This window comes from Tasmannia lanceolata, unplaced genomic scaffold (genome assembly GCF_043159265.1).
Source record: "Tasmannia lanceolata isolate RefF3 unplaced genomic scaffold, GAP_Taslan_0.1 ptg000018l, whole genome shotgun sequence".
Lineage (NCBI taxonomy): Eukaryota > Viridiplantae > Streptophyta > Magnoliopsida > Canellales > Winteraceae > Tasmannia > Tasmannia lanceolata.
Genome location: NW_027518695.1, coordinates 27,256,367 through 27,328,455, shown reverse-complemented (window position 1 = coordinate 27,328,455; position 72,089 = coordinate 27,256,367). Strand labels below are relative to the sequence as shown.

General features: G+C 37.4%; 2 protein-coding genes and 3 long non-coding RNA genes across 5 annotated transcripts; 2 read left to right on the top strand and 3 right to left on the bottom strand.

The window, feature by feature from the left end:
• Positions 1-28,594: 28,594 nt before the first annotated feature.
• On the bottom strand, positions 28,595-29,875 carry LOC143851858 (uncharacterized). The gene is made up of 2 exons (XR_013236533.1): positions 29,637-29,875; positions 28,595-29,284 (listed from the first exon to the last, which is right to left on the bottom strand). It is a non-coding gene; the product is annotated as an uncharacterized LOC143851858 (long non-coding RNA).
• Positions 29,876-29,944: 69 nt separating this feature from the next.
• Positions 29,945-39,536, bottom strand: LOC143850241 (protein FAR1-RELATED SEQUENCE 5-like). The gene is made up of 4 exons (XM_077359507.1): positions 39,403-39,536; positions 32,926-33,161; positions 31,276-32,846; positions 29,945-30,178 (listed from the first exon to the last, which is right to left on the bottom strand). The coding sequence occupies exons 1-4, from the start codon at positions 39,534-39,536 to the stop codon at positions 29,945-29,947; spliced, it is 2,175 nt and encodes a 724-aa protein (XP_077215622.1).
• Positions 39,537-41,209: 1,673 nt separating this feature from the next.
• LOC143850240 (protein FAR1-RELATED SEQUENCE 5-like) lies at positions 41,210-42,460 on the top strand. The gene has a single exon (XM_077359506.1). It carries the CDS (start codon positions 41,210-41,212, stop codon positions 42,458-42,460), a length of 1,251 nt encoding a protein of 416 aa, XP_077215621.1.
• Positions 42,461-50,797: 8,337 nt separating this feature from the next.
• On the top strand, positions 50,798-52,569 carry LOC143851327 (uncharacterized). The gene is made up of 2 exons (XR_013236290.1): positions 50,798-51,046; positions 51,936-52,569. It is a non-coding gene; the product is annotated as an uncharacterized LOC143851327 (long non-coding RNA).
• Positions 52,570-53,800: 1,231 nt separating this feature from the next.
• LOC143850954 (uncharacterized) lies at positions 53,801-59,548 on the bottom strand. Its single transcript, XR_013236136.1, has 4 exons — positions 59,364-59,548; positions 58,571-58,653; positions 54,224-54,295; positions 53,801-54,055 (listed from the first exon to the last, which is right to left on the bottom strand). It is a non-coding gene; the product is annotated as an uncharacterized LOC143850954 (long non-coding RNA).
• Between the last annotated feature and the right edge of the window lie 12,541 nt (positions 59,549-72,089).

Below are 72,089 nucleotides of genomic sequence, written 5' to 3'. Positions count from 1 at the left end.
CCATCCCTTTAATTGTTTTTAGGAGCTTCTCCTTAGTGTTGTCTTTGCTTTTATTTGCTAGAGACTTGCTCAGTCTCATTAGAGCTTTGCCCTTTGGGTCTTAGATCTTTTCATTCATCCTTGATGGTTAGCTTACCTGGTTTAAGGGTTTAGCCCTAGGGTTTTGCTTTGTATTTTTCTTTAGGTCTTTGACCAAAAGGGTGAAATTTTTTATAAACTTCAAAAACATTTGAAATATCTTAAAATTCAAAAACATGTTAAAACATTTAAAAATCCCAAAACATTGAAATATCTTAAACTTCAAAAATATTTGAAAAGCTTTAAGCTTCAAAAGCATTGGAAAAAGTTTTAAAATCCAAAAACATTGAATATTTTAAAACTCAAAAATATTAGAAATTTAAAACATCAAAAACATTTGAAAAACCTTAAAAAAAGCCTAAAGTGTTGAGTGATTTAGATATAATAATTAGGAAAGTTCGTTTCGAACTACGTTGGCTTGATCCTCTTTCACGAGGTACGTAGTGCAGCTTGGGATCTTTATCCCAAGTCCAGCCAAACCTTTAAAAATAAATTTGTCAAACCTTCCAAAAATGCAAAAACCTCTTCAAAACCTTTTTCAAAGAGATCTTCCCCTAGAGTTTGGGGTCTGTCCTAGCCGTTTGGTTTGTTTTAGAGTTAGGAGTCTGTCCTGATTTGTTTGATATGGTGTGTCCTGTAGTGTGAGTGTCCCTAGAGTTAGGAGGCCTCGAGTCGATCGGTTAGACATTTAGTCGAACCGATGGCTAGACTATGAAGCATATAGTCAGCCCATGGTTTTCATTAGGTTGCACAGCCTAGATACACATAGGTTATAGGACCCACCTGCATTAGCTTAAGGCTAATCAACTTGCATTAGTTAGGACATATAGAGTCCTAAAAATTACAATTCACATGAACTTAAGCAGTTATACAAAAATATTTAAAAATCAGTCGAGTCTAGTGGATCAAGTCTAGGATAGCGGTTCTAGATGGTTAGGCATTGTAGTTTAGGATAGGTCATCGAACTACGTTGACTCCGATTCTTCCCGAGGCCGGGATACGTAGAGCAGCTGGGATGGACGGCCATCTTGGTCCGAGTCAGGTCGCATTAGAGTTAGGATTTGTTCTGTCCTGTCATATATATAGGGTTGATTTGTGTTTTATGTTTTGATGTGTTTTCTTACTTTCTTGTACTGATACTATACCTTTAGCTATAGCTTGCATGTGTTTGCACATCAGAACTTAGACACCCATTAGGCATGTCACTCATAACCTAGCTATGCTTAGGTGACACATCTTTCATTTTATTTTATGTGTGCTTATTATCTTTATCCTCAGGAAATGTATGCTTAGGTAGACGACTCCTGAGGATTGTTCCCATTTCACATGATTTTTACCCAAACTTCTTTGGAGTTAATAAAAATGGCACAAGAGACCAAGTGCTTGCACTCGGACGAATTGTGGGTGCTCTCAGACCTTCCCCATTCGTAACCAGGCACGAACCCATATATATTTCTGGTTATCCATTGCACAGAGGATTTGATTTTAGGGTTCCATGGCATATCCATGGATGGCGACTCTGAGTTTATTTCAGGTATGTCTTGGTTTCGAGCCTTGGCTCCGGATCGAGACATATCTCTTTCTTTTTATATCGCCACTCGTGCTACGCTATGAGGGTGGCATCCGTTTTGAGAGTTCCTTGGTAGAGCTCTCCTTCACACGTGGATGATCCAGGGGGTGTTAGGGACTCGTTCCCTCGCCGCCTATCTCGGATCGGGGTCCACAGTCTTCAAGCATGACCATGTAGTGTGTTAGTTTCTTCAATGATCAATCATATCTTAAACACAACACTTCAAGGCAAATTGATTAGTATTCAATAACACAATCAATTATGTTTAGAATCATCAAAACAAGATAGGAGAGTAGACCATTGGGCTTACAATCTCCCCCTTTTTGATGATGACAAACAAAATTGATTATGGGGTGTGTGTGGAGTGACATAGTAAGCAAGTGAATGCTGGAACTCCCCCTCAATATATGCATACAGATAAATGATAACAATTAAAAACATATGGTGCATATAGTCAATTGAATAGATAATCAATTTCAAACTTCTCCCCCTTTTGTCATCGACAGAAAGGGTGAACTAAAATATACAGCAATTTAGGAGTAAATAAAGATTGAGTTAGGTACTCCCCCTAAATTAATGCTTATGGTATAAAAATATTTAGCCAAGTAATGCACATATACCTGTTCATGATCGAGATGTTGACAAATGTCAAATTGTTAGGTATTTTTAATTAAAGTGAAGGTACCTCTCCATCTTAGAAAACTAAGAAGGCTAAGAGTACCAATTGAGTGATTTTTAAGATTAATATTTGATATCTCATTCATGCAGATACTACCAAACAAGGATGATATATATATATAAATATTATATAGCTAGGCTGGTGAAAGGCACAAAGTATTTATTTGCCAATTTCTTTAACTTGATCCGCACTCCAAATGTTTAAGGCACTTCTGATATAACATATTCTATCATCACTAAGGGGTTTTGTATAGATATCCGCCAATTGTTCTTCAGTGTTGATATATTTTAAGGAAATATCCCCTTTTTGTGAGTGATCTCTAATGAAGTGGTGCCTAATCTCAATATGTTTTGTTCTAGAGTGTTGTATGTGGTTCTTTGTTAAGCTTATAGCAGTAGTATTGTCACATTGGATGAGAATATTTTCCATTTTAATTCCATAGTCCATCAATGTGCTTTTCATCCATAGGACTTGTGCACAGCAAGCTCCAGCTGCCATATATTCTGCTTCCGTTGTGGACAGAGCTACTGAATTTTGTTTCTTGCTAAACCATGATACAAGTGATTTTCCCAAGAATTGACAAGTCCCACTAGTGCTTTTCCTATCCACTCTACATCCAGCAAAGTCTGCATCGGAATACCCAATGAGAGTGAAGGTAGATGATCTTTCATACCATAGTCCCAGACTTTGGGTTCCTCTTAAGTACTTGAAGATCTTCTTTACTGCCGATAGGTGAGACTCCTTTGGATTCGATTGAAATCGAGCACAGAGACAGACAGTAAACATAATGTCTGGTTTGCTGGCTGTCAAATAGAGTAAGCTACCTATCATACCCCTATACATCTTGTGGTCCACAGATTTGCCAAATTCATCATTTTCTAGCTTAGCAGTTGTACTCATGGGAATTCTTGATGTCTTACTGCTATCCATGCCATACTTCTTTAATAACTCCTTTGTATATTTTTCTTGATTTAAAAATATCCCATTTTGGTATTGTTTAATTTGGAGTCTTAAGAAGTAGGTTAACTCACCCATCATGCTCATTTCAAATTCATTTTTTATTAGAGTTGCAAATTCATCACATATTTTTTGATTAGTTGAGCCACAGATGGTGTCATCCACATAGATTTGGACAAGGAGGATATCTTTATTTTCTCTTTTGATAAATAAAGTTTTATCCACCTTTCCCATTTCAAAACTTTTTTCCACTAGGAAAGTGCAAAGCCTCTCATACGAAGCTCTAGGAGCTTGCTTCAATCCATATAAAGCTTTATCAAGCCTGAAGACATGATTTGGCTGTTTGAAGTCTTCAAAACCTGGAGGTTGCTCAACATACACTTCCTCTTGGATATAGCCATTTAGGAAGGCACTTTTGACATCCATTTGATATAGTTTAAATCCTTTATGAGATGCATATGCCAAGAGTATCCTAATAGCTTCCATACGGGCAACAGGAGCAAATGTCTCATCATAGTCTATTCACTCCTCCTGATTGTACCCTTGGGCTACAAGCCTAGCTTTATTTCTAGTGATAATTCCATTTTCATCCAATTTGTTTCTATACACCCATCTCGTGCCAATGACTGGATGATCACTAGGCCTAGGCACTAGCCTCCACACCTTATTCCTTTCGAATTGACTTAACTCTTCTTGCATGGCCATCAACTAATATTCATCCTTTTCGGCTTCCTTGATGGACTTAGGTTCTAATTCGGATAGGAATGCCAAGTTGTTACTCACACTACGATAGTATGATCTAGTTCTTACTGGCGATGTGGCACCACCTAAGATCTGAGATTCAGGATGATCTACCAATATTCTCCTATCCCTAGGTAATGAGTCATCAATGTCATTTTCTACTTCCTCACTAGGTAAAGTATTACTTGTAGATGCATGGGGAGGAGCATTTGACTTAGGTAAGAGGTATTCAATAGTTTCATCCTCATCATGTGGCATTTCTTGAGGTGTTGGCTCTCTCTCATCAAATGTCACATGCATGGATTCTTCTACAACTAGGGTTCTTCTATTAAATACTCTATATGCCTTGCTATGTGAAGAATACCCTAAGAATATGCCATCATCCGACTTCTTATCAAATTTGTGTAAATTATCTTTAATGTTTAAGATGAAGCATTTATAACCAAACACTCTAAAATATTATATTTGGTTTCAAGTTTTTCCAAAGCTCATAAGGTATCTGCTTAGAAATTGGCCTTATATATACCCTATTTATGATATAGCAAGCGGTGCTAACCGCTTCCGCCCAAAAGTATCTAGGGAGATCATTTTCATGCAACATAGTTCTAGCCATTTCTTGGAGGGTTCGATTCTTTCTTTCTACAACCCCATTTTGTTGAGGTGTCCTAGGTGCCGAAAAATTGTGTTTGATGCCATGTTCATTACAGTAAGTGTCAAAATGTACATTTTCAAATTCTGTTCCATGGTCACTCCATTCCGGCATGACCCAACCTCCTATGCCATAACCAAGAATCTTCACTAATGGCATTAAGACAAGTCACATTTTGGAATCTAAGATCATCTAGTCTAATAGTGTAAATGTTATTGTCTCTAGAACCTATGAATTTCACTTCTCCATCTATCTTATTTTTAGCAATGCATTTGTCGGGGTTGAAGACTACTTCAAAACAATTATCACATAATTGACTAATGCTAATAAGATAATGGGATAAGCCATCAACATAAACTACATCATGTATGGGGGAGGTAGAGTTACCTATGGTGCCTTCTCCTTTGACTTTTCCTTTCTTATCATCTCCAAAGGTAACGTCTCCACCATCCTTGAGTGACAGAGATGCGAATTTAGTGAGGTCTCCTGTCATGTGTCTAGAGCATCCACTATCAACGTACCACGTGTTCTTCTTGTTATGGCTTTTAAGGCATACCTACATATGAATAGGCAAGTGAGATCCCTTAGGTACCAAAATCTTCATAATCTTACTATGTTCATTTATTTTCACTTTAGAGTTCAATTTGATTTTATCTTGTTTAGCATGCATGCAAGCAACTTTATAATGACCTTCTAAACCACAATAAAAATAAGTTTTGGTACTACTAGAAGAAGCCTTTACAAGTTTGTTTTTATAGTTGGATATTATAGTATTCCATTTATGTCCAAGTCCACATTTATCATGTGACAATCTTTGAATATTAACAAGCCTATCCAATTTTAGTGAACTATGTTCAAATTTTTCAAAGAGTTTCTTTAGTTCATCAAATTCAAAAGATAGTTTACTATTTTCATGCTTTAGCTTGTTGTTTTCAATAGATAGCTCTTGTCGATTTTTATTTAAGATTTTGATGGTAGCATTTAAATCATGAATTTCAACTTTATATTTTTCATTTTCATCATTTAAAAATTCATGGTCTTTCTTTAACCAACCAAATTCTTTTGTCATGTTAGCAAGAGACTTTTCAAGTGATGCATTTTTATCAAATTCAATCTCAAGTTCATCATGTGCATTTTGCAAGGAATCTAGAACTTCTTTTAAAACAATGACATCATTTAAAGTATTTACCTCTTTATTATCGTTTGTTGAGGCCATGAAGCAAACATTTTTTGCTAACAAGCAATCTTCTCCATCATTTTGTTCGCATTCACTTTCAATTTTCTCATCCCATGTGGCGGTCATTCCTTTCTTGCCTTCTCTTCTCTTGAAGCGATTATTTGAGGTAGGCTCATTGTTGAGTGGACAATCCGGGCGAATGTGTCCAAGCTTCTTGCAACCATAGCATCGGGGTTGAGAAGATCCGTCACCGAGCTCTTCTTTCTTCTTGAATGGAGGATTGGTTCTTCTATTTTTCATGCCTCCCATGTTCCTTTGCAAGAATTTGATCATTCTTGTTAGGAGGGCAACTTCATCTTCCATGTCTTCTTTTGCATCTTCATTATCACCTACATTACAAGCAAAAGCAACTCCTTTTCCTTTTTCAATTTTAGTTTTAATTTCGGGTGCTTTTGTTTTGAAAATCATCTCATGGGTTATCAAGGACCCTATTAATTCATCTAGGTTTAATGTATTCATGTCCTTGGCTTCGATGATTGCGGAGGTTTTGGATTCCTATGACAAAGGTAGGGATCTAAGGATTTTGGTCACTAAATCTCTATTTGAAAATTGCTTTCCAAGTCCCCTTAGTCCATTTACAAGGTTAGTGAATCTAGTGTACATGTCGGCAATAGTTTCATCGGGTGTCATTTGAAAGAGTTCATATTGCCTAAAAAGATGATTCATTTTAGATTCTTTAACTTGGTTGGTTCCCCCATGGGTGACTTCTAAGGTGTCCCAAATTTCCTTAGCCGAATTTAAATTTCTCACTCTATTGAATTCTCCGGGTGATAAAGAACAAATTAGGGAATTCATGGCTTTGGCATTGTAGTTTGAGGCTTGTTGTTTGGCTTCGGTCCAATCGTTTAGATTTCTAGTGGGTAATATATATTCATTATTAATGGCTCTCCACATTTGGTAATCTTGGGTTAAAAAGATTTTCATTTTGGTTTTCCAAAATCCATAATTTGTTCCATCAAAGTAGGGTGGCCTAGTGTTTGAGTAACCTTCATGGTGTTGAGGGTAGTTTGCCATTTTTAGAATCTTTACTCTAGACCGGTTAGGGTTTAAAAAAAAAATAGAGACGAGGCTTTGATACCAATTGAAATAAACAAGAGGGGGGTGAATTGATTTTAAACACTAAATTATGCCTTTTGAAAATTTAAGTAGTGAACCTAGTTTGAATTTTCTTCTTTAGATTAGATTTTTGGTTAGTGCAAGTAAGATTAAAAACAAAAGGAATACCAAACCAAAAACAAGAATAAAGGTGCAAGAAAATGAAAGAACATACCGATATATAGTGGTTCGGGCAAAGCCCTACTCCACTCTTCTTAAGATCGTCCTTAAGATTTTCCACTATTGGAAACATCCACGATGCCCGGCTCCGAGGCGATTACACTTCAAAGGGATATTAAATAAGGATGCCCTTACACCTTTACACCGACTCTTCTTCTTCGCCGAGTTCTAAGCGATACTCCCTAGGGTATTACGGTAGGATGCCCTAGCCACCTTTACAAGAAATAGAAGTTGAATAGCTTGGCTTCTCTTGAAAGCTTGATGCACTTTGTACTCCCTTGATTGCTCTTCAATAGTAGTTACAAGTGAAAGTTCTAAATCCAAACTCAAAAGATTTGCAAGTTGCAAGGCAAGTTTGGGGAAAAACAAATTCTTAAGCTCAAATGGGTTGCAAGTGTGTTTGAAGGCTTAAGGAAGTTTTTCAAATGTTCAAGAGAGAGGAAATGATCCTCTAGTATATGTATATATAGCCTCTTCTCAAAATATGACCGTTTGGGGGTGTTGATATCAAAAATCACAAATTAATTCAAATCCCAACGGCTCTTTTCTAAGCTGTCGTGAGGTTCTCGGAGTTCCGAGAGAATGGCCAGAAGAAGAAAAATTCTACTGGACCATTTCTCGAAGTTCCGAGAAGATTTCTCGGCGTTCCGAGAAAATGACCAGAGTATGAAAAATACTACTGGACAATTTCTCGGTGTTCTAAGGGAGCTCTCGGAGTTCCGAGCTCGGAGCTCCGAGAAAAATCTCGGAGTTACGAGAGCCTAAAAATCAGCAGACTTTTTTTTTTATTGCTTGTTTGATTTTGGGCTTTTGGAACTCAATTTTTATGATAAATTTGGAATGTTTATGAGGGTCCCAACATGTTGGTCTACCACATAACCATTCACTAAACCATTTTAGTTTTTAAGTGTTTTTGAAAACTCTTTTAAAAACCTTGCCTTGAACAAATAAATCTAAAGAGAAATGATGTACAATGATACCTATGTAACCTTCAAGTTCTCTTCAGTCTTGGTCTTCAATTGATCTTCCATCTTGTGTATGCTTGCTTGAAAGATGATGTGAGCTCCACTTAGCTCCTTTGACTCTTGTGTTGGTACGTCTTCAAGCATGACCATGTAGTGTGTTGGTTTCTTCAATGATCAATCCTATCTTAAATACAACACTTCAAGGCAAATTGATTAGTATTCAATAACACAATTAATTATGTTTAGAATCATCAAAACAAGATAGGAGAGTAGACCCTTGGGCTTACAAATTTTTTATTCTCAATTGCCTCTCCGACGAACTATATGATTTTTATAGTGACTGTAAGGATTCCATTACCCTTTGGGAAGCCTTACAAAAGAAATATGATACGGAAGAGGCTGTGTCTAAGAAATATGCGGTTAGTAAGTATTTCAGATATTATATGGTGGATGAGAAGATGGTGATTTCTCAAACCCACGAGTTGCAAAAACTTGTTCACGACATTCTTGCAGAAGGAATGACTATAAGTGAACAATTTCAAGTTGCAGCCATGATTGACAAATTACCCCCTTCTTGGAAAGAATTTAGAAATTTCCTTCTTCATAAAACTAAAGAACTATCGATGGAGGGTCTTCTTGTTCGTCTTCGGATCGAAAAAGAAAACCAAAACCAAGATAAGAAAGAAGGGAATACTGAAAATGTAACCAATGTGGATGCCATTTCTGTTGTTAATAATCAAAACCAGAAACCGCAAGTGAATCTGAAGCCCAAAAAGAAGTTGAAGAAAAAGCAACATAACCAAAACTGGGGTGCCTTTAAACGTCAGAACCAAAACACAACTTCTGGAAAGAATGACTATTCCGAAGTTGTGTGTTATATTTGTGGTCTCTAATGTCATATTGAACGGATGTGTCGACGTAAGAAGAATGCGCCAGTCCCTCACGAGAACGTGACAGAAGAGCCACTTGTGGCGATGATCACTGAAGTTAATATAGTTGGTGGATCTGAAGGATGGTGGGTCGACACTGGTGCACCTGCAGACAATGAGAAGAAGGTGCTTCTAGGGGACTCGCATACTACAAAGGTACTCGGTGTTGGGGACGTTGAGCTTTGCTTCTCTTCAGGGCAGAAAGTGATGCTGAAGGATGTTCTTCACACACCAGACATGAGGAAGAACTTAGTTTCTAGTTTTCTTCTTAACAAGGCTAGTTTTAAACAAACCATAGAGTCTGACCAGTATGTTGTAACCAAGTTTGGATCCTTTGTTGGAAAAGGATATGCATATGATGGAATGTTCAAACTGAATGTTGAAATAATGAATGAAAGTGATTCTTCTGTTTACATGCTTTCTTTAGTTGATTCATGGCATGCTAGGTTATGTCATATAAATAGAAAATATGTACATAACATGAGTGTATTAGGTATGATTCCTAAAGTAGTCTTAGAAGACTTTAAAAAATGTGAAACATGTAGTAGGGCTAAAATTTTTAGAAAACCTTTCAAAAGTGTTGAAAGGAATTCAGAACTTTTAGACTTAATTCATAGTGACATTTGTGATTTAGATGGTATCTTGACCCGTAGTGGTAAAAGGTACTTTATAACATTTATAGATGATTTCTCTAAGTATACAATTATCTATTTAATTAGACATAAGAGTGAAGCCTTAAAAATGTTTAAGGAATACCTATTAGAGGTAGAGAACCAATTCAATAGGAAGATTAAGAGACTAAGAAGTGATAGAGGGGGTGAATATGAGTTATTAGAATTCACTGAATTTGTTAAGTCATTAGGAATTATACATGAAACAACCGCTCCTTACTCCCCTGCCTCAAATGAGGTTGCAGAAAGGAAAAATAGAACATTAGTGGAACTTATGAATGCTTTACTCCTAAGTTCAGGAGCCACATCTAAATTATGGGGAGAAGCAATTCTAACTTCTTGCTATGTTCTTAATATAATTCCTAATTACAAAACTAAAGTCTCACCTTTTGAATTATGAAAAAATAGGAAACCCAATATGAGTTATTTTAGAGTTTGGGGCTGTTTAGCCTATGTAAGGCTTCATGATATTAAAAGACTCAAACTAGGAAGTAGAGCCATAGAGTGTGCCTTTATAGGTTACTCTCTTACAAGCAAAACATATAGGTTTTTAGACCTTAATAACAGTGTAATAATAGAGTCGGTGGATGTTGAATTCTTTGAAGATAAGTTTCCTTTTAAATCTAGACATAGTGGGGGTACTGTGACTATTGGAGATAGTGGGGGTACCAAGCCTAGGATTGAGGTAAACCTTGAAGGAGAAATTGAACCTAGGAGAAGTAAAAGAGCTAAAATTGCTAAGGATTTTAGCTCTGATTTCATGTCTTTAGTTTGGAGGGAGATTCTTCTTCTTTAGAGGAAGCTTTGTCCTCGTCAGATGCCGACTTTTGGAGAGAAGCCATTAATGATGAGATGGAGTCATTGATGTTAAACCAGACTTAGAAACTAGTAGATTTACTATCAGGATTTAAGACCATAGGATGTAAATGGGTTCTTAGAAGAAAATTGAAACCAGATGGAACCATAGACAAATATAAAGCTAGGCTTGTTGCTAAAGGCTTTAAGCAAAAAGAAAATATAGATTTCTTTGATACATACTCTCCAGTTACTAGGATTACATCCATTAGAGTCTTGATTGCAGTGTTTGCAATCTATAATATGGTAATTCATCAAATGGATGTAAAGACAGCCTTTTTAAATGGTAGTCTAGAAGAGGAGATATATATGGACCAACCTAGTGGTTTCATATCTCCAGGTCAAGAAAATAGAGTATGTAAGTTGATGAAGTCACTGTATGGACTTAAACAAGCACCAAAACAGTGGCATAAGAAATTTGATAATGTCATTATATCAAATGGTTTTAAAATCAATGAAAGTGATAAATGTATATATATTATAAGTATATTGATACTTATTGTATTATTATTTGTTTATATGTGGATGATCTTTTAATTTTTGGTTCAAACTTAGAAGTGGTTAAATAAACCAAAAATTTGTTAATGCAAAACTTTGACATGAAAGATCTAGGAGAAGCTAATGTAATTTTAGAGATTAAAATTACAAGAATAGAAAGTGGTTTATCTTTAAACCAATCCCAGTATATAGAAAAGATACTTAAAAAGTATACGTACTTTGATCGTAATCCAGTATGTACTCCTTTTGATCCTAGTATTAGATTGTATTCTAATGAAGGTGATACTGTTAATAAAAAAGAGTATGCTAGTATTATTGGTAGTTTAAGGTATGCTACAGATTGTACCGACCTGATATAACATATGTAGTAGGTATATTATGTAGATATACTAGTAATCCTAATATAGAACACTGGAATGCTATATCAAGAGTCATGAGATATCTTAAACGAACCATTAATAATGGGATTCACTACGAGAGATTTTCTGTTGTCATAGAGGGTTTCAGTGATGCCGATTGGAATACTTTGTCAGAAGATTCCAAGGCTACCACTGGTTATGTTTTTACTATTGGTAGTGGTGTAGCTTCTTGGAGATCCAAGAAACAGACTATCATTGCTCAGCCCACTATAGAATCTGGGTTGATTGCTCTAACCTCTGCGTGTGAAGAGGCTAGTTCGTTAAAAAACTTTTTATCTGATATACCAATTTGGGAAAGACCTGTTCCTGTTGTTTTGATTCATTGTGATAGCACAACTGCTATTGGAAGAGTACATAATAAGTACTATAATGGAAAGTCGCGACAGATACGGCGAAAGCACAGTACTGTGAGAGAGTTGATCTCTAATGGATCGGTCACCATTGACTTTGTGAGATCTGGTGATAATTTGGCAGATCCCTTAACTAAGGCCTTGTCAAGGGAGAAAATCTGCAATACATTGAGGGGGATAGGACTAAAGGCCATTTGTAAATAGTTACCTATGATGGATACCCAACCTAAGGACTCGAGATCCCAAGAACTAGGTTTTCAATGGGAAAAACGAGTCATAGTGTAATTAGTAGACGATCATGCTGATTTCGAGTTCATCTCAATGTCCATCCCTATGGTGTAACCCAAGCATGATATCCTGAAGCATTTGTAAGGTTGAGTTATTACTCTTAATGAAAGCTATAGCTTGTATGAGTGGGATGTCTAGGCTACAGGAGTTAGGGCTGCACAAAAAACCATTCAAACTGATAAACCAAACCGAACCGGACCATTCGCTTCGGTTTGGTTCGGTTTTTTGGCCCCTCGGTTCGGTTACGTTTATAAATTCACAAAACCGATCCCATCGGTTCGGTTTACGGTTCAAAGAATTTTGATCCGAACCAAACCGAACCGAACCGGCAAGTGTTAGTTTGTTACAAACTTAAAAACTAAAAAACCATGCTGGAGGTATAAGAGTAAAGACTAAAGGACGTTTTTTATTTCTTATTGGAAAGTGGGCCCAATTGGTTGAGGGGAAGAAAACTAAGAAGATAAAGTTGAGAGTTGAAACCCTAGCTCTCTTTCAAAAATTTTCAACGCAAGTGGTCTCCCTTCTCTCTGTCTCCGCCGACGGCCAAACCTACTAACCTAGCTCAGGTAAATTTGAAAGTTGAAACCCTAGCTCTCTTTCAAAAATTTTCAACTTTTTTGCCCAAATCAACCACCATCACTCATTCACTCCATCAGCCACCATCATTTCTGCCCTTGATTCTTTAGTTCTTCACCAAACATCATATCCACCATTTTCGCCCATTTCCAGTGACCTAAACCATTTTTTTTTTGAACAATAAACCCCTCAGCCAATTGAACGAAGAAGATGGAGGCTTGACTCGCATCTCAAAGCGCCCAACGTCGATCATTTGGCTCCGGTGATTCCCAAGTATCAGAGAAAATAGCGAAAGAGGTAATAAAGCATTTAATGTGTTGTAGAATTTCTGTGGAAAAGTCGATGATTCTCTTATTTTTCAGCTCCTAAAAAAACCAGTGATTCTTCTTTTCCAGAGTAGAAGAAAACAATTTTCTTTTTCTGATTCAATAAGTTGTATTGACTAGGGTTTTTCCATTCAAAAAAAAAAGCTTAGGTTTTTCCATTAAAAAGAAGCTAGGGTTTTTCCATTAAAAAAACCCAGAGTTTTTCCATTTTAGGGTTTTTTCATTCAAAGAAAAAATCGATGGTTTTCCCATTCGAAGGAATTCGAATTTCGAAGCTTCAAAGGAAATGAAAAATTCAGATGTTGGACTTTCAAACCTAGACTCTGTTCTTTTCTTTCCATTTCTGCAGATTTTTCTTGATTGGTTGTTGTTCTTCGATGATGCTTAATTCAATGGCATGGGCTTTTTTATCTTTATGTAGAACATGATTTGGCTTGGTTAAAAACAGATTATTTTGTTCGATTCTAGGATCTGATCTTGCATTTTCTCAGGCACGGCCTTCTTTATGAAAATTTGATTTCAAAATCCCAATCAGCTATAGTGGTTATTTCCTTGCAAAGCCATCAAAGGGTGATTTCACTGTCTCTTGTGTTTTAATTCTAGATTATTTTCTCAGTTTTCTTTGGACCAAACAGACTTTGTATATTTTTATCCCACCAGGTACCTTTATTCTTCAACTCTCTTTTTCTTCTTTTTTTTCAACTAGGGTTCACTGCTTCTTTTCTTTTCAATTTTTTTTTATCTTGAGCTGATTTAATTGGATGTGATCAAAGCATAAATGGGATTTGCTTGCCAATTTCATGGCTGATTAATTGTTACATTCCTAATTGCCCATGTTTTTCTAGTCAATTTTCTTGAATTCATTTGTTACTCATCACCTTCATCAAAACCTCATTCCCTAACAACATCTTTGGGAATTCTTCATTTTCTTATTAGATGTCAAGCATGGAAGATACCTCTGGCTCTAATCCAACTGTCGAGCTGAGCCTCGATGCTGCACAAGAAACCTATGCATCAAAGTCAAAGGTGAAAAAAAAGCCTTACAAATCTGATGTGTGGGATCATTACACTAAAATTGCAAAAGTGGAAGGACACATGTCTTCTAAGGACAAGGTAAAGTGCAATTATTGTCGTGTTGAATATGTACATAGTAGTGCTAATGGGACTAGTACAATGCGCACACACTTACAAAAGTGTGAGAAGTATCTCTACAATAATGACAAGAGACAAAAGCTTTTATCCTGGCAATCAGTGACACAAAAAGAAGGAGATAATAGTCTTGTCTCTTGGAAATTTGACCAAGATGTATGTAGGGATGCACTTGCGAAGATGATAATAGTAGATGAGTTGCCCTTTAAATTTGTAGAGCATGAAGGTTTTAGGTATTTTTGTAGTGTTTTGCAACCCAGGTTCAAGTTGATCTCTCGTTTGACTGTAGCTAGAGATTGCTTAGCTTTGTATGCTGTGGAGAAGAAAAAATTAAAGGGTTTGTTGTCTAATGAAAGAATTTGCCTCACTACGGATACATGGACCTCTTTGCAAAACATGTCTTACATGTGTCTCACCGCTCACTTTATTGATAAAAATTGGAAGCTTCATAAGAGAATAATCAATTTTTGTCTAATTGCTAGTCACAAAGGTGATGCCATTGGAGGGGCAGTAGAGTCGTGCATGCTTGATTGGGGTATTGAAAAATTGTGCACAATAACTGTAGATAATGCTAGTTCCAACGATACGGCTATTGCATCTTTGAGAAGAAGAATTGTTAAGACAAATGCTAGTTCACAAAATTGTTTGATGCTGGATGGTGATTTTTTGCACGTGAGGTATTGTGCACACATATTGAATTTAATTGTGAAGGATGGTTTAAATGAGGTGAAGATGTCAATCAATAATATTCGTGGGGCAGTTAGGTATATTAGGAGTTCTCCTGCTAGAAGCCAAAGATTTAAGGAATGTGTGGAGAAGGAGAAAATCACATGTAAGAGTCTTCTTTGCCTAGACATTCAAACAAGATGGAACTCAACATACCTAATGTTAAATGCTGCATTGAAATTCCAAAAGGCGTTTGAACGGATGGAAGAGGAAGATTCATCATACTTGATTGATTTGAAGGATGCGGTTCCTACTGAATTTGATTGGGATAATGCTCGATTATTGCATAGATTTTTGAAGTCCTTTTACAATATGACTAATCGTTTATCTGGAACTCTGTATGTGACTTCTAATATATATTTTCATGAAGTATGTGCAATTGAAAAAATTCTATTTGATTGGTCAAAAAATGTAGACCCATCCTTGAAATTAATGGCAATGAAGATGAAGGAGAAGTTTGATAAATATTGGGGAGATATAGAAAAAGTCAACATAATGTTGTTGGTTGCGGTAGTGTTGGATCCTCGCTACAAATTAGAGTATGTGACATTTTGTTATTCAAGACTTTATAGCTCTGAAAAGGTTAATTTACTTGAAAAGAGAGTGAGGGACACATTGCATCGTCTTTTTGAGTATTATCAAAGGGTGGACTCACTCTCATCATCTTCAAGTAGCACACCAAAAGTAGCAAGTGACATGGATGTTGATCAACCAAGTGTTGAGGGATGTGAGCAAGCAAAGTCAGATTTCATGTCGGATTTTAGAAAGAAATTGAGACAAGACAAGGGTTTGGAATGCGAGACGGAATTAGATAGATATTTGGAGGAAGATGTTGAGGAAGGGGGGTCGACATTTGAAATATTATATTGGTGGAAGTTAAATTGTTCTAGGTTTCATGTTCTCTCACTCATTGCACGTGATGTTCTAGCTATTCCTGTTTCTACCGTTGCCTCGGAGTCAGCTTTTAGTACAGGAGGTCGAGTACTTGATAAATTTCGTAGTTCTCTAACTCCTAAGTTAGTAGAATGCTTGATTTGTACATAGGATTGGTTGCGAGCTTCACCAATTCCTATAGATATTGAAGAGAACTTACATGACTTAGAAGATTTTGAGTCAGGTATTTTTTTTCTTTGTTTTCTTTTTTAACTTCTTGTTGGCAATTTTAATTAATTCCAATTTGTGTAGATGTCGATTCTAATACATATATAATTATTTTTCTTTTTTGTAGGCATAGCTACGGATTTTGAAGCTTTTGATCTTGACTCATGAATAACATTACTCTTGAGTTACTTGATTCATGGTAACCAATTATTTTCTTGTAAGATTAGAGGAAAAGGGGTGCAAGATTTGATTCATGATAAATAATTAATTGAGTTACTTACTCTTAATCTCTTATGTTTATTTTTCAGAAAATACCTATGGATATTGGATTTGAGGAGAAAGGATGCAAGTTGATAGCTGGATGGCTGGATTGAGTTACTTTATTTCTGTTGATGACTTGATTTAGAATTTTGGATAATGGATATGTTCTAAAATGGATTGGGCAATGGTCTTGGATTTAGTTATTTATAACTGTTTTAATTGTCATCTCATGAACTGAAGAGAGTTGAACTATAATTGTTTTAATGTAACTGTTCCATCATTAAGATCTTTTTAGTAGAAAAATGCAGGGTATGCTGGTATGCTGCTGATATATTTGGGGCAAGTTTGTTGCTTCCATTTCATTTTTTACACTCATGATGTTTGGTCAAATCATGCAGATTCAAAATACAATAGTCTCCCTGGTTAACTAGTTACCGCTCAAATACGGATAAACCAATTTCAGTTCACCCAATTTATATTTAGCACAAAGTAGTTGATATTTTTCTGCCTTCTTTTCGCAATATGCTACTGCTAACCTCCATAAGTATATGAAATTTAGAGCTCCAAATAAGTCTATTGGGATAATTATTCCAAATTTATGTTTGTTTCAGGGTGAATATCAGTGTTGGGGTTCTTGAAGAGCGGATGATACTCTCTGGAATGCATACTGTAGCGGACATATTCTGCTGCTGCTGTAGTGCTGTGGACAAATCGTCGGATGGAAATATGTAAGATCCCATGATTCCCATTCACCTCACCAGCTAGGTTTTAAGTAGCTGGATTGTGTATGAAGTGTGGGTTAGACAGGCTTGCCATATGGCCTCCCTCCCTCGGAGTAAAACTGCTGCGCGAATAATTAAATCATTTGCCACATGTCACACCCTGATTGAGAGTCACCTGGTTTTCTCTGACCACCTAACCTCTAGCATTGTGATTGCTCTCCCAGGATAATTTAATAGCCTGTCTATTTTAATATTGTTCCTCTTGTCCCTACAGTATTAACTTAAGAAAGGTTCTTTTGTATATTTCAAACTCTACAGTTTTCGATATGTATGTTCTGTAAAGAATTCAAACTGAGGGGTTTGTCGTGAGATTAAATGTCCAAAACCTCTCCCTAGAGTGTTGTTCCTCTTATTTGTCAGATTTGATTGAAGTTACATAAATTTTGTTTATGTTCTCCCCTCTCTTAAGATTTGTTGCCCTCACTCTCTCTAAGATTTGTTCTTTTTTGATACAGAAATTGAACAGGGAGTTGCACAGGCAATTATTCGCTCTGTTGTAGATTTTAAAAGAGACCCTTGGCCTAAAATTTCTGATAATGCAAAAGACCTTGTGAAGCGGATGCTTAATCCAGATCCTAAGCGACGGTTAACACTTAACAGCGCAAGAAGTGCTTGGTAATGTTCAATTCCTCTTTTGCTAATTTTTCCATATTGCTGCCTATTTCATTTATGATTGAGTTTATCAATGTACTGGAGAAATCAACAAATATGCTGATGTACAAGTATTTCATGATATTTTTTGGATGTATAATAATGAGGTTCCCTTGACCATTCAAAAAAAAATTTGAGGTTCCCATGGGTCCATGTTCTTTTATATTTATGCAGTAATGAAAGCTTTAATATACTGGTATTCTAACATCTTCCTTATTTGGATGCAGAACATCCTTGGTTGGTGAATGCCAAAAAAGCCCCAAATGTCCCACTGGGTGAAACTGTTAGAGCAAGGCTTAAGCAATTTTCTGTAATGAACAAGTTCAAAAAGAGAGCCCTGAGGGTATGATTTGAAATGTGACTTAGTTTTGTTTTATGATTCTAAAGAAACCCTCCTTGGGCTTAGGATTTTGCATAGTGGCTGCTTTTTCTGTCAGGATTGTCTTGGTGATTGTTGACTTTACAATTTACACTGTTATGGAATTTTTTGCAGGTTGTGGCTAAACATCTATCTGTGGAGGAGGTAGCAGGCATAAAGGAGATGTTCCAACTAATGGACATTAATAATAATGGCAAGATAACGCTTGAGGAATTAAAACTCGGTTTGTAGAAGACTGGCAACCCAGTCCCAGACCCTGATGTTCAGATGCTAATGGAAGCTGTAAGTTACTGTGGCCAGCATCATTTTATTTTTCTTTTGAGAAATTCTGTGTGCATGTTGCATTTTTTACTCAATATTTGTTGTTTGGGAACAAGACACTTTCTTTTGGGTTCCATGAGTACATCTACTCATCTAGGACTTGCATTTGATTAACAACCGATATGTATTTATTAAATTATTTGTAAGCAAAACTCCACTTGCATTTGATTGACAACCGATATGTATTGATTAACAACCAAGTGGGAGTGATGCTGAAGATGCCTAGCAGCAAAATTCCACTTTGTTGTATTTGAGCCTCAAATACGGATAAACCATGAACCGAACCGAACCGAACCGAACCGGTCAATAACGGTTTGGTTCGGTTCGGTTAGACTACCTATCGGTTCGGTTACGGTTTGGGAAAAAACCAAACCGATGGGATCGGTTCGGTTCAAGAAACACCCTTAAACCGAACCGGACTGAACCATGTGCAACCCTAACAGGAGTATCCTTGATAGACTCACCTACATGTTAGCGCGGAAGTGGGCTGCTTCCAAAGAGAATGAGGGCTTGTTCTCTTATGGTTATATGGAAACTGGGATGTAGCACATGGCTGTAATGTGCGAGCTTTTTGGAACCAATTGAACACACTAGTATCATGTGTGTGGTGCACGTCTTTATGTACCCAAGGATTGTAGTTCAAGATATAGTCACTATCAATTTCTTATAGTTAGAATGCACTTACACTAAGGAAAGGTTCAAGACATAGTCACCTTTATTATATGTAATACTTTGCTGATTGCCCAACGTTAAGTTTTACTAGTAATTTTTCTATTAAAATAAGTGGGGGATTATTAGTATTTTAATACTAAAATTTTAAAAAGAGTCTTTTGCTTTTTTGAAAAGATTCATTTTATTTTTTAACTTCCCACCCAAAATTTGAAGTTTTCAAATTGATTCTTTCTTTTGTACTTTTCTCATTAAAAATTTGAAGCCTTTGGAGTGTGCTCTCTTTTCACTTGTGAAGTTTAGTCCAAGATGGGAAAGTGAAAAATTTTCCCATCCATATAAGATGGAGTGTTGAGACAAAGGCTTGGGCCTTTCAAGGGCATTCAATTTGTTTGCCTTGGGAATTTTAAAAAAGAACAAATAAACACACGCGTGCGCGCGCCGAGCCAAGCCATGCTTTGACGGGGCGTGGGCGCGGGTGCGGGTGTGTGTTCGTTTGGGTTTGGGTTTGGGTTGAGTTTTTCTAAACAAATTTTTTTTTTTTAAACCCAACAATCATGTCTCTTTGTTTTAAATTAATTCAACCGTTACAACCCTCTTAAGTAACGTTTAAAAAATGACTATTTTTAAATGACTGTTTAAGAGTTCTAACTCTACGAGTTTTAAAGGGTATGTACGTTTCTTAAAGGGTGTCTTTAACAGACACGTTTTGCTTATAAATTTGGATCATTACCAACGTTTTTAACACAAAATTATCTCTGTCCTCTCTTTCTGTTCATAACAGAATATTGTTTTCTTACTGTTTTTAACAGAACGGTGTTATTTCTTTCTTCCGTTCTCAACAGAGCAATATTTTCTATTTCTGTACTTCAAACTATTTTGCCTTCTTCTATCTTCTATCTTAGTTGGGCAATCAAACTGTTCACTGTGTGGTTTAGATCTATCTGATCGTGCACTTCAGATAGATATCGACAGTGCGTCGGGCTGTTGTATCCTGGGGGTGATTGTGTTCGGATCTGTTGCACCGGAAGTTCTTTCGCAGAGGCGCAAATTCAGCTTAAAGAGAGAGACCTAGTCCGTGCCTAATCTCGCCACATCGAAAAGGTTCTACTCATCAGTTTTTCTTTTCTAATTTTTCACAGAAATATAGAAATACAGGTACGCCATATTTATATTTGGAGGAAAATTAAACAACAGGGAATCCCCATTCATTCCCTGAGGGGAATATATAATCCCCATCCCCTCCCCGCATCCTTCGGGGACAAAATCCCCACCCCAACATCAGCACCTCTTTAGTCATTGATACAGTGCTGCTGGTTGTCCCTAATCAAAAGGGGCGGATATATCACTTCCCTTTGTTACTTGTTAGGTTTAAAACTTAAATGATAAAGTTAAAAAGACCTGAGATGATGTTGACACTCCCATGTTTTGATATCTTCTGCTAACTCATCTTGCTTAGTTGTCTTTAAGTTACAATTTTCAAAATAACAGACTATGCCCATGCACTTATCAAAATATGGTAGTTCCACAATTACTAGCCTAAAAGAAAGAAATGCAAATGTGAACTGAAATGTTTAATATTATATTCCCAATCCAGTTCTCACAACAACAAAAAAACACTTAATAAAATACGAAAATAAATGGTATTGATTAATGGGGCAGGGGCGGGGCAGGTCACACCCAACTACATCCCCTCCTCGTTCCCGCACCGAGGAATTTTAAAACCCCCATCCTCGCTCAATTCGGGGAATCCCCGCCCACTCGGGGCGGGGAACGGTGGGTGGATCCCCGCTTTCACGGGTGAAATTGCCAGCCCTAGGTGGATGAGGCCTCAGCAAGATCAACACCTTAGAGCAACTTAGGTGGTTATTTGCTTTTGTGAAAAGGCATTAAGTGAAAAGCTATCAAACAAAAGGGAGTAAACGTAAGAAAATTTTGGGGAGGGAACCAGCGTGATGAGGAGTTGTGTTCCTTCCCACAAAGGTCTGTAAAAGAAACTCTTGGGTCCCTGCTTGCTCACAACCATATTCGTTTCCAAATCTTTGCAAATCCACAGTAAAAGGGAAGAGGAAATGGGTCCCCATCACCGTCTCCAATGGAGCAAGAAGAAATACCGGAGAGGAATCCCTTCCAGTGAGAACAAAATGATATCCATGGCTTTCAGAATGTTCTTTTACTATTTCAATTCAAAAGCATACTGTTATTTGCATTTTCTCAAAGTTGGATCGCCAAGATCCATTGCCGGTGTTTATATTTTGATAAACACCAACAATATTGTTAGCCCAAGGGTTCCCATGTGTGGCCCTACTTATTGTTTTGATGACAACAAACCCACATTGATCGAAGTAGGTTGGTACTAATGATTCTACCATGATAAGCTCATACAGGAAACTTAGATTACCAAGATCGACAACAAGGTAGAACATAGTGATCAAAGGCATAGTGAAGATCCGTCAACCAAGAAGGACAAAGACAAATCAAGTTGAACCTTAGAGGAGCAATCAACATCAAGATGGAGTCATTAAGAGCTAAGTCAAATTAAAGACCAAAGAACAAGCATGTACAAGGAAGGATAAGCATGCTCATTCAACCACCGGACTCAAGAGGACTATTCAAAAATAGGTTAAATGGAGATCATCTTTAAAACAAGATTGCAAGTATTTTCAAAGTGTTTCCAAAGTGTTTTTTTAACGCAAAAATCCAAACATCCTTTGAAAACCATAATTAAGACCATTTGCTTTTCTATCACGAAGGGACCCAAATGTTTTCCGATTGAGCTGAAATTTTGGCAACACCTTTATCTCATACCTACTTTGATATGTACAAAATTTGGGAAGAAAACTCATTGATTTACTAGCCAAACTTGCAGACCAGACCTTGCGGCAGAACTCTGGTCCGATCATCTGGTGGATCAAAAAGGGACCCAAACGGTTTTCAAATGAGCTAAATTTTGGTACATAATCTTCCCTAATATCAATACATATGTGTACAAAAATTCAGAGAAAAACTCATTCATCTGATAAGTGAACTTGCAAACCAGACCTTGCGGCAGAGGTCTGCCCGATCATCTGGTTAATCCCTGGAAGCAACCAGACGTCTGGCGTCGGGAAAATATGACCGTTGGGAGTTGCGGCTGGTTCTTTTTTTGATTTTTCAAAACCCAAAAATGCCCAATATGTCCTCCAACGGTTATATCTTCTAAGGGGCTATATATATGATTTTATTTTCATCATTCTATGACTTTTGCAAGCTTGAGAAAAGAACCCTAAGTGTGATTTAAGTTTTCAAGCAATCTTTACAAAAAGTTCTTCTTCTTTGTCCAAAATCTTGCAATCTCATTTGAAGAAGATTTCCTTTAGCTCACTTGCAATCTAGTTGAAGAAGAATCACTCAAGCTCACTTGCCTTCAACATCTTTGAAGATCTCCCAAGCTCACTTGCAATCCCATCATTGGAGAAGTTCTCATCAAGCTCACTTGCAAATCATTTGGAGAAGATTTCTTGTATTGAAGTGATGTATTAGCCTTAACTGAAGGCATTCACATATTGTAATTTGAAACTCATTGTAAAGGTGGAAAGGGCACCAATATTAAACCCCTTGAAATTGGCAAGTGCTCGGAGACGGGGAGCCATCTTCGTGGGCAAGTGTTGAAGACGCGGAGCCTTCTTTGTTGTACCAAGAATCATACTTTTAGTGGATTCCCTCAAGGACACAAACTTGGGAAGAGTGGAGTAGGTCTTGGAGTTATAAGACCGAACCACTATAAATCTCAGTGTGGTATCTCTTCTATTACTCTTCCCCTTTTCTTATTTGCTTTGTGGTTGTTCATTCCTCTACTTTTATTTTTGCTAACCTTTATTAACCAATGAGTAATTAACAAGTGTTAGTAATATTTTGAGAAAAGAAATACTAAAAGAGTAGAAATTTTAATACCCAACCAATTCACCCCCCTCTTGGTTGCCCAACTGGGATTTCAAATATACACTCCTTACTCATGAGATCATCTAACCTCTGCAGAGATGGGATTAGTCTAATATTATATGGGTTTATGGCGACCCATCTTAAACCTTTTTGATAAAAACTCTATTATGATACATGAGATTGATGAGATCTGAAGTGAAAAGTACTCGTCCACCTCTGCTGTTAGATTAATTTATCGACAAAGCAACATCATCAGAGTTTGAAGAGGCACCAATAGTATCTCAAATAAGATCCATATTATTGGAAGATAATATTTTCTAACTTATTGGATATATTTTTAAAAGTTTATACTTTTTGGCTAGGGTATGCATGGTTTTAAATTTCGGATCGAAATTTTGGATTTCGGTGGGGACTGAAACCGAAATTTTGAATTTCAGCCTTTACCAAATTTCGGCTGAAATTTTGAGAAAATGCCATTTTTTTTTTCAAAATGAAATTTCGGAAATTTTGTCCGAAATTTTGGAAATTCGGTTTGAAATTTCGAATTGAAATACCAAATTTCGGCCCGAAATTTCGGATTTCATGAGGTCCGAAATTGGTACCGAAACCAAAATTTAATACCTTGAGGGTATGTTCATGATTTTATGATTTCTAATGTTTGCAAATTAAAGTAAACTCATTAAGATAGTTGATTTAACAATGTAATATAGATTCATGATTTGCAATCTCCACTTGCAGTTTTTCTAGTGCACTTATCATATACTGATTACTGACTGTGTACAATGTTAACATAGTTTGAATGTAGAATTACTTTGACCGGGATCAAATAAAAAAGACCTTAGTTTTGTCTACTAGGCACTGACGACAATATATATATACAGAGAGAGAGAGAGAGAGAAAGAGAGAGCAGCTGCACATATAAGCTATCTGTGCATGGGATCCAAACCATAGGGGGGACACATTTTTTGGGGGATCCAAAGCATTCATTTGGAAGGCCCTTCCATGGATAGGGTGTGTACCAAAAATCAGCCCTATAGGACCATCCTAACCCAATCAAAGTTGGAGGGGAAAATGGAAAGACACTGAAAAAATGAACCAATAGGGATGTCTTTGGATCCCATGCATAGATAGCTTATCTGTGCAGCTGCACATACTTTATTTTCTCATATATATATATATATATATATATAGAAAACGGTTTCTACACACTAGTGTAGATAACTTATCTACACACTAGCTTAAAATACAGTGGGGGCCCACATTGTTTGGGTGATCCAAAGCATTCATTTGATGGGCCCTCACATAGATAGGGTGTCCACAAAAAATCAGTTTCATAGGATTATCCTAACCCTTCGAACCGTGGAGGCAAAATATGGACAGATTTGTGAAGGTTTATACACGTCCATTTTACCTCCACAAATCGTAGGGTTGGGATGATCCTATGGAGTTGATTTTTTTTGGACACCCTATCTATGTGAGGGCCAATCAAATGAATGGTTTGGATAATCCAAACAATATGCCCTCCACTGTATTTTAAGGTAGTGTGTGGATAACTTATATACACTTGTGTGAAGAAACCGTTCTCTCTCTCTCTCTCTCTCTGCACATACACACACACACACACACACACACACACACATATATATATATATATATATATGAGGAAATGAAGTATGTGCAGCTGCACAGATAAGCTATCTGTGCATGGCTGCACAAACCATAGTGGAGGCCACATTTTTTAGGGGACCCAAAGGATTCATTTGGAAGGCCTTCCAGGGATAGGGTGTGTACAAAAAATCAGCCTTATAGGATCATCCTAACCCAATCAAAGTTGGAGGGGAAAATGGACAGACACTGTTTTTGCCCATTTTTTCCCTCCACAAATAGTAGGGTTAGGATGATCCTAAAGGGCTGATTTTTGGTACACACCCTCTCCATGTGAGGGCCTTCCAGATGAATGCTTTGGATCCCCTAAAAAATGTGCCCCCCACTATGGTTTGTGCAGCCATGCACATATAACTTATCTGTGTAGCTGCACATACTTCATTTCCTCTCTCTCTCTCTCTCTCTCTCTATATATATATATATATATATATATATATATATATATGAGAAAACTGTTTGTGCAATTAAGCGTATGAAAATAATGGTGCGCTGAAGGTTTTCCTATTGGGTGGGTCCCACTATCTAACGAAAGAGGAAAAACCCAAATCGCACTCTCGTCTTCATGCGCACCATTGTTTTCTAAAAAACCCCAATCGCAGAAGACGATCTAACGAAAGAAGAAAAACCCAAATCGCATCTAACTAAAGAAGAAAAACCCAAATCGCGGACTCTCGTCTTCATGCGCACCATTGTTTTCAAAAAAACCCAAATCGCAGAATCTCTCTCTCTAACATCGCAGACTCTCTCTCTCTCTATCTCTTCTCTGGTTTCTAGGTTTTGAAAATGATCGAGGTGAGTTTTCAACATAAATCTCCGACGCGGCTACGGACCATCTCCGATTTGTAATCTCCGGCTACGGAGCATCTCCTTCGAGGTGAGTTTGCCTTTTCAAAATTTATTCTCTAGCAATCACAGCAAGAAGAAATCGGAGATTTTCGTTGTCAAAAAAACCCAAAACGCAGACTCTCTCTCTCTCTCTCGCCTCTCTTCTCCCCCACAGCTATGGAGCATCTCCTTCGAGGTGAGTTTTTTTTTTCTTTTTTATTCTCTAGCAATCACAGCAAGAAGAAATAAGAGATTTTCGTTTTGAAAAAAACCCAAAATGCAGACTCACTCTCTCTCTCTAGCAGTATCTCCTCTCTCTTTTCTGTACCCTTCTTGGTTAATTTTATTTTGTTACATTTTCATTTTTTCTGAAGCTTGTAAAACTAGGGGTTTGCTGATTTCTTTGTAGGGGGAAAATAGGGGTTTTGTGTGTTTGAAAAATAGGAGGTTTCTGTTTTGTATGGGAAAATCAGAGGTTTACTGATTTGGGGTTCGTTACCCACAGAAAACCCCTACATAAGGGCTTCTAAATATAGTTTCTGGTTTATTATATGGGCAGTTTAATTGTTTACGGTCTTTTCCTGTGTGAAAAAATTGGGGTTTTCTGATTTGTGAAAAAAATGGGATTTTCTATGTGTGAAAAAAATAGCTCAATCATGATTTCTGAAATGCCCACAATCTGTTTGATGAAATGCCTAGAAGAAGAGGGAAAAAATCACGGTTGAAAATCACGGTTTTCTGTCTTGTTTCATTTTCTTGCTTGACTGTGATTGTTGATGGTGTTTTTCTGTGTGAAAAAAATAGGGGTTTACTGATTTTTGTGTAGGGAAAAATCCGATTGGTTTTAATAGGTTAGTTTATTTTGTGTATTTTAGTGTTTTTTTCTTGTTTCAGGAAATTTATTTGTGGAATGCCCACAATCTGTTTGATGAAATGCCTAGAAGAAGAGGGAAAATATAGGGGTTTACTGATTTCTATGTAGGGAAAAGTATGGGTTTTGTGTGTAAAAAATAATAGGAGGTTACTGTTTTTTTGTGGAAAAATCAGAGGTTTACTGATTCTGTGTATGAGAGAAAATAGTTTTACTTAGTTTTATGTTGTTTTATGTTGTTTGGGACTATTTGAATTTTTGTAATACCAATTATCTTGCAGTATGTATTGAAACATAATGGCATCTTCAACCAATAATAGTGGTACGTTATGCGATGGATTGGACTCGAACTTATGTTATTGTAAAAACCCACTAGTTCGAAGAATCACTTGGACCAACAAAAACAATAACCAAGGCCGTCCATTTTTGGCATGTGCTGATTATCCTGTGAGTAAACTTGCAATACTTATTATCTATTTTGTTTTTTGAAAAAGTTGTTGGAAAACTTCTGGGAATGTAATGTTTAAATAACATGCAGGGCCAGAATTGCAAATATTTTCGATGGGATGATAAGGCCGGATCAGGTGGGAGGAAAGGTTCAACACCGGATGCGCAGATGATGGCGAGAAGGGGATAAACAAAGAACATATCAAAGCAGATGAGAAGGAGATTGCCTTCCTCAAGAATGAGATCGCCTTCGTAACGCCTGAGATCGCCTTCCTCAGGAATGAGATTGTCTTCCTGAAGAAACAAAATAGCTTGCTTAAAGTCTTAGAAGCTATAGGGATTTTGTTCTTCTTGTACCTTGTTCATATTAAAGCATGAAATTTCGATGCTTTAAGTATTAGTCTTGGTAGGGTTTTTTTTCATCTTTTTCTGGAAATGACAGTTGTAAATTGGGTTGAAACATGATGGGGTTGTTTACAATGTAGTTATTTTCATGGTTGGAGTTGAAACATTGTTGAAGACATTCTTGCTATTTTCGGCTAAAACTGTTGTGCAATTTCCCCATCTTTATGATTTCTCCTGTGACATGCTAGTCATTTTGTACTCCTCAAATAAGAAGGGAAAAAAAGGTACAAAATGTGGAGTAATAACGCATGTCAGATTGGGGCTTCAGCCCAACTCAGTGAGCCCAAACTCCATCAGATTAGACTTCAAACAACGTAGGTCTAAATCATTTAATTTTTTTTTTTAAAGGGTTGTTTGAAATCTTTTCACAGCTTGTTAAACAATGTAAGGCAAGGTGAGTTCGTCCAATTATCAAAACATGGGAAGTGATATATTTGTCCCCTTCCCTTCCCTCGGCCACCCCCTTCTATTGTAAAAAGATTAACCAATACACTACAGGATATGTGATATTGAGGAGATAGTTATTTTAGTCCATCTACAACAAAACTTTCAGGATATGTAACCTTTGCTGGTTACATATCCTAACCGTCCATTTTATGAGCCACAACATAAACAGGTTGTACCCCGTAAATTATTTCCATAGGATGATCCCAACTCTCCGATCTATAAAGGTTTCCATAATATGTGGTACCTTTAGAGATAAGTGGGGTAGATCATCCTATGGAAATGATTTTTAGGTGCAAATTTATTTACATCATGGCTCATCAAATGAACGGTTTCTATCATGCTATTGTAAATTGAGTGTTTGGGCTGTCAGCTTCGGTTCTCAAAAAGCTCAGATTGTTTCTATCAACGGTCAGGATCTTGCTCTGAAAAGCTGATCAGCCAAACGCTCTAACTCTCGGAGGTGCCGAGATGCTCCGTACCTTGGAAAGGCACGAGGGAGGGTAAGAGAAAGTCATGTGAAAGCATAATTTGTATGTTAGACTTAATTTTCCTTTCGGATAGACCACCAGAAATAATAACCTTTTTGTGGATATCCACCACCTCTCCCCTGGTTGCTTTCTATCCATTGTATTTACACTTGTACCATATACAACTTATGTGGCGTCATATGGAGACCCTTTTTGATCCACTATGCAATTCTCACACCTCTTACCGCCCATAAGAGCTCCTCACACAATTGTTCTCATTGACTCCCTCCAAAAATCGATTGAATGTGGTCTGGATCCTAGCCCAGACCTTAACCCTTTTGTTTCTCTGTCATCCAGGAACCTCACTAAAGTCCATAATCAAACACCCAACTGACCTTTGACTTGGCATCTCATCATAATTCAAGAATACAATACACTTTAGAGTTATGCTAAGTCACATCTTGACTAGCAAAACATATAAATCAAACTTAGGAAAGGACAACATTAGTACATAACATGAGACCACCAACATTTAGTAACCCCAAGTCCCCAACCTTACAAAAATAAGAGATAAGCTCTAATTAATCCTTTTACAATTAACTCCAACCTCGCCTTGGGTTCCAGTGAGGGGGCTCAAATTGGACATTTTTAGCATAGCATTAGCGAAATCGGTCAAGAAAGCAGTGGGGTTGTCGCCATACATGGTTACGATGGAATCAGTAGAGTTACCATTGAATAACTCTTGATCAGAGTGAAGTAGAGCTCTTTTATTGATCAAAGCTTGATAATAATTGTTTCCAAAGCGATTGGGGCTCTGAGGATCCAAAGGGGCCAAATTGTTGTCACCATTACCAATATCTTGGGGAGAATTAGCTTTTAGGGAAGTTGCAAATGAAGTATGTATGTTGGTGTCCTGATAAATCCGCTTTCGGAAGGAGGTACATCTGGCTTGGCCGACCGTGTGTGACCCAGACACGCAACTGTCTCCCTAGGACTGAATCCTTTGTCTGTAAATTTTTGGAGGTTTGAATCAAGATTCTCAGTTGGGGCAACAAGGTCAGTGTTAGCTGCATTCTTGTTTGCACTTCTTGCATCTCTCCTCCCCAGTGGGACTGAATAAGATGGTCCTCCGAGCTGTTATGAACAAAAACATGACATTGGGTGAGATATCAGGAGGGTTAGATGTTGAAGGTAATAGTGGAGATTTAAAGGAATTAATAATCTCTTTTTGGCTTTCTTGGCCCTCAATCATATTGGAGAAGAATCTGTCAATGGAGGCAAAATAGTAGAACCCAATTCATCTCCTAAAGAGCTCATTCTAACCAGCCCTGAAAAATAAGTTTTCTTCCCACTTGAACTCTTTTGAAACACCCTACATATCACCCATTCATTCTAACAGAAAGAAAAATTAAAACCCATTAATGAAAATGAAAAATAAAAGCTATAGAGAGCAGAAATGGGAAAAAGAAAAATAGGGTTATTTTACCTTTGACGTCTTGGGGAGATTGTATGAAGAAAATTTCCCCTCTAATCTATACTCATGCATAACCCAATTGGTTTTTTCTCCTTTAGAAGCCCTCCCTTTGTAACTTCCCATCCTTTGCTTGGAGTTCGGACAGAATGTTGGGCTCAAAGCATGTAGCAAAGCAAACCTGCACAGGGGAAAGTACTGAGCTTGAAAGTCACAACTCACAGTCACTGATCTCAAAATGATGATTACCCATCAACAAGACAATTAAATTGGCTGAGAATCTCCTGAAAAGCAATGTTAGTAGCCGATAACCTTGCTAAAATTCAAAAAAAAGAGAGAGAGCCTATAACCTTGCTATTTCTGGCTCGCACAGAAACATGAGATAGGACATCTGGCATGTCAGGTGTCAGCACAGCAACTGTTCCATCTGGAATTTCCTCCTCTCCCTTTACACTTCTTGACACCAAAATTGTTGGGCGACCATATGATTTATTCTGAACAGAAAGTAATTCATCTACAACGACAACATATCCAACAGCTTCAACTGGACTTATAACCTGCCAACTAATCCAGTAAGCCAAGATTACATTAGAATCGTAGCAGTAGACATGCAACCAAAAAGATATAGTATCATACCACGTTAATGTTTAATGGCAGTATGACACCAAACTTTTATAACCCAATTATATGGTATCCTCTATACTATACTGTATTCTACCATCCACCTAAGTAAACACAATCCAAAACAGATAAATAATATTTCAATAATACTCCAAAAATATAATGACTAGGAAAAAATCCAAAACAGATAACTAAATTAGTAAATTTCAATAATGCTCCAAAATAAAATGAAAAGGAAACAATAGCTTATTCAGAAATGTGTAGTAGCCCATCACCAGCAGCTTCAAAAATAATAGTGTGACCTATTTTGCATGGCAAATTTATTTTGAGCCATGGACCCATAACACTAACTGGATTTGAATTAAGTACTTATATGGATACTGTACTGGTACTTTTTTTTGAACCAGACGGTACAGGTAATTTCAATTGGAACTGGGCACCTGTACCTTTGGGTGTCCTGAGAATACGCACTCCTCCTATGCCTCTTCCTCTTCCTCTTCCTCACCTTCCTCTTGCCGATTTCTTTTAGGCAATTTCTATTAGCATTAACCATAACAGAATCAATATATAAACATTAACAAATATCATTCCATATACACATACAAATGAATAAATAGGGGAAAAAACAAACCTCGCCTTTATTTTTACATGTGGACTTATAGTGTCATTTTTCGCCACATAATTTGCACGTCCGTTTCTTTGGTTGGGATACAGATGTCTCTATGCCAGATTTCAAGCGTGTTGGATTCTTTGGACAGCCCTTGGTCTTCGCAACGGGTGGGTCTCAAATTGTGATTTCAGGTATTTGACTCACGGCAATGTTTGAATATACTTCGCTACCAATGATTGGTAACTCAGTACCCTCCAATGTAACTTGCTTTTATTTCTGCTTTTGTTCTTCTTCAACGAAAAGAAGATCACAAAATTCAGTCATCCTGTTGAAAATTTTGTCATCTCTTCCGGGTCCATCAACCAGTCGTTGCCATCTTGAGATTAGGCACCACCTCTGAAACGGATTCACGCTACTACCTACTTGTGGCCTTGTAGATGTCGTACCCTCTACTTGATACATTGCCTGAATTGACCATCTCCTCAACATGTAATGGTCGGGGACCTTCTTCAATTGTTTCGTATCCATAATACGAAGGATATGTTTGCATAAGATCCCCTCCCTTTCAAACTTAGCACAATCGCATTTTACAGTCACACCATCGGAATCATCATAAAATACCCTAAACCATCTACTCTTCACATCATTTGTGGGACCTACCAAATATTTTTCCACGGCCCCATCCTTGCCCAATTGGTCGTACCAACAACCACTACTGTCCCTCAACTCATCCTGAAAAATGTTAAACATATTCCTTGTATAGAATATCCCCGCCTCTTCTTCCAATGGGCTATTCGTTTTCGTACTTGCTTTCGAATATTTCGACTTGAAATCTTCTTCGGCTTCCGTTTTACGACGTTGAACCAGTGCCCTATCACATGCATCTAAGAACTCATGCAAGCTAGTTTTGCTATTCACATATCCATCAAAGAATGCATTCATGCTTTCGCTACGTTGACCTGAAGTCATTCCTGCAGTAAATGTGTTTCGCCAATATGCCGGAACCCAATGCTCTCGCTGCTCCCACATCGTAGATAACCAATCACTTTCCCCGATTTCATATTTACAAACCAAATCTTCCCACAACTGCACACAATCCTCCATGTTTTTTGAAAAAAACCACCGATTATAATCGAGGCAGAAAATACTAGTCGAATCCCTCATCTCTGCAACATGCTCAAGCAAATGCCTGTGTATGTGCCACGAACAAAATCTATGATGGGTGTCTGGAAAAACTCTTCCAATTGCATTTTTCATGGCCGGATCCATATCAGTTATTATTGCATCAGGTGCTTTGCCATGCATGCACGTCAACCACTGTTCAAATAACCAACTGAAGGTTTTCTCTGTCTCATCAGCTAACAAGGCACATCCGAATAGGGTCGACTGTCTATGATGGTTCACTCCCGTAAACGGTGCAAATGGCAGAGATAACCTATTGGTTTTGTAGGTGACATCAAATACAATTACATCGCTGAATGTTATATAAGCATCTCTAGCCCTAGCGTCAGCCCAGAACATAGATCGGAAGGTCCCATCCGTATCTAACTCCATCGAGAAAAAGAAATTCGGGTATTCTGATCTCTTGTTTTGGAGATGATTGGCCACTAAGACAGCTTCTTGGCCTATATTGTTGACCCTCTTTTTTCTCAAATGGGAAGCAACTTGATCAGGTGTTATCACACCTGATATTCCATCGTTTGTTGAATTAATGGCCTTTGCAATCCTCGCAGCCGGCATCTGAGTCTCATCGAGACAGTCAATCAACGTCTTAACACTTTCACTCTTACTGAATCTATTATGGGAACGGTGCATTTGCCTCTTAAGTGGGGAGGTCAGAATGTGAGAATGAATGTCGTCAAAGGTGGTCACTACCCACATCCCATCTCTTAGTTTTATGATCATCTTAGATTTGCAATTCAATCTGACAGCTCGTCGTTCCCTCTTTTCCTTACCATCATCCACTTTCTTTGCCTTATACTTTTTCACCCCCTCTATCACACACAAATTTCCTTGAGTTCACATTATTTGTTTTTTTAGAACTATTTGTACTGGATTTCCGTAATCCAAAACCAGTAGCCAGGGCATAAGAATTGTAGTATTCAAACGCAGACATCCAATCATCAAACACTTGGTTCAGATACGGCTTATTCATACTACTATTCTCACTAGTAGCCTTATTGGGTGTACTACCACCCTCATCTTCGTCATTCATATCAGTATCTGCCCATTCTATATTATCTTCAATCAGATTAAACCCATCATCAACCACAATAAGACCATGGGCGTCAACTTCTTCAATACCTAACCTAGAGGCTTACGAGAAGCATCATCAACAAAAGCAGACTGTGCACGGTCATTATCCTCGATACGTAACCCACACGGTTGCGAAGAGGTTGGTTCCATTTTCCTAATAATTGAAAGAAGAGAAAAATAAGAATGTACTCACATTATAAATAACCATAAGAAAATCATTTCTATGGTTCCAATATATAGAGGGAGTAAGGATGAGGTCCACCTGCCCGGGTGCATAGTTACTTATACACTGTGACTATCGTCCAGTGTACGAACTATGTTCGTTTTACACACGAAGTGTCCAGGTGTTGAGTATACTATTGGTGCGGTGGCTCTAGAAGGCGGGTATAGCCCTCAGGGCTCCTACTCATAGTATCTCGAATAGGTCATCTTATATCACATCCACAATAAACCATAGCAAAAGTAACCACAACAAACCATCTTATATCACTGCCACCCTTAAGCCTTCTCTAAATTGGAGACCCATTAAGGGTGCCAGTGATATTTTCCCTTATGTTGTAGGCAATTCATCAAACAGATTGTGGTCATTTAACAAATGAGTCACGAACACAAAAAAACACAAAATAAATAACATGAAACAAAAATTAAAGGGCAGTGATATTTTTCCTCTTCTTCTAGGCATTTCATCAAATAGATTGTGGGCATTTCACAAATCAGTTAGCAAGACAAAAAAAAACACAAAATAAAGTCACATGAAACAAAAAAAAAAGGCAGTGATATTTTCATGAACATGTTGAAAGAGAGTTAAAGCTATGTTCTTTCACATAGTAAACCCCAATTTTTCCACACAGGAACACACCATAAACAATCAAACTGAAACCCTCCATTTTTTTCTCTAAAAGTTACAAATTTTCTTCTTATAGGGGTTAGATCAATCAATCACCAAGAGAAGAAAAAAAGTAAAGAAATCAGTCACCAAGTTTGAAGTTGTAGGGGAGAATCACACCCAAAAAGTCGTGGAGAGAAGAGCGTGGCTCGGTTGGGGGCGTTTTAAACTTTCAGAGAGAAACTATTCCTGAAACAAAATTTTTTTTGTAAGTTGCAGAGAAATGGATTGAAAAATTAGAGATTATTTTTTTCTATAAGTTATGTGAAGAAGATCAGAAGAAAAAAAAAAGGGGGTTTCCCTCTTCGGATTTTATTAGAACCAATCGGATTTTCCCCTACACAGAAATCAGTAAACCCTTATTTTTTTCACACAGAAAAACACCATCAACAATCACAGTCAAGGAAGAAAATGAAACAAGACAGAAAACCGTGATTTTTTCCCTCTTCTTCTAGGCATTTCATCAAACAGATTGTGGGCATTTCAGAAATCATGATTGAGCTATTTTTTTCACACATAGAAAATCCCATTTTTTTCACAAATCAGAAAACCCCAATATTTTCACAAAAAAAGCCCAATTTTTTCACACAGGAAAACACTGTAAACAATTAAACTGCCCACATAATAAACCAGAAACTATATTTAGAAGCCCTTATGTAGGGATTTTCTGTGGGTAACGAACCCCAAATCAGTAAACCTCTTATTTTTCCACACAAAACAGAAACCTCCTATTTTTCAAACACACAAAACCCCTATTTTTTCCCTACAAAGAAATCAGCAAACCCCTAGTTTTATAAGCTTCAGAAAAAATGAAAATGTAACAAAATAAAATTAACCAAGAAGGGTACAGAAAAGAGAGAGGAGATACTGCTAGAGAGAGAGAGTGAGTCTGCGTTTTGGGTTTTTTTCAAAACGAAAATCTCTTATTTCTTCTTGCTGTGATTGCTAGAGAATAAAAAAGAAAAAAAATTCACCTCGAAGGAGATGCTTCGTAGCCGTGGGGGAGAAGAGAGGCGAGAGAGAGAGAGAGAGAGAGAGAGAGAGAGAGAGAGAGAGAGTCTGCGTTTTGGGTTTTTTTGAAAACGAAAATCTCCGATTTCTTCTTGATGTGATTGCTAGAGAATAAATTTTGAAAAGGCAAACTCACCTCGAAGGAGATGCTCCGTAGCCGGAGATTACAAATCGGAGATGGTCCGTAGCCGCGTCGGAGATTTATGTTGAAAACTCACCTCGATCGTTTTCAAAACCTAGAAACCAGAGAAGAGATAGAGAGAGAGAGAGTCTGCGATGTTAGAGAGAGAGAGAGAGATTCTGCGATTTGGTTTTTTTTGAAAACAATGGTGCGCATGAAGACGAGAGTCCGCATTTGAGTTTTTCTTCTTTCGTTAGATGCGATTTGGGTTTTTCTTCTTTCGTTAGATTGTCTTCTGCGATTTGGGGTTTTTTAGAAAACAATGATGCGCATGAAGACGAGAGTGCGATTTGGGTTTTTCCTCTTTCGTTAGATAGTGGGACCCACCCAATAGGAAAACCTTCAGCGCACCATTATTTTCATACGCTTAAGTGCACAAACAGTTTTCTCTCTCTCTCTCTCTCTCTCTCTCTATATATATATATATATATATATATATATATATATATATATATATATATATATTAGGAAAATGTTTATGAGCTCGAGCTCAGAAACACCATCGTAACTATTGATTTGTGGAGGTTTAAAATCGATGGCTGGAAAAGTGGGCTTCCATAGATTGAATGGTTAGGATGATAGTACGGAGATGGTTTCTTAGGAATACCCTATCTATGTTAGGTTCTATGGAATGTATGAGTTGGATGAGTCAAACAACATGGAGAAGGTATATTTATAGAGCTCTAGCTCAGGCTGAGTTAGAGTTCAGAAACCTATGAGAAAACATTTTCTACACACTAGTGTAGATAAGTTATCTACACACTAGCTTAAAATACAGCGGGGGCCACATTGTTTGGGTGATCCAAAGCATTCATTTGATTGGCCCTCACTTAGATAGGGTGTGCCCAAAAAATCAGCTCCATAGGATCATTCTAACCATTCAAACAGTGGAGGCAAAAAAAGGACAAATTTGTGAAGGTCTATACACGTCCATTTTACCTCCACAAATCGTAGGGTTGGGATGATCCTATGGAGCTGATTTTTTGGGCACACCCTATCTATTTGAGGGCTAATCAAATGAATGCTTTGGATCACCCAAACAATGTGGGCCCCGCTGTATTTTAAGCTAGTGTGTAGAAAACTTACCTACACTAGTGTGTAGAAAATGTTTTCTCATATATATATATATATATATATATATATATATATATATATATATATATACTACTATAGTAGAAGAGAAAAGAGAGTAATTTTTTGATTTATTTCAAAATTCTGTCAATTTAATACATCAACATGGTGGTTTTTTACTGTTAAATGCCCTTGCCATATGTATGTCCAAACTAACTATGTGAGGGTAAACAAGTCATTTAATTATTTCCCCCCTACTTTTTTAAAATGAATGTGTCACGAAAGTCAACATTGGCAGCCTTTCTATATGAAAATTATGGAAAGTTTGTAGCAATTACATGATATTACGAATTCCGGACACCTTTAAAAATATTGACGAATTCTGGGCACCTTAAGAGGAACAACATATTATGGAAACCTCTATAGATTGGAGGGCTACGATCAGCCTATGGAAATGATTTTACGGGCACAACCTATTTATGTTGTATTCAATCACATGGACGGTTTGGATCAACCTATGATGTGGTCTGTACAGTTCTTTGTCGGCTCGTGCATCGTACGTGATTTTTTACTATATATATAGACACACACACACACACACACACACACACACACAGGAAAAGGTTTCTGAGGTATCGCGCAGCCTGAGCAGCCCTCTAAATACAACATCTCCCATGTTGTTTGACTCATCCAATCCCTTCATTCTATAGGACATACCATAGGTAGGGTGTCCATAAGAAATCATCTCCACAGGATCATGGTAACTGTTGATTTTTGAAGTTTTAGAATGGATGGCTAGAAAGTAGGCTTCGATAGATCGAATGGTTAGGATGATGGTATGGAGATGGTTTGTTAGGAACACCCTATCTATGTGAGGTTCTATGGAATAAATGGGTAGGATGAGTCAAACAACATGGAGATGGTGTTTCTATAGTGGCTTGCTCAGGCTGAGTTAATGTTCCTACACGATCGTGTAGATAAGTTATCTACACCGTCGGCTTAAAACACAGTGGTCCCACATTGTTTTGGGGATACAAACCATTCATTTGATAGGTCCTAACATAGATAGGGTGGGCCCAAAAAATCAGCTCCATATGATCATCCCAACCCTTCGAACTGTGGAGGTAAAAAATGGACATATTTGTGAAGGTTTATACCCGTCCATTTTAACCTCCACAAATCGAAGGGTTGGAATGATCCTATGGAGCTGATTTCTTGGTCACGCCCTATCTATGTGAGAGCCTATCAAATGAATGGTTTGCATCACCCAAACAATGTGGGCCCCCACTGTATTTTAAGCCGACGTAGTAGATAACTTATCTACACGATCGTGTAGGAACACTTCTCTCTCTCTCTCTCTCTCTCTCTCTCTCTCTCTCTCTCTCTCTCTCTATATATATATATATATATATATATATATATATATATATTTGCCGCCACGGTTCGAAGGGTTAGGATGATCGCAGATTTTTTGTGGACCCCCTATCTATGTGAGGGCCAAACAAATGAATGGTTTGGATCACCCAAACAATGTGGACTTCCACTGTATTTTAAGCTAGTGTGTAGATAACTTATCTACACTTGTGTGTAGAAACCGTTATATATATATATATATATATATATATATATATATATATATAGAGAGAGAGAGAGAGAGAGAGAGAGAGAAAAGTGTAGCTACACATACGTGTAGCTAACTTAGCTACACCAACGGCTTAAAATACAGTGGGCCCCACATTGTTTGGGTGATGCAAACCATTCATTTGATGGGCCCTCACATAGATAGGGTGTGCCCAAAAAATCACCTCCATAGGATCATCCCAACCCTACGATTTGTGGAGACAAAATTGGACGTGTAAAAACCTTCACAAATCTATCAATTTTTGCCTTTACAGTTTGAAGGGTTGGGATGATCCTATGGAGCTGATTTTTTGGGCACACCCTATCAATGTGAGGGCCTATCAAATGAATGGTTTGGATCACCCAAATAATGTGGGCCCACTGTATTTTAAGCCGTCGGTGTAGCTAAGTTAGCTACACGTATTTGGGTGATCCAAACCATTTGTGTAGATAAGTTCTCTACGCACTAGCTTAAAATACAGTGGGGGCCACATTATTTGGGTGATCCAAACCATTCATTTTTAAGGCCCTCACATAGATAGGGTGTCCACAAAAAATCAGATCCATAGGATCATCCTAACCATTCGAACTGTGGAGGCAAAAAATGGACTAATTTGTGAAGGTTTAAAGACATCCATTTTACCTCCACAAATCGTAGGGTTGGGATGATCCTATGGATCTGATTTTTTGTAGACACCCTATCTATGTGAGGGCCTTTAAAATAGATGGCTTAGATCACCCAAACAATGTGGGCCTCCACTGTATTTTATGCTAGTGTGTAGAGAACTCTCTACACATATGTGTATATATATATATACATATATATATATATATATACACATATATATATATACATATATATATATATATACATATATATATATATATAGAGAGAGAGAGAGAGAGAGAGAGAAAACATTTCCTACACACTTGTGTAGGTAAGTTACCTACACACTAGCTTAAAATACAATGGGGCCCCACATTGTTTGGGTGATCCAAACCATTCATTTGAATGGTCCTCACAGAGATAGGGTGTCCACAAAAAATCAGATCCATAGGATCATCCCAACCCTACGATTTGTGGAGGTAAAATGGACGTGTATAAACCTTCACAAATTAGTCCATTTTTTGCCTCCATAGTTTGAATGGTTGGGATGATCCTATGGATCTGATTTTTTGTGGAGACCCTATCTATGTGAGGACCATTCAAATGAATGGTTTGGATCACCCAAACAATGTGGGCCCCCACTGTATTTTAAGCTAGTGTGTAGGTAACTTACCTACACAAGTGTGTAGGAAATGTTTTCTCACATATATATATATATATATATATATATATATATATATATATATATATATATATATATGGGGAAAGTGATGGTGAGCGGTCGCTCATATAGCTTATATTCGCAGTCGCGTAATAACCGTGGATTTGAAACGATCCTGGCCATTCTCTCACTTTTCAGAAACAAAAAAGAAAAACCCATTCGACGTTCTCTCTCCCTCTCTCTTTCTCACCCAAAACCAGAGGCCATCTCCGACGGAGAAATCTTCCATCTCTCCGTACGGTGCCATCTCCGTAGCCATCCACGGCGGTGCCGTCTCTATTCGACGTTCTCCCTCTCTTTCTCGACAGATGCCATCTCCGCACGGTGCCATCTCCGTAGACGCGCCCAAAATCCGCCCTCCCCTTCCTTCTCGACGGTGAAATCTGCCATCTCCGCACGGTGTTTTCTCCTCCAACGAACAAGGCGTCGTTCTCCTCCCCAGGTAAGTTCTATATTTTATTTTTTATCTTTTTTCCCCTCTTCTAGGGGTTTCAAATGTGGTGATTTTGTTTCTAGGTTTTTAACTGTTCCATTTTTTTTTCTACGGCAAATACGGTGATGGATTTTTGAGATTTTCTGGTTATTTCCCCCCTATCTTTGAGATGAATGGTGTCGAATTTTTTGTCTGGTTTTGCTGTTTTGTTTCTTTTTTGTTTTTGAGGAGAACATGAATGTCGTGATTTTAATTAATTTTACAGTTATTATTTTTTTTCTTAGAGATGAAATGCTCTGAAACTATGCCTTCTCATTCTTCCCTTTAGTTATTCTTATGATTACTGTTTTTGGTTTTAGGAGAATGGAAGTATGCCAATTTTTTAGTTATGGTTTTTCGCTGTTTTTTCCTTCAAGTAGCTGAAGTTTCAATCTTTGCCATTTCTTCAAACTTTCTCCACTATATCTGCCATTAATTTTGGATTTTCTAGACTTTATGGTTATTTTTCCCTCTATCTGAGATCAATGGTGCTGTTGAATTTTTTGTCCAATTTTCTGTTTTGTTTCTTTGTTTTTTGTCTTTTGAGGAAAATGTGAATGTGGTGATTTTAAGTAGTTTTACAGTTATTATTATTTTTCTTTGTTTCTTTGTTTAGGGTTTGTGGGATTTTGTGATTTTTTTTCTTCTGTGTCTGTGTCTGTGTCTGTTTCTCTCTGCAGCTTCAATGTCGATGAGAAATTTGTACAACGAGATCAATTGATGTTTGTAGGAAAAAAAATTCTCTCTGCAGCTTCAATCGACAGATGCAATTAAAAAAATTCTCCCTAGGCTTTCTACGAAAAATCGTGAATCATTGATGTTTGTAGGGTATTTTTTTTCCTCCATTGAAGGGATTTAGTGATTTTTTTTGTGGGATTTTGTGATTTTTTCTCTTCTGTGTCTGTGTCTGTTTCTCTCTGCAGCTTCAATGTCGATGAGAAATTTGTACAACAAGATCAATTGATGTTTGTAGGGAAAAAAAATTCTCTCTACAGCTTCAATCGACAGATGCAATTAAAAAAAATTCTCCCTAGGCTTTCTACGGAAAGTCGTGAATCATTGTTGTTTGTAGGGTATTTTTTTTCCTCCATTGAAAATCATAATTTTGTTTTAGTGAGAATGTAGAAAGATTAAAGCTTTAGACAGAGAGGAAACCTATTGGGTTTTCTCTCTTTTAATGCTTTTATCTCTTTTCCCCTTTCATTTCCTCTTTTTGGTGGGGTTTTTAACTTATTTGGAGGGATTTTTTGTGTTTTAATGGCTTTTGTTGGTAACTTGGATATCGATGCTATGATAGAGTAATGTATCTGGATGTGGCGATTTTTTGTTTTTAAAAAGATTCGGAGTTCATGGGTTTTTCTGCTGTTCCTGTTGGTTATTTGGTGATTTGGATAGACCAAGCATTTCTATAGATTTGTGCTTATGTTTATGCTTCGTTTATTAGTATGTAATTGACATTGATTTGGCTTACATGTTTTTTGTTTTATTTGATTGTCTTGAAGTGAAGGGATTGAAGAAGTGTACTCAAGTTAATGGATGATAGAGACTGTATAGATTTTGGTTTATCAATTGATGATATTGACACTAATAGACTGATTATGGTTGGTGATATGTTAGGAAATGATGAAAGTGAGGTGGGATATATATCTGTTGATGAGGAGGTAGACCCAAATGAGGAGGGAGACCCAAATGAGGAGGGCGGTGTAGAATTTGTTGATATTGATGATGGTGGTGAGAGGAATTTGGGTAAGAAACCCTTTTTGGATCAGATATTTGATAGTGAAAATGATGCATACGAGTTTTATAATATATATGGGTTGGCCACCGGTTTTGGAGTACGGAAATCATCAACTTATAAGTCGAAGATAACACAGAAAGTGATATTTAAGAGATTTGTTTGTGCTAGTGCAGGGTTCAAAAGCAGTAAAGCTAAAAATGTGGTGGTTGATAGAGTTGTGAAGCCACGTCGGACTGTCAGGGAGGGTTGTAAAGCGAAAATGGATATCTCATTAATTGATGGGAAGTGGAAAGTTAAAGCTTTTGAAGATGTACATTGTCATGAGCTTACTTCTCCACTGAAACGACAAATGCATCATTCGCATAACAAATTTATCAAGACTCAGGTAGTTAAGAATTTGATGGACGACCTGAGTACAGCCTCAATCCATCCTGCAAATATTGCGAAGGCCATTAATGTTTCATATAAAGGATCAGGTAGTTCTATAACGACAAATCAGGTGGTTTGCCATTTGAGAAAACAGAGGGTGAATAATATGGGGCAAGAAGGCGTTTTGGTAGCACAGAAATTCCAAGCGAAAGAATCAGAGGACCCAAACTTTTTTTTCAAAATGGAGTTGGATATTAATGGTAACTTGCGATCAATGTTTTGGGCCGATTCACGAGCTAGAGATGCATATCTAACCTTTAGTGATGTCATTGTGTTTGATGTAACGTATAGGATGAACAGGTTTAGAATGCCTTTTGCACCATTTACTGGAGTAAATCACCACAGGCAGAGCAACTTATTTGGATGTGCGCTAATAGCAGACGAAACAGAAGAGACATTTACATGGCTATTTGAGCAGTGGTTGGACTGCATGTTCGGGAGAGCTCCTGGTTGTATCATCATAGATATGGATGGGGCGATGCGAAATGCTATCAGAACTGTCTTTCCAAATACGCGTCACAGATTTTGCTCTTGGTACATCAGTAAGCATTTACTTGAGCATGTTCCATTAATGCGAGATCCCACTAGTGAATTTTCCAAGGATTACAAGAAATAGTTTTACACGAGACAAAAGGAAGACTGTGAGGTAGCATGGGAAAATTTGATTCGGAAATATCATATCGAGGAAAACGGATGGTTAGCAAAAATGTGGGATGTACGGACCCACTGGGTGCCAGCATATTTCAGGGACACATTCACTGCTGGCATGACATCCAGTGCGCGCAGTGAAAGCATCAATTCTTTCTTTGATGGATATGTAAATCAGAATACAAGCTTAAAAGAATTCGTAGAGCAATATGATAGGGCACTTATTGAACGTCGTAAAGCGGAGTCCCAAGAAGATTTCAAGTCTAAAACAACGAAGCCTGTACTTGGTTCAAGGAGCAAATTGGAAGAAGAAGCTAGTAAGTCTTATACGAAGACAATGTTTGACATATTTCAGGCAGAATTTAAGGATAGTATTGACTGTTATCATGAGAAGGTGGAAAAGAGTGGCATCGTGGCAGTATACAAAGTTGGATTAAGTGTTGATGAGAAGTGGAAATGGTGCAAAGTTGTGTACGATGAATCTGAAGGGGTAAAGGCAACATGTGAGTGCGTGATGTTCGAGACGAAAGGAATTTTATGCAAACACATACTCCGCATTATGTCCAAGAAGCAATTGATGAGCATTCCCCAACAATATATCTTAAATAGATGGACAACTGGGGTTAGATATCGTGTGGATAGTGGAGTGTTTATGAGAGAGTTGGATAATAATGACGTATCTCCACTTCACAGATGGTGCCTAATAACAAAGTTTTAAACACTTCTAGATAGGTTTAAAGATAATAACACTCTTTTCAAAAAGGTGAATGAAACCCTTGATGCTTGGTTGTTGGACTCTGAGAAGGAGATGAGAGACAAGGCAGTTGATTTGGCAAACAGTGGGAGCGAAGTAGTAACCAACTTTGTTAGCCAAGGAGTTGAGATTTCTATTCGGGACCCCCAACCTGTAAGAACCAAGGGCCGTCCAAAGGTTGCTACCCGGTTCAAATCCCCGATAGAAAAGTCCTAATCCCAACCAAAGCAGATACGAAGGTGTAAGAAATGTGGAGAAATTGGCCATTACATGACAACATGTGGACAAGAAAATAAAAAGAAACAGAAGGTTTGGATTTCTTATGTCAACCTCTTCAATTTCTTATTCTTACTTGTTAGCCCAAGGGTTCCCATGTGTGGCCCTACTCATTGTTTTGATGACAACAAACCCACATTGATCGAATTGGTTGGTACTAATGATTTTACCATGATAAGCTCATACAGGAAACTTAGATTACCAAGATCGACAACAAGGAAGAACATGGTGATCAAAGGCATAGTGAAGATCCGTCAACCAAGAAGGACAAAGACAAATCAAGTTGAACCTTAGAGAAGAGCAATCAACATCAAGATGGAGTCATTAAGAGCTAAGTCAAATTAAAGACCAAAGAACAAGCATGTACAAGGAAGGATGAGCATGCTCATTCAACCACCGGATTCAAGAGGACTATTCAAAAGTAGGTCAAATGGAGATCATCTTTAAAACAAGATTGCAAGTATTTTCAAAGTGTTTCCAAAGTGTTTTTTAACGCAAAAATCCAAACATCATTTGAAAACCATAATTAAGACCATTTGCTTTTCTATCACGAAGGGACCCAAATGTTTTCCGATTGAGCTGAAATTTTGGCCACACCTTTATCTCATACCTACTTTGATATGTACAAAATTTGGGAAGAAAACTCATTCATTTACTAGCCAAACTTGCAGACCAGACCTTGCGGCAGAAGTCTGGTCCGATCATCTGGTGGATCAAAAAGGGACCCAAACGGTTTTCAAATGAGCTAAATTTTGGTACATAATCTTCCCTAATATCAATACATATGTGTACAAAAATTTAGAGAAAAACTCATTCATTTGATAAGTGAACTTGCAAACCAGACCTTGCGGCAGAGGTCTGCCCGATCATCTGGTTAATCCCTGGAAGACGTCTAGGCAGACGTCTGGCGTCGGGAAAATATGACCGTTGGGAGTTGCGCCTGGTTCTTTTTTTTATTTTTCAAAACCCAAAAATGCTCAATTTGTCCTCCAACGGTTATATCTTCTAAGGGGCTATATATATGAGTTTATTTTCATCATTCTAAGATTTTTGCAAGCTTGAGAAAAGAACCCTAAGTGTGATTTAAGTTTTCAAGCAATCTTTACAAAAAGTTCTTCTTCTTTGTCCAAAATCTTGCAATCTACCTTGAAGAAGATTTCCTTTATCTTACTTGCAATCTAGTTGAAGAAGAATCACTCAAGCTCACTTGCCTTCAACATCTTTGAAGATCTCCCAAGCTCACTTGCAATCCCATCATTGGAGAAGTTCTCATCAAGCTCACTTGCAAATCATTTGGAGAAGATTTCTTGTATTAAGTGATGTATTAGCCTTAAGTGAAGGCATTCACATATTGTAATTTGAAAATCATTGTAAAGGTGGAAAGGGCACCAATATTAAACCCCTTGAAATTGGCGAGTGCTCGGAGACGCGGAGCCATCTTCGTGGGCAAGTGTTGAAGACGCGGAGCCTTCTTTGTTGTACCAAGAATCATACTTTTAGTGGATTCCCTCAAGGACACAAACTTGGGAAGAGTGGAGTGGTCTTGGAGTTATAAGACCGAACCACTATAAATCTTAGTGTGGTATCTCTTCTATTACTCTTCCCCTTTTCTTATTTGCTTTGTGGTTGTTCATTCCTCTACTTTTATTTTTGCTAACCTTTATTAACCAAAGAGTAATTAACAAGTGTTAGTAATCTTTTGAAAAGAAATACTAAAAGAGTAGAAATTTTAATACTCAACCAATTCACCCCCCTCTTGGTTGCCCAACTGGGATTTCATTACTAATTGTCTTTATCAATGTTGTAATTTTTTCATTTTTCTTGCTTCGAAATAGATGACTTTAAGGGATGAGCAAGAGGATGACGAACATGAAGAGTCAATGCACGTGGATATTGCTTCATGATTTTGCAGATTCGCGTAGGTATGTGGTAGCTTGTTTTGATAATAGAATAATTGTTTATTGCTTCAATAGCCTATGTATATGAAATTTTGTTGATAAGGCAATGATAATTTGCAGGGAATTTTGTTGAGAAGGCAATGGTGAAGTTCACTTCCACATCGCATCTGTTTGACGAAGGTTTCTTTCTTTTCAGGTTTTGAACTGGAAATGTGACGAAGGTTTGTATTGCAATGTGGGTAATGGATGAGAACTTTATGTGGATCAAGATTGCCCATCTGTCATGTGTAAAACTGATTATAACAATTTAGAAACTATTTTCTTTGTTCATGTTTTTCATACCCATCTCATGCTCTCTCAATTTTTCTCTCCTGATGGAAGTTGGAGTTTTTCTTGAAATGCTGAATTAGTTATTGCCATCCTATTTTTTGTCTGTTTGAAGATGGGATCCTTTTTAGCTTATCAAGATTGCTGGTCTGTATGCAAGTAAAAATCCTGTTGTGACAAGGGTGTGATAAATGGAAAAATTCACATGGTTGTGATATTTTGATGTTGATGGTTATTCTACTTGACTTTTCAATTTCACTAAGGATGATAACTAATTAACACCGTGCCATAATCGTTGAGTTGGAAAATTGCTGATCTTTTATGTGACACATCTGTCTTTGTATATTATTTTTTTATGTGCAAGAAGCATAAACTGGTCTGTTGAGTTGAGAGAAACTTTAGGGACTGACCAAAAAAAATCATACAATTGCAGGTACATGCCCATGCCCGGTTGTTAATTATGCAGACCATTTTAAAATTATGAGTATTTGGCATTTTCTTTTATGTGACACACTGGGCGCCCTTTAGGCCCAATTTTGCAACGGTGCATACCCCTTTTTTTAGATTGAGATTTTTTTCTTGAAATGTAGAGATTTTTTACATTAAGGCCCCCTTTGGATGCCCACAAAAATTGCTCTTTCTTTGCAAGTAAAATTATTTTATTGTAATCTTATTTGCGGTTGAGGCATTAAAGCCAATTTTAAAGCCATTAACTATCTCATTTCTAAAATTACTATAACCATTACTTGCAAAGGAAGAGACTTTCAAAATGGAGATCGGTTTTGGAGATAAAAATGATGGTCTAAATTGATGACAGTTTCAGATCCCTTGTCACTTTTACACACATGATGACAGTTTCAGATCCCTTTTCCTAGCACTTCTCATTGGCAATTTTTTTTTTTAACTTCAATACTATTTGAATATAAGAATGTATGCAAATAATTTTTAGAACTACCCAAAGAGGCCTTCTATCCCTCAGAACTACCCAAATTGGCCACAATAACAGTTCCTGCGTATAATCAAATATTTAAGCCATTTCCATTTTGTTTGCAATTTGAACGTAAGCTGCAATTTAGGAAGGCTTTCTAAATCACAGCTCACAAAAAATCTCCTCTCTTATGAGCAACCCATTACGAGGAATATGATGGACCTCCTTCACATATTATGAGCCACACATGTATTGTATTGGACCCCACTGATTCCATCAATGTGATGGCTTGTATTCTAGGTCTCCGAAATGGTCCTTGTTCAAGTGATTGAAGCGAAGCTGGTAATAAGTACCACACAAGATGAATCTACACTATATAAGGGGGCGTGATATATATATTCGCCCCTTTTTTACTCGCGGAAGCCCCCTCTACTGTATCTATGACTATTCTTTTACACTGGAGGGCAGGGCTATCCCGAGTAAAAACGGGGGTGAATATATCATTTCCCAAATGAGAAAACTTGGGTAGTCCACCAAGTCATTTCAAATCTTATTGATTTAAGTTCAAAGTACATATAAGTACCAATTTCAGGAATAGCAAGTTAAACATGCTAAGTTAAGCATCCTACATTCAGAAAAGGGCATCTAAACAACAGTACCCTAGATCACTTACTAACGGATAGACACAAAAAGAAACTTGATAAACAACCCCACACCTCCAACTAAACAACACTGCCCTAGATCATTAAGTAACAGAGACACAAAAAGGATCAAGATAAACAACCCAACAACTGCAACTTTAATCCATTGAAGTTGGTTCTCAAAAACTTGGAAGCGTTTGCCTCCATGCACCTTCAATCCGTCGAAGCGTTTGCCTGATTGCACCTTCAATTCGTATAATAAATTTACCAATGTGCCCATGTCATTCTTCAATTCGGCTATTTCATTCTTCAATCCGGCTATGTCATTCTTCAATTCGGCTATATCATCCCTATTCGAACCAACTTCATTGTCATCCATATCTTCTTTGCACCAACGGAAATAATTGCACTTCTTTATACTTCCTTCCTGCGTGTTGTATAAGAGTTAGGAATTTGAAACTTCACATACTAGTAAAAATTAGAATTATTCACTGCTTACTTACACAGAAGAAGGCACAAGCGTAAAACAAGCGGCCTCTATTGCCATTCTCATCCGTCTGCGTTATTTGGATAGAAGCTTTCTTCTCACATTTACAATTTCTTGTAGCAATTCTGATACCACGTCTGCTATAACTACTATTGCGAGAGGATGCCATTAATTGAGTCTCTCTGAATCTGTCGATTGAAGCTGCAGAGAGAAATTTTTTTTAATTGCATATGTCGTAGAAAGCCTAGGGAGAATTTTTTTTTAATTGCATCTGTCGATTGAAGCTGCAGAGAGAATTTTTTTTTCCCTACAAACATCAATTGATCTCGTTGTACAAATTTCTCATTGACATTGAAGCTACAGAGAGAAACAGACACAGACACAGAAGAAAAAAAATCACAAAATCCCACAAACCCTAAATCCCACAAAAAAAATCACTAAATCCCTTCAATGGAGGAAAAAAATACCCTACAAACATCAATGATTCACGATTTTCCGTAGAAAGCTTAGGGAGAATTTTTTTTAATTGCATCTGTCGATTGAAGCTGCAGAGATAATTTTTTCCCTACAAACATCAATGGATCTCGTTGTACAAATTTCTCATTGACATTGAAGCTGCAGAGAGAAACAGACACAGACACAGAAGAAAAAAAATCACAAAATCCCACAAACCCTAAATCCCACAAAAAAAATCACTAAATCCCTTCAATGGAGGAAAAAAAATACCCTACAAATATCAATGATTCACGATTTTCGGTAGAAAGCCTAGGGAGAATTTTTTTTAATTGCATCTGTCGATTGAAGCTGCAGAGAGAATTTTTTTCCCTACAAACATCAATTGATCTCGTTGTACAAATTTCTCATCGACATTGAAGCTGCAGAGAGAAACAGACACAGACACAGAAGAAAAAAATCACAAAATCCCACAAACCCTAAACAAAGAAACAAAGAAAAATAATAATAACTGTAAAACTACTTAAAATCACCACATTCACATTTTCCTCAAAAGACAAAAAACAAAGAAACAAAACAGAAAATTTGGACAAAAAATTCAACAGCACCATTGATCTCAGATAGAGGGAAAAATAACCATAAAGTCTAGAAAATCCAAAATTAATGGCAGATATAGTGGAGAAAGTTTGAAGAAATGGCAAAGATTGAAACTTCAGCTACTTGAAGGAAAAAACAGCGAAAAACCATAATTAAAAAATTGGCACACTTCCATTCTCCTAAAACCAAAAACAGTAATCATAAGAATAACTAAAGGGAAGAATGAGAAGGCATAGTTTCAGAGCATTTCATCTCTAAGAAAAAAAAATAATAACTGTAAAATTAATTAAAATCACGACATTCACGTTCTCCTCAAAAAAAAAGAAAAGAAACAAAACAGCAAAACCAGACAAAAAATTCGACATCATTCATCTCAGAGATAGGGGGAAAATAACCAGAAAATCTCAAAAATCCATCATCGTATTTGCCGTAGAAAAAAAAAATGGAACAGTTTAAAACCTAGAAACAAAATCACCACATTTGAAACCCCTAGAAGAGGGAAAAAAAGATAAAAAATGAAATATAGAACTTACCTGGGGAGGAGAACGACGCCTAGTTTGTTGGAGGAGAAAACACCGTGCGGAGATGGCAGATTTCACCGTCGAGAAGGAAGGGGAGGGCGGATTTTGGACGCATCTACGGAGATGGCACCGTGCGGGGATGGCATCTGTCGAGAACGAGAGGGAGAACGTCAAATAGAGACGGCACCGCCGTGGATGGCTACGGAGATGGCACCGTGCGGAGAGACGGCAGATTTCTCCGTCGGAGATGGCCTCTGGTTTTGGGTGAGAAAGAGAGAGGGAGAGAGAACGTCGAATGGGTTTTTCTTTTTTGTTTCTGAAAAGATGAGAGAATGGCCAGAATCGTTTCAAATCCACGGTTATTACATGACTGCGCATATAAGCTATATGAGCGACCGCTCACCATCACTTTCCCTTATATATATATATATATATATATATATATATAGAGAAAACGGTTCCTACACATATGTGTAGATAAGTTATCTACACACTAGCTTAAAATACAGTGGGGGCCACATTATTTGGGTGATCCAAACCATTCATTTTTAAGGCCCTCACATAGATAGGGTGTCCACAAAAAACCAGATCCATAGGATCATCCTAACCATTCGAACTGTGGAGGCAAAAAATGGACTAATTTGTAAAGGTTTAAAGACATCCATTTTACCTCCACAAATCGTAGGATTGGGATGATCCTATGGATCTGATTTTTTGTAGACACCCTATCTATGTGAGGGCCTTTAAAATGGATGGCTTGGATCACCCAAACAATGTGGGCCCCCACTGTATTTTAAGCTAGTGTGTAGAGAACTCTCTACACATATGTGTAGGAACCGTTTTCTCATATATATATATATATATATATATATATATATATATATATATATATATATATAGGGAAAGGTGAGCGTACTCGGTCGAGTAGATAAGCTTATCTACTCGGTCGGGTTAAAAACAGTGGGGGCCCACATTTTTTGGGTGATCCAAACCATTCATTTGAAAGACCCTTACCTAGATAGGGTGTCCACAAGAAATCAGCCTTATAGGACCATCCTAACCCATCCAACAGTGGAGGGAAAAATGGGCAGATTTGTGGACAAACTACAGTTTGTCCATTTTCCCCATTTTTCCCTCCACATTTGGATGGGTTAGGATGATCCTATGGGGCTGATTTCTTGTGGACACCCTATCTAGGTAAGGGCCTTTCAAATGAATGGTTTGGATCACCCAAAAAATGTGGGCCCCCACTGTTTTTAACCCGACCGAGTAGATAAGCTTATCTACTCGACCGAGTACGCTCACCTTTCCCATCCCATATATATATATATATATATGGGAAAAGTGATCCTACTCGGTCGAGCAGCTAACGTTAAATACGCAGTCGCATAACTTAACCGAACTTTCTTTGTCAACTGTAGATCTACTCTAATCTCAGCCATTCAATGCCCAGCGATGACTTAAGCGTAAAAAAACCCTCGACTCTCTTTTTCTATTGTAGAACGGAAATACCAGAGACTTTGGGTTTTTTCAAATCGCCATCTCCCAGCGTAAAAACAAGAAAACCATCGATTCTCTCTCTCCTCGACGAGAAGAAAAAACAGAGGGAGTCTCCGTCGAGCATCTAGTGTGCCGTTGAGTCTCTGTCGAGCATCTGCTGTGCTAGGGTTTGGTAATTATTGTTTCCTTCTTCTCTCTTTATTCTAGGGTTTCTTCTAGAGTTTAAAGATTTGAAGCTAGGGTTTCTTCTATAAAAGCTAGGGTTTCAAGAATTGCTAAATTACTGTTTTGATTTTACAGATTTAGGGTTCTTGTGTTCATTTAGGGTTTCAAGCTAGGGTTTCTATGTTAATGAATCTGTAATATTACAAGCTAGGGTATCTTCTGTTGACTTCAATCTGTAATATAACAAGCTTGTAATAAATCTGAAATATTACAAGCCAGGGTGTGAAGCTAGGGTTTGGGGATTTTATTTTTTAAGCTAGGGTTTGGGGATTTTATTTTTGAAGCAAGTGTTTGGGGATTTTATTTCACGCCAGGGTTTGAATCTGTGGTATCCCTTTCCATTATCTTTCAAAAAAATGCCCTAGCCTAGAATTTTATTTGGGAATTTTATTTTTTCAGATGATTTTGAAGATTTTAAGGTAATATTGCTTTATTTGTTGGCAGTTTGATTACTGTGATTTATATGCTAGCCTTTTTTAAAAATTTGTTGATGATCCTATGTTTAGTTTCTTATTAGGTACTATTTTTTGTTTCAATATTTTTTGTGGTTTATGCCTATAAAATTCTTTTTTTCTACAACTTTCAATCTCTGATGAGTGATTCATTGCTGAACTTTCAATCTACAACTTTCAATATCTATGGTTCTTTGTCAACTGAGATTAGAAGTGATTTCCCTTGCTTTAAATTACACAGAGATGAAAATCCTAAGATTTGTCCAATTTTTATGTCATATTATGGCTGTAAGAGAGCTAACTGAACTTTTTTGTTGAACGATTGAATTAAATTATGTTCATATGATTGTGGTAATTCAATTCTTTTTGTTCAACATTGTGCAGATAGTGAAGATTAATGGCCTCGTCTAACCGTAGCAATTCAGATTCACTTGGAGAATTACCATGTATGTATGGAATAAAAGTGACTATCAAAATAACTCAGTCAGATGCGACAATGATGAAGACAATAGGGAATTTGGTTCGAGGAGGGACAGCATGAGTGGTAATCAACGTCTGCAGAGGTTGGAGGCCGAGGTTGCCGAATTAAAGTTGTTGGTGCAACAGGAGCGTCAAAACATTAAAGACATTGAAAGGTTGGAGCATGAGGTTGCCGAATTGAAGTTGTTGGTGCAATAGGCGCGTCAAGACATTAAAGACACTTAGAGGCTGGAGCACGAGGTTGTCGAATTGAAGTTGGCAGTGCAACAAGAGCGTTAAGCCGTTAAATTAGTCGAGAACGAAAACAGGTAGATTAAAGCGATGGGAGTTGTTATTTTTTTTGTAAATGTTTTTTTCCAATGTATCACTAAGTAAGGTAGGAAGCAATTTACTTGCTTTTTAATATTGTGCTGTTCTTTTTTGTTCCTGACAGTTCTGTAATTTTTACATGGCATCCATGTTTTATGTAACTTTTTGTTTTGTTTATCTATTACTTATATGGAAATGGGATGCATCTCGATGTGAGTCATCTTTTTCTTTTCTTTCGTCTTCTTCTTTTTCTGTTATTGTTCTTTTCTTTCTGCTGGTCGTGTTTGTTTAAGGAGAAAGATGAGTTGAGAGTCTTATTGAGTGTTTTGTGATAGTGATTTTAGATAGCTTTGAAGAATTCTTTGGAGAAAAGAAGGATAGGACCTGCTATGTGACTTGGTTTTTTTTTTCCTGATATAGTGATTTTGGATAGCTTTGAAGAATTTATTGTGAGAAAATAAATGAATGCTACTTGCTATAAGACTGGTTTTTGGTACTTGAGAATTTACGCTAGCATCTAGTACAAGTACAAGCTTAGGCTGAATAAACCTAAGAATGGGTTTGTGCCAAGATCAATGCTAGCATGCCCTAGCTGGCAAAAAGGAAAATGACTAATTATAGATGTTTGGGGGTTGGCAAACATCCAATAATGATGTTTGATCCATCTCAAGGCAATCTAGATCGTTCACTTGGTTGCCACCCAATATACAACTCAAAGTTTGTAATTGTTGAATTACAAGTGCTTGATTATTTTTTCAAACGAATAACCTGGTTATTGTACATGAAAAATTACAATAAAGACTACCTGCTAGGCTCTTTAAACTAGGGGTGCAACTCGGGTCGGGTTCAACCTAGTACTTGAATAGACACCTAGTTTGGGTCAGCTAGTATTAACCATAGTGAGCTAGTGTTATTTAATCTTTCCCATCTGAAAAAAAAAACAATTGAGGCAACTACATAAAAAAAATAACAATCCAGATCCAAATAGGGTTTGCCTTTGTAGCTTATAGGAACTGATGATAACAAAGACTATCCTATTGTGCAACAACAGATTGAAATTGAAAATGGAATTTTCGGTAGAGTAGCCTGAATTGGACAATTTCTGCACTTCATGTTTTGGACAAATCAAATCTAAACTGGAAAATTGATGACTACATTGTTCTCATCTTAGTTCTTGACCTTTGGAAAAAACAGACAGATCTTTTTTCCAGGTCCTTATATCTAACTGCTAAACACAAACTCATTAGAATCTGGGTTTAGAACTGACTTGAACTGAACTGGTGCACTTTCACCAGATAGTCACATAGCAAGGATTGATTGTGGGGTTGCCTCCTGGGGCTAACACATACCATCAGTAATCTAAGTAGGCCAAATATAAGAAAGAAAGAGCATATCAATAACAGGTTCAGTTCCAGAACCTCTTTGCTGTCCCAAATATTGCAGATGTTAATACAATCCCATTCATAAACTGGTTGTATTAACTTGAAGAATGTTAATACAGAAACTATCCCATACAAAAACCTAAAGGAAAAACCATCCCATACATGATGTTAATACAATCCCATACATAATGTTAATACAATCCCATCCCATACAGAAACCAAAAGAAAAAAACACATGGTGGTCAACATGTAGCTTTACAATTCAACCCAATGCTCTCTTCACTTTGAACTCATCTTCCAATGTGAACAGGCTGCCATGAAATAGCGACTCACCTGCATGCAATCGGAGGAATATTAGAACACCAAGGTAAGCATCAAATGAAAGAAGATATAATTAAGAATACAAGATGAAGGGCAAGAAAAATAAAAGATGATAAGAAACTACCAAGTACCTATCTAGAAATATTTACAAAGTTGTAGCACAAAGAAGCTATCAAGTACCTATGCAAATACATCGATTTCTTCAGTCTCTTCCTCTTCTTCCTCTTCATCTTCCTCATCCTTTAATATCATCTATTGGTACATAGAAAATGTTACTTCACATGAATAATAATTACAACATAGAAAATGAGAAATTCTACAAATACAAAGTGACAAAAACCCGAACCTTGAGTTCTTTTTACACATTCTCGTATTATGGCCTAATTCTCCACATCTTTTACACTTTCGTTTCTTTATTTTCGCTTGAGAGGTCTCTATCGGCGATTTAAAACGTGTAGCAACATTCGGGCGGCCTTTGGTTTTCACAACTTGTGGGTCACGAATATATATCCTTGCAGATTCACTCACAAAATTGGATTGTACTTGGCTACAAGTAGTATTTGCAGGAATAAGTTGTGTCTCTCTCTTCGCTTGTTCACATTCTACCAACCATACATCAAGTGTTTCATACACCTTAAAAAGACTCTTATTACCCTTAAGTTCATGTACTAGCCTATGACACCTTGCTATTACACAGCATGTTTCATAAGGAGTAACTTCATTACTATCTTCTTCGCCTAAAGACACCCCACCACCAAGTACAAATCTAGCCCCAATTGTCCATCTGTTTAAATATATTGCTCAGGAATTCTACTCAATTACTTCTTGGTCATAATACGAAGTATATGCTTGCACAAAATCCCTTCAATCTCGAACTTTGCACACTCACATGTAACCTTCAAACCTTCTTCAGAATCATCATACAAGACCTTGTACCATTTTCACTTCTCGTCTACACTCACTCCCACACTGTATTAAGTTGTGTTGCCATTCTTATCCGTTTTCTCATGCCAACAGTCAAGGCTATCCTTAAACTCTACTTGAAATCTATCAAACATTGTCCTAGTATAACTTTTGCTTGCTTCTTCTTCTAATTTGTACCTTGAAATTAATATGGCCTTCGTAGTTTTAGATTTGAAATCTTCTTGGGACTCTGCTTTACGACGAAACTCAAGTGCGCTATCATATTGATCTACGAATTCTTTTAAAGTTGTGTTCATATTAACATACCCAACAAAGAAAGCATTGATGCTCTCACTGCGGCCACTAAAAGTCATTTCAGCTGTGAATATATCTCTAAAATAAGTTGGTACCCAGTGACTACGTAGCTCCCACATCTTTGCTAGCCATCCATTTTCATTAATCTTATATTTCTCCACTAATTCTTTCCATTTCAACTCGCTGTCATGTATTTCTCTTTTATAAAATCATTTCTTGTAATCCTTGCAAAACTCACTATCGGTTTCTCTCATCGCTGGAACATACTCAACTAAATGCTTCTGTATGTGCCAGGAGCAAAACCTATGGCGGGTTTTTGGGAAAACAGTTTGAATTGCATTTCTCATCGCCCTGTTCATATATGTTATCATACAACCGGCACCTTCCCAAACATGCACTGTAACTGTAAGCCCAATGGTTCCTACCTTGGCATTCCCATCTTCTTTTGATGATTTCAAACTCAAGTGATTTTATATCACTAATGTGTTTGATTGTCTTAAGTTGTAGATTATGAGTATGTTCAAGGTTGCTTGGATTGAGGCCAAGAAGCTCTCATTGGACCATATTAGGAAGGCCAAAGGTATTGGAGGTCCAAGAAGTATGAAGACTTGAAGCAATGCAAGTGAAGACCATTTTAAGTCTTTTTAGATTGTATTGATCCAATCCTAGTTTAGATTTTTAGAGGCATGAATAAAGTAATCACACACCCCTAAATGTTTAAGTGATTATTTTTGTGGTGTTCTAAGCCTTTGGAACCCTCATAACAATTCAAACATTGTATAAAATGTGGAAGTCTTGAAGCCCAAAACAAATAAGAAAACATAATTGAAAAACCTACTGGAAATAGGCTTCTCGGAACTCTGAGAATATTCTCGGAGCTCCGAGCTCGGAACTCTGAGAAATGGTCCAGTAACATTTTTTTATCTTCTGTTTGTATTCCCAGAACTCCGAGAGAAATTCTCGAAACTCCGAGAAAGTCTCTATGAACTCCGAGACCACTATATTGGGAAAAAAAATATAGCCGTTGGGGTTTTTCCCAAAATTACGACTATGCCCCCAAACGGTCATATTTTGGGTTTTCTATATATATGTGAGTTCTAAACTTCCCAACGATCAATCCTAACACTCTAAAACTCTATTTGAACATCCTAAGAGTGAATCAAGCTTGTTTATGTCTCTCATCCTCTAGATTTAGGATTTGGATCATAGGTTCTAATTTGTACATCCTCTTCAAGATTGTAACCGTTGTGAAGGGATTTTTGTTTTCTTTCTTTCTTGATAATACCGTGTATTTGGGCGAGTGTTCGGAGAAGCGAAACCCTCTCTTCGTGGTGTGGATTGCCACCAAGGTTAAAGCGATTGGACATTGTAATTGTCACTGGTCTTCGCTAAGGTTAAGAAGATGATCATAGTGAAGCCATCAACGGGTTTGGTTGGTGGAGTGGAGTAGGCCTCGCATTTGAGGACCGAACCACTTTAAATCTCGGGTGCATTCTTTCTTGTCTCTTGCCCTTTTATTTGAATTTGCACTTTAGACTTAACTTAGTTGCTTAAATTATTTTTTGATCTCTTAATCTTTTCTTGGGTTAAAAGTTTTCAAAAGAGTAAAAATTTATTTTTACAATTAACCTAATCTCCCTCCTCCTAAGTTGCCTTTAAGAATATTTGGGCCTCTCATTGAAATTTCAGTAACCACTGTTGAAATAGCCATGTGAATGTCTCCTCTGTCTCATCGGCTAACAATGCGCATCCAAATAGTGTAGACTGACGATGGTGACTAACTCTGGGAAATGGAGCAAATGGCATCTTAAGCCTATTTGTCCTGTACGTGACATCAAATACAATGACATCACTAAACTTCAGGTATGCCTCTCGCGCCCATGAATCGGCCCAAAACATCGATCGCAAGTTCCCATTAATGTCCAACTCCATAGCAAAATGAAAGGGTCTTCTGATCGTTTCTTTTGGAAATATTCTGCTACCAAGACACCTTCCTTACCTATATTGTTAGCCCTCTTTTTTCTCAAATGGGACACCACCTGATTTGTTGTCAAAGCAGCAGCTGTTGCTTGACATGTGACATTAATAGCCTTTAGAACACCAGCAGGCTTCATCCCTATCTTACTTATGTCATCTATCAAATTCTTACATGCTTCATTCTTAAAAAATCTATTATGAGATCGATGCATTCGCCTTCTAGGTGGAGAGGTAAGCTCGTGGTAATGATCATCTTCAAAAGCTCTCACGTGGCAGTTCCCATCTATGTAAGAGATATCCATCTTTACTTTGCAGCATTCTCTTACAGTGCGACGACGCTTCACTACTTTATCACTCTCTTTGTTATCTTTCACATATTTGAACCCCGCTCTATCATATACAAATCTCCTAAATATCAGTTCCCTGTTTTCTTCGACTTATAAGTTGTGTCTTTTCGAATTCCAAATCCCATACCCAACGCATATAAGTTATAAAACTCTTATGCAGCAATATCGGTATCAAATATCTGGTCCTTAAATGGTTTGGAAACTAAATTCCCCTCATTAGCATCCTTAGTAGGCGAACTCAATGTACCGCTACAACCCTCACCGTTATCAACAGAAAGTAAACAACCCTCATTCAAATTTTCCTCCTCCTCAACCATAACAAATTCATTGACATATTGTCCATCATTAACGCCATGTCATCAACCACAATCAATCTATTAGCATCAATATCATCAATTGATAACCCAAAACCTTGGGACAGAGCAGGGGCGATGCCAGAAATTTTGCACAAGGGGGGCAAAAATTATAGTAATTTTTAATCTATCTTAAAATTAAGATGGAAAAAATTTCTATCTAAAATTTTGCACAGGGGGGCAAAAATTATAGGAAATTTTGCACAAAGAAGGGAGATAAAAATGGTAACATTAAAATTTTAAACTTATTTTCTATCTTAGGGATGATTGGAAAGGGGGGCATTATTTTTTAAAAAGGGGTAAGTATAAAAAAATATTAAAAAATAAAGGTATATATATATTTTTTCCAAAAAATAAGGGGGGCAATTGTCCCCCTTTCCTTACAAGTGGCATCGCCCCTGGGACAGAGTCTCATCCATTAGCTCTATAAAACTTAACCAATCCCTTTCAAATTGAGCTTAAACCCAGTCAGAATTTCTACCTGCGGTTCTAACCAATCATTCCAAACACAACTCAATATAATGAAGTGGTTAACAAATAAAAGGGTTGTATTCCACAAAATCACAGCTGATACAAAATTTGCTCGGAAAGGAAATCGGGTTTTTAAATCGAGAAGAAGAAAGAAATATTACCAGTTCAAGAGAAGAAGCTCTGTTTGAAGAGAAAGAAATGTTGCAAAGAGAAGAAGCTCTGCTTCTCTTCTCTCCTTCAAGCCCTGTTTTAAATCCACGAAACACTTATTACAGTTTTCAGGTTTACACAAAATAGCCGAAAAAGCGGGTTTTTAGCAAATAAACCACAAAAGCATATGAGAAATTGTAGTAGATGAGAGAAGAATCCTCAAGTAGAAAAGTTGTAGCAAGAAATAGATCTCCGAAACAGAAATTACAATGAAATAAGACCTAAATAAAGCTAGAAATTCGATAAACAAAAGGGATTACAAGAACTTGTACTTAAAGGAATGTATATACCTGCGCCAATAAAGACTGCAAATCGGTAGTTCTAAAAATTTTTGGGAATCAGATAACTTTTCCACTGTTTCATTACACATTTTTCTGATGCGTTGTTTGATTAAACATGAAAAAAGGGTAACTTAATCCGTTGGATTTCAATTTTATTTACAAGGAAACAAAAAAAAAATCAAAGGATAAAATTTTGTACAAAGATTTGCAGTTTTTTAGATTAAAATTTTACAAGTGCTTAAAATTTTACAAGTTCTGAAAATTTTTAAGAACTTGTACTTAAAGAATTTTTAAGAACAAGTAGAACTACCGATAGTTCTTGAAAAAACTACAAATCGAAAACCTAAAAAGTTTTCAAAGTGTTTTCCAACCCTAAAAATGAGAGCAGAGAGGGGTTTTGAGTGGGGGTGGTTCGAAGACGGACAAAACTAGCTTAAAAGAGAGAATAATAAAGAACCATTACCGGAAAAAAATAGGGTGTTGCTACTGGCTCGTCGGAATAAGGAGAGAGAGGGAGAAAGTCGGCGCCACGAAGGAGATAAACTCTAGATTTCAAACCATCGACCTCTGTTTTTTTTCTCGTCGTCAGCTAGAGTTTTCTCAATTCTCGTCGAAATAGGGAGAGAGGGAGAGAGGGAGAGAGAAAGTCGAGCGTCTAGCATCTTTTACGCTTTCCCTTTTCATTCGACGGGTGGGATTAGAAAGATCTACGGTCTTACTTGTTTATGCGTTAAGTAATAGCGACATCATATTTAACGTTAGCTACTCAACCGCGTAGCAACACTTTTCCAAACGTACCGCCCGTGAAGTCCCTTGAAGGTATTATACGGTGGCCGACCGTGAAGTCCCTTGAAGGTGGTACGTCAAACGTACCGCCCTTGATATTTGATCCAATTTCAGCCTCTTAAAAAGTGCGCTGCTGTTGGATCAAATATCAAGGGTGGTACATCGCAACCATATAAAAACTCCTCTATATGTATTCACATATTTTTTCACATTTACACGGGATCTTGTCATGCAACAAGATCAGAAGTTTATTACTACTGCTACTACAGCTGCTGCTGCTACTACTGCTACTACTATTATTATTAGAGAAAACGGTTCCTACACATATGTGTAGATAAGTTATCTACACACTAGCTTAAAATACAGTGGGGGCCACATTGTTTGGGTGATCCAAGCCATTCATTTTTAAGGCTCTCACATAGATAGGGTGTCCACAAAAAATCAGATCCATAGGATCATCCTAACCATTCGAATTGTGGAGGCAAAAAATGGACTAATTTGTGAAGGTTTAAAGACATCCATTTTACCTCCACAAATCGTTGGGTTGGGATGATCCTATGGATTTGATTTTTTGTAGACAGCCTATCTATGTGAGGGCCTTTAAAATGGATGGCTTGGATCACCCAAACAATGTGGGCCCCCACTGTATTTTAAGCTAGTGTGTAGGGAACTCTCTACACATATGTGTAGGAACCGTTTTCTCTTATTATTATTATTATTAGAGGAAGTCTAGGCTGAAGGGTGCCCTTGTAAAAAAGAGGTGAAAGGGCTCTCTTATTGGCTACACATCACCATCATGCATTAATAACGGCTGAAAAGTCAAACGTGATGGTGATGTGCAGCCAATGGGGGAGCCCTTTCACCTCTTTTTTGCAAGGGCTCCATTCAGTTTAGACTACCTATTATTATTATTATTATTATTATTGTTATTATATTTTCCCTCACGTAGGTAAGCTTGAGGTTGTATTAAACTAGAACTTTGGGTATTATAATTGCTTTTTGCTGAAATGTTTTACTCAATGAAGAAACTTCTCTAAAGAAACACTTTTCGGTGAATGTCCCGCATGAACTTCCAAAATGACTTTTTCTTGCATACGGGATTTGATAAAATAATTTCTTTTGAAATACGGAAACCTTACTCCAGAATCATTAGTAGCCAAATTCATCTTTGCTTCTTCTCATTGAACTCCTTCCACGAATAGTTTTCACATAACTAAAGTTAGCTTCCATGAATATCTCTCCACCCCCTTTTTTTCATTGAAGTGTATAGAATCTCTCTCTCTCTCTCTCTCTCTCTCTCTCTCTCTCTCTCTCAAGAGATAGTTGGAAAGCTACATACAACTTTCTCAACTCTATCTCCAATAAAGGGGCGTTGAATGAAGGCACTAGGATAAGCCCCAATTCTCTCTTTAGCATTCATGGCAAAGACAAAAGAATGTGTGAACATCACTAGCTAAAAGATGGTCATCCCTGTTTTGAAGGTTGCTGGTAAAGTAAAGATGGGAGGCACGCGCATGCCATGTGATGATCGACATGCTTTGTCCTCATATGCATGACACTCGATGGGGTAGGTGGCAAGTTGGACAACATAAGGCCCAAGTTATGGGTAACGACCCCAAGACGTGGCATCGAGATTAACACATGTAATGCATGTTTCTTTCACTTGGGATCTAATCTATGCCAAAAAAAAAAGAAAAAAAAATCACATAATATAAACATGATCATCTGTATAAGCAGGGGCGTAGCCAAGAATTTATACTTTGAGGGGCCGGACTAATTTACACTGGCCTCCATTGGTCATTGGGGGGGGGCATGGCCATTAAACCAACTAAGCATGCATGTGCATGCCATGAAGCATAATAGGGATTTTGCATGTCATTGGGGGGCCATGGCCCCCCTCATGCTATATGTGCCTCCGCCCCAGTGTATAAGCACTGTAAAATTGTAGGTGATTAAGATATCTCGTATTTGTAACAAGGGATTTGGTAGGGACCATCACAGAAGGCATTTCGCAGGCCGGTTGTTAGTGAGAGAGCAGCTGTTACTTGTAGGAAATAAAGTTGCTTAGATTTTCTTGCTTTTGGGATTTGCTTTCTTAGTTATTTGTTATGGCTAGGATTCTTAGGGATTAGGGGATTTTCTATAAATAACATGTATTTATCCTTTATTAAAAGAGTAAGTAGAAATTTATTCCAGAAATTGTGTTTTGTGCACAAAGGAGGATGATCCTTCCCTCGAAAGAGGGTCAAGAGGTAGATCTTCCTTCTAAGAAGATTAAGCACGTTGTGATCCAAATCAAGGTTCGTAACAAAGTGGTATCAGAGCCATCGATCTTGTGTCATGGCAATGTATCGGGTGATTTTGGATTCCATGAGTGACGATGTTTGTAACATTTTTCAGAATTTATAGAAGAAAACCAGCGATTTTCAGAAGGCCTAAACAAAATCAGCATGCTGATCAAGGAAATATAAGAAGAAAGAAAGCTAAATATGAAAATTGCGCAAATTGATGCCGGTGGAAACGATTTTGTTGAACATCATGCAAAGATTCATTCTGATTTTGTATACCCATTCGATCTTCCATCGCTTCGATGCGCTACAATGAAAAATCGTATTTCTTTTCCAGTTTGATCACAAGAGAATTTGAAGGTGGAGTTCACAGATCACGGCTGTTGTTTTTTAAGGTGGAAGTCCAACGTCAGATGTATTGCTCAACAAAATCATGCCCAATATGATTTAGGACCTGGGTGGGACAAATTTTTTCTCCAATAATCCAACCTCGGGGATAAGGTTGATTTCAAGGGTGGAGGAATGTTACGTGCCCACTTGGATGAAATAAGGTTGTTTAGATTTTGCTGCTTTTGGGATTTGCTTTCTTAGTTGCATGTTATGGCTAGGATCCTATGGGATAAGGTTTATCTAGATTATGGGATTTTCTATAGATAACATGTATTCAACCTTTATTAAAACAATAAGGAAAAATTTATTCCAGAAATTGTGTTTTGTGCACAAAGGAGGATCACCCTTCCCTCGAAGAGGGTCAAGTGGCCGATCCTCCCTCTAAGAAGATCAAGCACGTTGCGATCCGAATCAAGGTTCATAATAGCAGCCACATAGGCCAACTTTTCAACAGATTTTGTCATATTCATTTAATTCATCTGAGCTGGTTGCACTCTCACGCAATAGCCATCCGCAAAATGCCTTCTGCATCCCTAGTAACAATGGCAAGATCTTTCATAAGTAGTTCTCATAGGAGCTGTTATCCATGGAATAGTAAGTCGAGGTTTATGTTATCCTTGGACAGGATGTTGGTGGTAATTTTTGGAATCACGGTGTGAGGTGTTTTATATTCTTTAAAGGGTGCGATTGCACCTCGTTTTCTTTTGGAAAGTGCGGCCAAATACAACAAAAGTAGATTATTAAAGGGCACCTAAGGGCAAGTTTTGCTACCATTAATTTTTTTTCATGATAAAATGGTGTCTCCAAGTGGTGAGAGTGGTAGGGTAGGTGAAGTGGCCAAAATGAGGAAACTAGTGTCTCCAAGTGGTGATAAGTGGCTAAAATTCAGGAAACCCAAAACTCTACTCAAAATAGGATCGAGTTTTTACTGACTTGTAGCCACTTCACATCCTCATCTCAATCGTTCCCCCTCAAATCTCTCTCCTCCTCCCACCCTCCCTACCCCTCTCTCACCAGTTGGAGACACTAATTTATCATGAAAAACAAATTCTTGGCTGCCAGACATAGCCTATGTTGGAAAAAAATGGTCTGATCTGTGACTTAATCGAACCTGAGAATTGTTACTTGAAAGGAGAACTTTTTTCTGTTGGAACCAGAAATGTAAATAAACCAGTACTTATCTTTTTTGTAGAAAACATTTCTGGAAAACCCGATTAAGAAGAAGAAGGCTGAGTCGTGCCACATGTCACTCTCCTTAAGAATTGTATCCGCCCCCTACTAGTGCAACCGGGATCCGCGAACCAATGCTCCAAGATAAAACAGCCAAAGTTGGTTCCAGTCCACGTGCACTCGATGACTGGTCCACGCAGAACCACCTTGGAATAGTGCTCAAACACAGAAAGATCGGAGGAAGAAGATGATAAAAAACAGTACGGAAGTTGCCTTTAGAAATCAGAATTCGTGTACATCAATCTGCTGTCATAACGGTCTTTGACTTTTCTATTAAATTTTTTTTGAAATTGTCCAACAGCCTAAAAGTTCAAAGAAATACATCTGGTTTTGGTGGTTTCACCACTCTTTTTTTCCATCTAATTGTATAATCCAGCATGAAAAAAAACACCCATCTCTCATTTGTTAATGAAACCCCTTTATTAAAAGGGTAAAATGACAGTCATGTTTTGAAGGCTTCGGTTGTGATATAAACATCCTTTTATTTTAGGGTTCATTATGCTGGGAACCGGGTAGAACTCACCTTTAAAAGCTAGCCATTAAGGGGAGAGTACCGAAGTACTTATAAGTCCATGCACATCTATTCACTTTATCGATGTGTAGTAGGAAAATATCTTCCATATCCTTGCTGTATATAGTATCGATTCTAATCTTAGGATACTTCAGATACTTTCTCCATATCCTCCGTATCCTTGCTGTATATAGCATGTATATTAGGCAATGAACTTTCTAGATGATAACCTAAGAGGAAAGCATACACATTCATGGTTGTAACTTACCATTTCTAGAAAGTTCATTTCCTAATATGCATGCTATATACAACAAGGTTATGGAGAAAGTATCCTAATTATCCTAAGATTAGGATCGATCTATATACAACAAGGATATGGATATTGTAAATACCAGAAGTACCCCCCTTACAAAATTCGCCCCCCTCTAAAAGGGGAGGGCGTTTTTGTCAAGGAGAGTTAGGATTAGATTAGGGCTTCTCTAAGAGACCTATGATCTACTTAGGCAAATCATGGGATATTACAAATGAGTACTTTAGCCTATGATCTAGACCGATTCATTAAGTAGCCCCTATTGTAGATAGGCCAATGATCCTAACCTGTAAGTTCTAGTTGTACGCCATACAACTAGTGGTCATTGGATCATTGTATTTGTTTAACATCTTATTTTAATGCATGCAATGGATCAATGGAAATGAATAGTTACAGTGAAAATGTTAAAAGTTAACTCAGGAAATTGTTTTACAATAGTTTTAGGGCAGTGATAAATCGACTCTCAAATATCTTAAATCGACTCCCCATGTGTCTATCTCTCTCCTCTTTCTCTTTCTAACCCAGAGGAGAGAGAAAGATACATGGGGAGTCGATTTAAGAAATATGGGAGGAGATAGAAAGACACATGGGGAGTCGATTTAAGATATACGGGAGGAGATAGAAAGACACATGGGGAGTCGATTTAAGATATACGGGAGGAGAGAGAAAGACACATGGGGAGTCGATTTAAGATATATGGGAGTCAATTTATCACTCCCCTAGTTTTACTGTGATTGTAATGGAGTAATGGACCCTTGAAGTAAACTCGTTTTCTTGGCTAGATTGACTACGATTTCCTTTTACCTTTATTTCTTTATTTCTTTATTTCTTGATGGAAAAGGGATTTTAGTTTTATTTATTTTTTGGTGGAAAAGGATTTTAGTTTTAACTGGATATGGGGGTATCTAAATGGATATTCGCACAAGGGAACTTTTCCTTTCTCACGACTCTTAACGCCTTCTCCATACGTAGTAGCGATTGCAACCCAAGAGTGGAAAGGGATGGTAATGTAGGATGGATTGTAATAGGTTTCTTTGTCTTTATCATAAAACCTTTTGATAAAAATTCTGAGATGAGGATGAATTATTCCTGATTTCGTGAGATTGGACCAACTTTTGTTGCATGTAAATTTAAATGAAAAATCCCCTATCCTGGAAGTCGAAACATCTGCCATGGTTTGGACAGAGATTTGTGTAAAAATTTACAGTATCTGATTGAGCAAACTACCCTCAATTTCATCTCCCTCCAGAGAATTTCTATCATTTGGTCCAAGCCTAAAAATTAAAACACAACTGAAGCAAGCAACACATCAAGAAGAGAAGGCGGAGGCATGCAGAGATTTAACCCCAAGAGAAAAAAAAAATACTATAATCTAAAATAACACTATAATCTAAAATAACCCAGTTGTCAAGTCTTGGGAACGAAGTCGAACAGAAAAATAAATGAGAAGTTAAAAGAAAACTTTTGATTTTCCATTATGAAAAATGGAAAAATTCAAAAAATATTACAGCTTATGATTCAAGCATGTAGGCTCTGATACCACATGTAAAACTTATATTCCTTTGTGTGATCAAATCATAAGCATGTGATTGAACTAAATAAGCGCAAGAAGAGATAGGGCATAACTATTTGACACTTCTGTGACTGACGATGCTCGATCTTGCTAGAATTTCTATCATTTGGTCCAAGCCTAAAAATTTAAACACAACTGAAGCAAGCAACACATCAAGAAGAGAAGGCGGAGGCATGCAGAGATTTAACCCCAAGAGAAAAAAAAAATACTATAATCTAAAATAACACTATAATCTAAAATAACCCAGTTGTCAAGTCTTGGGAACGAAGTCGAACAGAAAAATAAATGAGAAGTTAAAAGAAAACTTTTGATTTTCCATTATGAAAAATGGAAAAATTCAAAAAATATTACAGCTTATGATTCAAGCATGTAGGCTCTGATACCACATGTAAAACTTATATTCCTTTGTGTGATCAAATCATAAGCATGTGATTGAACTAAATAAGCGCAAGAAGAGATAGGGCATAACTATTTGACACTTCTGTGACTGACGATGCTCGATCTTGCTATGATTCCAAATGTCTTCAAAACGAAGAACGGTATGGGCGGTGTTCTACTCTCAACACTTCCTTATGTGTATTCCAATGGGAGGAAATAGCAACCTTATGTATGAGAGTAGGGACCAATCTTGTATATATATCATAACTCAAAAGGAAATACTAGTGTCCACTCATTATAGATTGTTGTTCCTCATATAAGCCCACTAACCTTATTGCCTTAAAACGAGCCCAAACATAGTATCAACCCATTACCATATCCCTTCAAACGTGAACACACATGGCTAAGGTGTTCCCGGCTCAAAACCTTCTTTGTCACTAACCTGTCTATGAGCCGATCTGGATTACCCTATACTACAATCAAACATTCTTCACCATCTGGTTTTTACAAAAGCCAAAACATGTTCTATGTAAGTCCAAAAAAGTCTTACAAGAACTTTCAATAAGAAATCTATCGCATATCTAAACGATACCTTGTTTGTTTAGATTTTGAGAACCTATTGTGAGTCCAAAACTGATTATTGGATCCAATATCAGTTTTTTGATTCACAATTAGTTCTCAGAATCCCACAAACAGGGCCTTAGTCATGACCCACGTGAAACAATCTCATGATACAAATAAGTTTTCTAGTAAAAAGCCATTTATTTTTTATTTTGGTTTATTGATTGTTAACTTACCAACTTCTCCAAAAGCTTAAGCTGTTGGAGAAAAGGCGTTCTTTATCTTTTATACTTCAACACTCCCCCGCACTTGTGGCTCACCTGGCAAACACGTGGCACATGTGGTCCCACTTTGGGCCGACCATCGCATGTAGATTTTTGCCATCCGGGAGGATTGAACTCAAGACCTTTGGCTCTGATACCATGTTAACTTACCAACTTCTCCAAAAGATTAAGCTGTTGAAGAAAGGTGTTATTTATCTTTTATACTTTAACATTGATTGAGTCATGTCGATTCGTTGGATGCACACAAGTCAGAATTTAATGGTGTCTTATGGATCATGGAATCTTGTCCCTGGTAAAAGGTTATTTCTGATTTGAATTTATGTAGTGGGGTCCATTTTCGTGTCACATACCTTTTTTCTTTCTATTTTTCGCTTTCACACTGAAAGCCTCTTTTTGATATTTGTGTTATGAAAGAGTAAGAAAATAAAAAAAATCGTTGTTTCCTTATTTGATTGGATTGTAAAGACAGTTTGGGTAAAGCCAATAATACAAAAAATAACCAATATGGATGAGTAGGGGCTATTCAGATACATGTACTTAGAGAAGAAGAGAACAAGTCAAACAAAGCTAATCCGAAGTCCAACGGGGGGGAGTTCCTTGAATTACTGATTTTTTTTCTTGATCTTCTTCAAATCAATCTTGTTCTCATTGTTGAAAATTAGGAAACCTCTCTTTCAAAATGTGCCAAACTCCCACATCACATCAGTTGGGTCCTTATTGCACCAACACTTCAATTACTGCCTGATTCATTGGATTCACCATTCAGCGATTCAGTCAAACCCATTGGTTCAAAGAAGACTTGATATAAGTACTTCAGCGGCAGGAAATAGTGACTAGGAAAGCCTCAATTTTCAATGATTTAAACTAGGCAAATCAAGATCCGAAGTATTCGAGTGGAAGAAATTTGGTGTCAATGCTAGTGTAAGGACTGTTCACTAGCAGTTCTTAGAGGTTCTGTGATGAATTTGCCATGAACGAACTCTAGGGAAAAGGTTTGGGATTTCAAGGATCAAAGACTCTAGATCACTGATCAATGCGCATAGGTTCTTAGGAGATGGAGAGGTAGCTGTCAGGGCTCCTATTTTTGTGCAGAAAATTGTGAGATAATAGGATTGGTTGTAGGTGCCAATAGTTGCAGAAATTGTGTAATGTTACAGTAATTACTAACTGGTTCACGTAGAATTCAGTTCTAATATTCAATATCTAGGAAATTAGATCTATGATATCAAGAATTTAGGAGTTTAAACTGGTTTGGCTAGAAATTACTGTAACAAAACAGTTTGAACTGGTTCGACTGTAGCAGCCATATTCTAATCAATTTCTACATCTGAAAACTTGTGGAAAGGATAGATGTTCCAAGGAAGGTTCTAGAGCATGGCCAGCTGGATGGTAGATATAGCCAGTTCATTTACAGCTCATGAGTAATGTGACAAGTGATGTTGTGGTAGCTGATATGGCATTCACAATTGTATGCCACTAATGTGATGATGTGGAAGCCAGCATTCACAGTTGTATGCCACTAATGTGATGATGTGGAAGCCACATTACATAATACACCTCTTGCACACATACTTGTTACATCCATGTCCTCACTACAATCACTCTTAACTCTCATATACATCATGCACAAATAAAAGCCAATGAAGAAACAAGTATCCAAGTAGTGTTCCAAGTGTTCTATGTCCAAGCCTTGAAGAAGGAATTCCATGCATCAATGTCTTGCGGCAGATACATCATGCACAAATAAAAGCCAATGAAGAAACAATTATCCGAGTAGTGTTCCAAGTGTTGCATGTCCAAGCCTTGAAGGAATGCCATGCATCAATGTCTTGCACTAATGCGAATGTGCATGGTCAATTCTTCCTTGGCCAAATCCTTGTGATGCTCTAAAACCTTCATCATCTTCATCTTCCTTCAGCTTGTCTAGGTCCGGATCCACATCACTATCCCCTTCCCACCTAAAAATTGGGCTTTTCCCTAAGCTCACCTTCTTCTGAGAACATGGGGATAGCTGATCATGGGGAATGTCAACAAGCATGCCCGGTCAAAGATAAATTCCTCCATAGAAGTCCCTGAACTAAGCGGATCATTTGCATCCACTCTGTGGCCTGTGATGTCTGACCACTGTCCTCCTCATCAGGACCTCGCAAGGTCAAATCCATATACTTGTCCCCACTATGCGGTGCAGAAATTATCGGAACATGTGGGTCTTCTTCGATACGATTTTCAACAAGTGTCTTCAGAACTTGCTTTGTACCATTGTAGGCAAAACCGTCACTGATCATGGTGGCGGCTCCTTACAAGAGTCAGAAGGCTGGAATAACAGAGTGTACAGGACTGAGCTTTTTTGGTGCTAGAAGGGTTTTAGTCTCTTCATCCTTCCTTTTCGGTGGTAAGAGCACCAATTTCTTTTCTCCTTGGAAGTGAGTGTTGTTGTTTTCCCTCCTTTCTTAGTGTACATGGCTGTTGAATTGCTAAGGCTTGCCTAGCAATAGATGGCATACATCCATTGGCACTATGTTGAACCCCGCAGAATCTTTGTAATTGTCTCCCAATGCAAACGTCAGAAAGGAAGGCAGAGTGACCCACATCTCACTCACCTTAATCAATCTAATTTGTAAGGCCTACAATGTGTTTCCATCCTTAAACTAGGCTTCTTGGTAGCCGGTAGAGAAATGGCATTCCCAGCACTGCCATAATAGATAATTATGGTACAAATCTTGACATCGATAGAAGACATGGATGAGAAAATATTGTGACTTCGCCAATCCTCCTTTAATCTAGGAGCTAAACAAAGTCTCCTTGATAAAAGGAACTCTTTCGTAACATCTGTTGGAAAAGTGTTTCAAATTATATTTTACAAATAAATTTTTGGAAAATTAATTTTGTTAGAAATGTGTTTCAAATTGTAATCTTGAAAATTAAATTTGTGACTTTTCATATTCCTTGGAACTCTAAGAGTCATTCACAAAAGGGCAAAAGAGTTAGCTTTTCTTGGTGACTCTTTGTATTCCATTAATGGTGACTCTTTGGTTTTCTCATTTGAGTTGAATGCCTTGATTTCTCTCATAAAGGGTGATTCCAAAAATGGAGTCTCTTGGATAGCTTCTATTAAGAGAGAAATAATTGAGCTTTTGAGAAAGAGAGAAGTATGAAAAATACAATCCTTTTTCATAGAGTGTTTTTTAAAGAGAAAATTCATTTTGAACAAAAGCTTGTTTCACTTATTTGATCGATCGGAGGTGGATATACGATCCATTGTAGAGAAGTGCAACTGTCTTGGATGTACAGGGAATCTGGGCTTGGTTAAATCCCGGAGATAGTGCGGCCATAGTTGTCTTCCGTTTGCATGTGGGAGAGGCTTCAACTATCTTCAAGAAGCGTTTACGCGCCTCTAAGTCTTGGTTCTTTCTTGCTTTGTTTCGGGTAATATCTTATTTTATTTTGTGCATTTGTTCCAATAAATTGAAGATAGTTTAACTCTCATGGCTTCTAATGGAGCTAATAAGATTGTTCACCCGAATTTTGAGACTTTTGATGGAAAGAACTTTCAGAGATGGCACACTAAGATGGAGTTCTTCCTTCGTCAACTTCAATTGGCTTATGTGTTAACTCAACTATGTCCTGCAAGTCCAACCGCAGAATCAACATCTGATCAAGCTAAAGAAATCACTGATCAGATTGCTAAATGGAATGATGATGACTACTTTTGCAAGAATCACATCCTTAGTGGGATGTCTAATTCCTTCTTTGATCAGTACTCCAAAAAGTGCATGATTGCAAAAGATTTATGGGACACTCTGAAAACAGTTTACCAACCAGAGGAAGCTAGTTCAAAGAAATTTCTGGTTTCAAATTATATGGACTTCAAAATGAATGATGATAGGGATGTCTTTATTCAAGTTCGTGAATTCCAATTGATTGCTAATGATATTGTTGCTGCAAGCATGACTCTTGATGTGAATTTTCATATGGGGGCTATTGCTGCTAAACTTCCACCATCTTGGAAGGAATACCGCAACAAGTTGAAGCACAAGAAAGAAGATCTCACTCTTGACCAACTTATGCAACATCTACACAATGAGGAGGAAACTAGAAAACGTGACAAGGAGATAGTGAAGGAACCGATAATTAAAGCACATGTTATTCTTGACAAGGAGAAGAAGAAAGATTCTGGGAAGAAAAATCTAGAAAAAATTTTGAAACCTAAGAATGCAAAGAACTTCAAGCTTTCTAGCTCTAATTCTGCCAAGAGCAAGGAGTGTTACAATTGTCACAAGATTGGCCACTTTGCCAAAGATTGTCGCAAGCCTAAGTATGGAAAGGATAAGAAGAAAGAGAAAAGAGAAGACTCAAACGATCTCGTCGCAATGGTGACTGAAAACTTTATGGTAGAAAATGAAGTTGAATGGTGGATTGACACTGGTGCATCTCGACATATTGCAGGAGACAAGAATCTCTTCAAACATTATGAACTAGTGGGGGATGGCATGCTAATGTATATGGGCAACTCATCATCTGCCATGGTTATTGGCAAGGGCACTATTGAACTCAAATTCACTTATGGAAAAGTTATCACTTTGAAGGATGTGTTGCATGTTCCCGACATCCGCAAGAATCTTGTCTCTGGAGCAGTTCTGTCTAAGCATGGATTCAAGATGGTCTTTCAAGCTGATAAATTCATTTTATCAGAGAATGGTATGTTTGTTGGCAAGGGCTATTCTGTAAATAGCATGTTTAAGCTTAGCATGAAAATGAAATTATTTCTACTTATATTGCTGAGTCCTTTGATTTATGGCATCAAAGATTAGGTCACGTGAACTATAACTCAATTACTCTCATGGTTAGTGAAGGGGTTATAAGTAATTGTGATAGAAA

Excerpts from the sequence above, each read along its gene's own strand:
- LOC143850241 (XM_077359507.1), bottom strand. The coding sequence starts at position 39,536 with ATGGCACCGTGCGGAGATGGCATCTGTCGAGAAAGAGAGGGAGAACGT. Across the intron at positions 33,162-39,402 it reads TCCGTCGGAGATGGCCTCTG|GTTAGGTATTGAAGAAGTTG; the intron begins GTTTTGGGTGAG and ends GTAAGCCTCTAG. Across the intron at positions 32,847-32,925 it reads TTCTTATGCCCTGGCTACTG|AGGGGGTGAAAAAGTATAAG; the intron begins GTTTTGGATTAC and ends TGTGTGTGATAG.
- LOC143850240 (XM_077359506.1), top strand. The coding sequence starts at position 41,210 with ATGGATGATAGAGACTGTATAGATTTTGGTTTATCAATTGATGATATT.